This window comes from Electrona antarctica (genome assembly GCF_951216825.1).
Source record: "Electrona antarctica genome assembly, chromosome: 23".
NCBI classification, from domain to species: Eukaryota; Metazoa; Chordata; class Actinopteri; order Myctophiformes; family Myctophidae; genus Electrona; species Electrona antarctica.
In genome coordinates this window covers 13159415-13221920 of record NC_136804.1, presented here as the reverse complement: position 1 = coordinate 13221920, position 62506 = coordinate 13159415, and the positions used below count along the sequence as shown (strand labels likewise).

The 62506-nt window shown below is 43.0% G+C and overlaps 6 protein-coding genes across 9 annotated transcripts in view; 4 read left to right on the top strand and 2 right to left on the bottom strand.

The window, feature by feature from the left end:
- Positions 1–2115: 2115 nt before the first annotated feature.
- On the top strand, positions 2116–21778 carry tspan33a (tetraspanin 33a). Its single transcript, XM_079493904.1, has 8 exons — positions 2116–2346; positions 8381–8438; positions 9608–9735; positions 10750–10824; positions 18053–18148; positions 18325–18453; positions 19380–19541; positions 19962–21778. Exons 1-8 carry the CDS (start codon positions 2245–2247, stop codon positions 20061–20063), a joined length of 852 nt encoding a protein of 283 aa, XP_079350030.1. The 5' UTR covers positions 2116–2244; the 3' UTR covers positions 20064–21778.
- Positions 13535–16718, bottom strand: LOC306916145 (uncharacterized protein). The gene is made up of 2 exons (XM_079493903.1): positions 16456–16718; positions 13535–14511 (listed from the first exon to the last, which is right to left on the bottom strand). The coding sequence occupies exons 1-2, from the start codon at positions 16701–16703 to the stop codon at positions 13641–13643; spliced, it is 1119 nt and encodes a 372-aa protein (XP_079350029.1). The 5' UTR covers positions 16704–16718; the 3' UTR covers positions 13535–13640.
- Positions 21779–22874: 1096 nt separating the features above from the next.
- Positions 22875–29517, bottom strand: LOC306916815 (ras-related protein Rab-19). Its single transcript, XM_079494853.1, has 4 exons — positions 29196–29517; positions 23995–24178; positions 23483–23586; positions 22875–23082 (listed from the first exon to the last, which is right to left on the bottom strand). The coding sequence occupies exons 1-4, from the start codon at positions 29388–29390 to the stop codon at positions 22900–22902; spliced, it is 666 nt and encodes a 221-aa protein (XP_079350979.1). The 5' UTR covers positions 29391–29517; the 3' UTR covers positions 22875–22899.
- Positions 29518–34015: 4498 nt separating this feature from the next.
- On the top strand, positions 34016–34585 carry LOC306916382 (small COPII coat GTPase SAR1B-like; the record flags this gene model as incomplete). Its single annotated transcript, XM_079494215.1, has 1 exon — positions 34016–34585. The coding sequence occupies one exon, from the start codon at positions 34016–34018 to the stop codon at positions 34583–34585; it is 570 nt and encodes a 189-aa protein (XP_079350341.1).
- Positions 34586–43611: 9026 nt separating this feature from the next.
- LOC306916381 (gamma-glutamyl hydrolase-like) lies at positions 43612–50693 on the top strand (the record flags this gene model as incomplete). The annotated part of the gene is made up of 9 exons (XM_079494214.1): positions 43612–43729; positions 44774–44888; positions 45501–45551; positions 46025–46109; positions 46660–46798; positions 47402–47508; positions 48305–48395; positions 48970–49107; positions 50572–50693. The coding sequence occupies 9 exons, from the start codon at positions 43612–43614 to the stop codon at positions 50691–50693; spliced, it is 966 nt and encodes a 321-aa protein (XP_079350340.1).
- Positions 50694–52119: 1426 nt separating this feature from the next.
- usp15 (ubiquitin specific peptidase 15) overlaps positions 52120–62506 on the top strand; it is a 57346-nt gene continuing 46959 nt past the window's right edge. For 3 of the 4 annotated variants that reach the window (XM_079494807.1, XM_079494806.1, XM_079494809.1), the window contains exons 1-3: positions 52120–52220; positions 54245–54372; positions 55608–55738. In XM_079494807.1, the coding sequence (XP_079350933.1) occupies positions 52132–52220; positions 54245–54372; positions 55608–55738 (348 nt within the window). In that variant the 5' untranslated portion in view covers positions 52120–52131. Of the gene's footprint in view, positions 52221–54244; positions 54373–55607; positions 55739–58650; positions 58697–62506 lie in introns of those variants that run through there. The other variant, XM_079494808.1, reaches the window with a different exon arrangement.

The window sequence follows — 62506 nt, the reverse complement described above, 5'->3', positions numbered from 1 at the left end:
TTTATGTGATTGGTTAGCCGATTTGCTCGTCTATGATGTAAATTTTCCTTTCATTGTCAATGGCATTTAATGTTTATGTTGCCACAAATTTTCATCATATTTCAGGCACATATGACGTAAATTCTCCTTTCATTGTTAATAGCAAATGTGAGACATGACGGGACGAAAAGATGTATATAGGAGGGGCTAGCGCCCCTCAAGAATCACACTTGTGTGAAGTGAGGGGCGCTCTTATCATCATCATACATCATCACCTTCCGTGCTCACTGCTCAGCCAATCAAATCACACTCAAATCATCACATTCCGTGGTACACACAGGCACACAAAGCAAAGCTGGGCATAGGAGGGGCTAACACCCCTCAACAAACAGGGTTAAACAACCAGACTATAAATACCCTGCCGACCTTGGCCTTGAACATGCCTCACAGTGATGTCATCAGAAGAGAAATAACAGAAGTCATGATATGGCTCTAAAAGTATACTATTCATTCATTAAACAAACTTCTAAGTCCTATTCATTTCCACTAGATGGCGCCATTGCAGAATGAAACTGCGGTTTGATTGATTGATTGATTGAAGAATTTATTAACAGTTTGGAGAATTACAGTACATTTCAAGCACAACTCAATACAAAGATTGTTAACTGTGGACGACACCATAAAGCATTACACTTGTTTTCAATAGGGTCCACCATGTTCAATTCATCATAACGCTGCTGGGCCTGGGGACAGCTGCAAGGCCCTACTCGCCTACTCATTTTGACCAGGAAGACTTGAATGCTATGGCTGACTGGCTACGTATATATCACAGTCTCTATGGTATCCAGTCTTGCTATTGTTAAAACAAATTAAAGATGTACAGATATATGTGCAACTTGCAAGTGTGCAATCAAAGTTGTAGATTTAAAATACAATTTAGTGGGCGTAGCCTACTATTGACCTGTACAGTCTCCTTGAACTAGGCTACTGTACCCAGGCCATGCAATCTATACAATTTTCAATCAATCAATCAATCAATCAATCAATCACTGGACTATTGGTAGCCTAAATGTATGATGAATATAAGGGGACCCCCAAAATAATCACATTTAAACTGGAGAGCCCCACCCTGACAAGCACACCGTTTCACAGCTAATGGCCTAATTATTTTCACAATTCCTCTTTCTTAGATTATTTGACAATTTGGCCAATGTTTGACCAGTTTTAGTAGCCACCTCAAAAGGCACCGATTTGATAGCAATTCAAAACTGGCCCCCGTAAAATCTGAATCCCCCACCCACCCCTTTTACCCCTCACTGTATATGTTTTCTTCCCCTTTTTACCTCCTCTATGATGATTTCCTGTTTTTGGCTATATAGAAGTGTATATTTGTACATCTCTGTTATGATGAATTGAACATGGTGGACCCTATTGTAAACAAAGTGTAATGCTGGTGTCCACAGTTAACAGTTTTGTATTGAGCTGTGCTTGAAATGTAGGCCTAGGCCTACTGTAATTGTAATTGTAAACTGTAACTGTAATTTTTGATGAATTGAACATGGTGGACCCTATTGGAAACAAGTGTAATGCTTAATTGAGTCGTCCACTCACAGTTAACAGCCTTTGTATTGAGTTTGTGCTTGAAATGTACTGTTATTCTGCAAACTGTTAATAAATATTTCAATCAATCAATCAATCAAAAATTCTTCAATCTGTTAAATACATCAATCAATCAATCAATCAATCAATCAAAAAGCCTAGTAGTCAGTTTGTTGATTAGCCCACTTTTGCTGTAATAGTCTTTTTTCCATTACATTTATTTAATTGTATTATTTCCCCCCCGAGTAATAAAAGTCCTTAAATTGTCACTTATATCATCTCCCCCTCCAAATAAAATAAATAACGTGGGGACCGTCCCCGACCCACAGGTTGTGATTGAAGCACTTTAGCACTTCACTTCTTGACAACAAAAACAAAGCGTATTCTTCGTCGTACGACGGGGTCGCGCCCGAAAATAAGCGACGGGTTGTGGGCTTGTAGATCGGACTTATTTTTCGTCGAGCGACACCGTCGTACGAGGAAGTAGTGAATGGGGCGTTTTTAGCAGGAAATACGTGTGGGCAGGCAGTGGCTCGACTCCACTTTCTTTTTTCAAACAGACACGCACTTTAGGCACGTAAACCTACTACTATATGGTCCTCATCACAATGCTTTGAAACGAGCTTTATTAATAATTTATTGGCACATAATAAATCTGACGCCGCCATGGGCAGGAGGAGAGGCGCACCTGGTGGGTATGACGAGGACTTCACGTTTGTCAGTCCGGTTGTCAAGTACCTGCTGTTTGTTTTCAACCTGATCTTCTGGGTGAGTGTTTGAGCGAATGTATTTATCATCATCATCATCATCATCAGCGTAACCTTTATTTTATTTTGGATTCAGTTTTTACAGTTGAGAGGGGCAGCCCGTTCATTTTCAATGTAGTCGGGTAAACAACAAGGGAAGAATCCAAATAACAATACAGAACGCAATACTTTCATATAGGAAATTAAGCACATGTCATGAATCAAGAGACAGCTAAATATAATAGGCCTACTAGAAAAAAAATAAGCTGAATCAGATAAACTCAAAAAGTTTAATAAAGAGTTACAAATCTTACAATAATAAACGGAGGTTGTCTCTAGAGTTCTGGGTCCGTCTCCCTTCAACACAACGCAGAGAGAGACAGACTACACCGGTTACACTTTACGAGTGTTGGATTGGAAACCAACCATTGCCCTGAATTGACCCAAAGAAGCAAGTGTTGCACTGATTCTGGAGTTCATTACAAGCAGATGGAGCATTAGAGAATATCATGCTCAAAATGTATTTGATATGATGTAAATGTGTGTGAAGCTCTAGCCCTGAAACATGACTGCCATGATAATCGTCATGATGATTATCATGGCAGTCATGTTTCAGGGCTAGTGAAGCTCAAAAGCTGCAGAGAGAGCTGTTACTTGACATTGCTTGTAGCTATACAGGTTAATCATTTATTGGGGGTGGACTATTATAGACTCATTTAACCTAAACCTAAACTTTTCCCCAACCACTGGTACTAGTACCACTACTTGACTGAGCCCCCCTCGAGGTAGGCTACACAGAGGAGTCGCCTAAAAAAGGAGAATAAAGACAAAAGTGGAATGAAATATTAATATCACTACGTAGTAGTAGAACTAAGTAGTTATTCTGACCAAGCAATTGGTTGAAATAGGTTATCCAGCCGTGCTGAAATGAGCATGACAGCATACCTATAGGCTATAGCCTTAATAGAAGATTTGAGAACAATCACATTTGAAATATCAGTTGTGCTGATTAGATAGAGTTTTGTCAGAGCAGCAGCATTATTGGCTTAGGAATGGAACAAAAAGGGCTCCTGTATTTGAATTAATTAACATCAGTTATTATGGTGGTACTTTAATTGGAGAGCCAAATATTTTCTGAAGTGGTACTTCAGTTAAAAGGTTGGGAACCAATGGTTCCCAAAGATTATATATTTTTTGTAATTATTAGTATTACTATTAATTATTACGACTACTACTATACTATAATTTCAAGCTGTTGTTGTTGTTGTTGTTATTACTACTACTACCTATGTATGGTATGCAGCTAGATCTGCTTGACAAAAATAGTCATTACTTATTTGGAGAAAAGAGACACACAATCGCATAAGTGTATGCCTTTGTATTCATAAAATGAGCTACATTTATATCGCTGTTTTTTGTGTATGAGCTTGTAGATCTGCTATTTGTGAAAAATCATGGAATAATAAATAAATCAAATATTTTATTATTTATATTAAATATTAAATCATTGAATATTTAACTAAAATATGTGGTTCTGTGGGCTCCTCCCTGGAACTAAATATTTTGAGATGGGGGGGTCGGTGGCCAAATATAATTTTGTTGGGGGTCCTTGACAACATGGAAAAAGTTTGAGAACCATTGCTGTAGCCTACTTTATAGCAGACCGTTGTAACTGTGAGAAATGACCTCCCATATCTAACGCCACTCCCGGCACCATTCAGCAGGGGGGCATCATTTTTTCTCCAAAGGGGGCACTTTATTTTTCAAACCCCCCCCTATGTATAACAAATACTCGCCTATTAACACAGTGATGCGTTGAAATAAAAAAGGCTACAAGTAGGCTACAATTATGCAGCAGCACCAACAACAAACAAACAAATACAATTATGTTGAGCATTATAATGTCTTCTGCATAATTACCTTGTATTTCTGCCAACTATTCAATTAATTTGAACATTTATATATTTATAATAATCATGAAGAACTTTAACATTTGTAAAACATTAAAATATTGGTAGGGTACCTGCCAATCTGGACTGGAGGGGCAGAAAGTTCAATCGGGGTGGGCATTGCCCCCCAAAGCCCCCCTGTGAACCATATCATGCATTCTTCTTATTCCATTCTTTTAACCTCTCAAATGAACCATAATTTGGAGTGATCATAGGAGAAGATGTGAATTGTTTTCTCTGATGGGGAACATTAATTTTGATGTTAGGATAAGCCTGTAATTATAGGCAATAGTGTTATAATGTTTGAGGGGCTCCTATGCCCAGCTTTCCGGGTTTGTGTTAATACAAACATTGGCTCAGCAAATATGCAAATTGCAAAACAAAGTGTTGAACAGTAACTGCACCATGCACAGCTAAGCGGTAGGATTTCAAACTATGCAAAGGTCACAATAATTGTGTTTTCCTTGTGTCACTCACTCACATGACGGCAGATCCTAACCTCAGGAATTATAAGGAGATTTCCGAGTGTGATTCCAAACATTTTAGAGCAGATCTAAGCTTACTCAGTCTTTTGAGAGACTTTGAGAATTAAGCTGAGAAAAAAAATAGCCAACTGTAGAGAAGTTGATAACCTGTTGTGAATAATATTCACATGTTAATACTTTTTTTAGCTGTGTCTAAAAATGGTGAAACAAACAGGAAGTTAAATATTGCTGATGTTCCTGAAATAATGCCTAACAGACAACACACACTTTAACTCACACACAGCATTATCAGCAAAGTTAACATGCATAACATGTCATGTGAATTTTAACTTATCTTTGACTGTTTACTGTGTACAAATAACTATAGCTACACATTATTTCAAAGGAACATGTGAATGCAACGGTTAAAATGTAATTTATATAGCCTGTTATATATGACTGTTATATATGACAGATGCCAGGTTAATTTGTTGACCTGGCATTACGTTTCAATTAACAATGAACATATATATTTTCTAATATATTGTAATGTTTAGACTGATCTGATTTAAACTGAGTTCTTGGTTTACCTGTGATCCTAGATTACTGTCTCTCTGCATTTGATGTAAATTACAGTATATGTTTACCTTGCTTATTAGGTCTCTCTGGAAGAGTGTCTGCTAAATGCCTAAATTGTAATTGTAATTTATCACAAAACGTATCACTAGCTGGGAGCAACACTAAAACAAGCCTCTTTACTGTTGCGCAGAGTTCATGTACAAACTTGTAGATCTTTTTTCAGCGTGGAATGTGTTTCCTTGAGCTCGAGGCTACACATTCACAAGTCCTTACACAAGAACTGAAACCCCTGTCATTCTTCTCACCTCTCTCTCTCTCTCTCTCTCTCTCTCTCTCTCTCTCTCTCTCTCTCTCTCTCTGTGTGTGTGTGGCCGCCTGTATCATCATAACACACTTAATGGGATATTTCACTTTCAAACTTAATTAAATTGTCTGGTGTCATTTGACTCATTTTAACGCGTGTACTACTACAGGCTTTAGGTGTCATTTTAACGCGTGACAGTTTTTAAGTTGCTTGCTATTCAGTATTTAGATATTAGATTTCCTATATGTTGTACATAATGTCAGACTGTTAACCATGTTGGATTCATTGAACATATTAGACTCATATACATCCATATAACACTGATATTGACCTTCTAATGTGTGAGGGGGCCGTGTTATTTATTTATTTATTTTTTGTAAATGAGGAAAATAAAATACAATTAAAGTAATTGAAAAGACAACAGCCCCCTCACGCATTATAAGGCCAATATGAGTCACCAGAACCAAGGACGGGTGTTTTGGATTTGTATAGGAAGGGGGTGTGTCCGATTCGGATAAAATGAAGATAATCAAGCAACTTAAACTGTCTGGGTTGAAACACAAAAGTTAAATTGACCCCAACATGTTTGAAGCCTACATACTCTCACATCAGACTATTGACTCACTCAGTGGTGACTCATTCTCAGTGACTCAGTCTAAACATTATAAGAATACAAAATAATCTGTACATTGAAACTATACAAACCATAGGATGCCAGATGAACAATGAACCTTTCATCTGTCTACATAATATGCTAAATTACATTTAAACCTTTGCATAAGAGTGCATGGTCGTCAAGGCTGGGGTAAGTGCTACAGGCTTTTACCAAAGTGCTTCATAAGCTCCAAAAATCAAAACCCATTGGAATTGTGTACAAATGATGAAGACACACAGTTTGTACTTGTAGAAAGAAAGAGGTTTTGTTCCATGCTGTCAGTGTGAAAACCAACCCCTTAACACAGGGGACAAAACCAGCCTGGCATATACCTCCCTAAATGGTGCTCTCTGTGTGTTGCGTGTGTGCATGTGTGCGTGCGTGCAGCTGTGTGCGTGCATATTACTATACTTGTGAGGAACGAATGTCCCCACAAGTATAGTAGAATATGAGAAATAGAACGTTGTGAGGGGCAGGGCCAGTTTCCTGGTCACACGGAAAACAAAATCACACTTGTGTGAAGTGAGGGGCGCCTTCAATCTTTTGCTGTCACATGATGTCACTTAAAATAGGCTCAGCTTGTAGATCTGGAATTTTTTCGGCTATTCTGCTATTTTCAATCCATCCTACTCCTAACATTTTGAGGTCCTCACAAGTATAGTAATACACGCAGGTGAGTGCGTGCGCGAGCATGCGTCCGGTAACGTGATCCACCTGCGTTGGGGAGGAGTGCTGTGTATTGCTGCTAAGGTCTTTTATTCTTTGGAGATGAGCTGCTGGGTTTGGTGCTGAGGGGAATGAAAGAGTCTTTTTAGCTGAAAGTACCACATGGTGCATGGTAGAATGATCTCTGGAACATTGGTTCTCAAAGTGGGGCCCCAGGCAGGGGTCCTATGAGAGGTTCCAGGGGGTCCTCAGCAAAATTAGTTGATACAGCATCACAATCATTTTAACCACGTTATCCAGTTGGCTGTTCAAAACTAGCAGATGTACAAGCTCGCAGTGCGTCACTTTGTTCTATTATTTGCTTCTGGGGGTTCCTGGAACTAAATATTTTGAGATGGGGGGTCCGCGGCCTATTACATGTAATTTCGGAGGTCCGTGTCATGACATGAAAAAGTCAGAGCGCCACGGATATAGAAACATAGGTTTTTCAGAAAACATTTTTACAATCGTCCTTAATGTTAATGGGTAAAGAATGTTGTAGTTGGATATGCGTACACTACCCATACCCAGTACACAAACATACATTCTGGCTCTCATTTCTTGTCTTGGCAGTAGCTGTGTACCCTCGATTAATCTGAATCGGACAATGTTCACCTATGACAAGCCTACATGGACTTAAATTCTCAGTCGCCATGACTAATTTCAGTCTTTTGGATTCCTCAGAAGCATGTCTTCTGAAGCATGTTGCGCATGTAGCCGATCTACAAGCTTCTAATAAGCATATAAGCATACTTATTGGACCCGTTTCACATGTCCCCTCTCTCCACCTATTTCTTGTCTCTCTGCAGTAGTATTACTACAGTATCTAATAAACAAAACAATTCTCTAATATTGTGAACAACCTTCCGCCAGATGTGTCATGTTTGACCTCCGTCCCCTGAGAAGTTCTTAAAAGTTTGCTCTAATTTGCTCATCATGAGGCACTATTGCGTGGAACTCGCACACATTGTTCTGCTTTACGTTGAGAAACACGGGAAATGACAAATGATGTCACCCAGGCGTGACAAGTAGGAACACAGTTATTTTAGCACTGCAGTCATAGCATGAAGTGTTACCCAAGACAGAAAAAAAGAGACTGACTAACTGGTCTACAAGCTAAAACGTGTCGCATCGCGTTGTGAGCTTGTAGATCTGTTTAAAAAAAAGTCTATAGGGTTTAATTGCTTTGGGCTTGTTTTCGTAGACCTGGCTGCTTGTTTCTCTCGCAAAACCTGGTAACACTGATGGCTAGTACAAGTCTATGTTTGGGCCACACAAGTCTTGATCAGAACAAAGTTCTTCTGATAACTATTCTATGCTTGGGCCACACAGCTCTTCTCTTCATCAGAACAAAGTTCTGATAACTATTCTAACTGTTCTTCTCCTCCTGTCCTCTCTAGATGATCTCCATGGTGATGCTGGCCATCGGCGTGTATGCTCGCATGATGAAACATGCAGGTAGGCCTTGATAGATCTGATACATATGTATTCCATATCTATCTATTTTTTTTTGTCCCTGGCACTGCACAAAATATATATTTTCAGATGAGTCCACAGCCAACTTCATATAGGCCTACTGTTAACATTTGAGTAGTTAGCATAGCATCTATTACATTTGGGGGTCCTTGACAAGAAAACGTTTGAGAACCACTGTACAATGTGACAGTGCCCTCAGTACTAGTATTAATGAATATATACGGTGTAGCGTCACTATCCATATTTCATACTTTGGCTATTCAAAAACAGCAGATACACAAGATATTTTTAAAGCCAACATTTTTAACTCAAATCGCTTCACTTTAGATTTTAGATTTAAGCGTTAGAGATAATTCTGTCCAGCAGAGCAGTGCCTGGCAGGGCGTTCGGGAGAACTCACTAACGCTCTGGACCAGGACTATATCGGGTGGAAACCGCATACCTGTCTACCTCATACCTCTGTCCAAAACTGTTATTTTTCAGAATTCAAATTCAAAAACGGCAAAAGGAGCAGATCCACAAGCTCAAAACGAAAACGATTCGCAATGCGCTTCAAACGTGTGCACGCTGCTACCTGCTACTTTTGTAGCTTTTGTGTGACGCTGTAGTGTGATCAAGTACGGCGTTAATTTAGGAAAAATGTCTGCCCGACAGCAATATAGCAATTTAGGTTTTTCAGGAAACAGATTTAGAAGAACATTTTGGAATCGATTTAATGTTAATTAATTAATTGTGTGTGTGTGTGTGTGTGTGTGTGTGTGTGTGTGTGTGTGTGTGTGTGTGTGTGTGTGTGTGTGTGTGTGTGTGTGTGTGTGTGTGTGTGTGTGTGTGTGTGTGTGTGTGTGTGTGTGTGTGTGTGTGTGTGTGTGTCTGTGTCTGTGTCTGTCTGTCTGTCTGTCTGTCTGTCTGTCTGTCTGTCTGTCTGTCTGTCTGTCTGTCTGTCTGTCTGTCTGTCTGTCTGTCTGTCTGTCTGTCTGTCTGTCTGTCTGTCTGTGTGTGTGTGTGTGTGTGTGTGTCTCTCTCTCTCTCTCTCTCTCTCTCTCTCTCTCTCTCTCTCTCTCTCTCTCTCTCTCTCTCTCTCTCTCTCTCTCTCTCTCTCTCTCTCTCTCTCTCTCTCTCTCTCTCTCTCTCTCTCTCTCTCTCTCTCTCAGAAGCAGCCATGGCCTGTCTGTCGGTGGACCCTGCCATCATCCTCCTGGTGGTGGGCGTCCTCATGTTCTTCATCACCTTCTGTGGCTGTGTGGGCTCCTTACGAGAGAACATCTGTCTCCTTCAGACGGTAGGTATCTTCTCTGTGTGGGCTCCTCCTCCATGGGCTCTTTTCAGGCTGTTTCACAAATCGCAGACTAGGATTTAGCCTAACAACATTTTTCAGTCATGAATCTTTATTTTGCTTTCATCCATGAGTGACAAAAAAAAGGCTAGGGACTGTCATGTTTGTTTGTGTAGCCGAGGTGCTCTTGTTAAATGAATGACATAAAAAACAAGAAAATGCCATGGGCAATTTACTGAGGTGGTGGTCTTGGCGAGGCAAGGCTACTTACTCTCAGTCAGGGGAGAAAAGAAGGAAAGAAATTACATTATTGTTCTTGTATGTATATTATTTATGCTTTGTTTCCTAGTATAATGTGCTTCACTGTCTGTTTTGATGTTTTGTGTGGGGACTGCGGATATAAACTAGCGTCTTTGCTAAATCTGGTGTATTTATGTTGCATTATATGTAATGTCCATTAATATGGACATTACAGATTAATATATTCTTATCGGAATAAAACAATAAAGTAAAAGAAAATGCTGACGTGTTTCGGCCAAGTGATCTTCGTCAGCGTAGGAGACGAAGGCAGAATAACGAAGGTGTAGTGGAAAAAAGAAAAGAAAAATGCTTTATAATGATGTTATGATAATGCTTAGGGTAAACTGACCTGTGGTTTCCTAAATATGTGATCTAATTTTTTTTACATTCACTTTAACAAGCCCACTTTGCCCTTTTCCATAAGTACAGTGGGCTTATTAGCAAATCTCTTCTAGCAAATACATTACCTCACAATCTCACATTTAGGTAACCACAGGTCGGGTTACCCTAAGCATTTTCATAACATCATTATAAAACAGTTTTTCCCCACGACATTAACCTAAATTGGCTCTTTTTCCCCTTTGCTATAAAGTAAACAATGTCATTCAGGGGTGCCGTGGATGCAAAAAAAAGGTTATTTCCAGGAATGACCTGAGCCCAAATAGTTTTGAGAACAGAATGACCTGACAATGTTTTTCTCTCTTTCTTTCTTCATCTCAGTTCTGTATCTTCCTCACAGTGATCTTCTTGATGCAGCTGACCGCCGGTGTCCTGGGCTTCATCTTCTCTGATAAGGTAGAAGGCATAACCACACCATGCACTAGAGTCACTGATCTAGGATATCAAGCCTATGATCTATGACAGGGGTTCTCAACCCGTGGGTCGCGACCCCTCGGGGGGTCGCCAAATTATTTTAGGGGGTCCTCAAATTATTTTCAAAAAAAAAAAAAAAAAAATGTTTTTTTTAAAAATAGCAGACCTACAAGCTCGTAGCGCGCCACTCGGTGGCGCGCTATGAGCTTGTAGATCTGCTATTTTTAAATAGCTAAATTATAACAATGCTTAAAACACCAAAAGGGGTTCCCGCCCAAAATGGTTTAAGGTTATTGTAGCAGTCAATTTATATTGGGGGTCGGGAGGGGGCGGGGCGGGGGTCCCGAGACGTTGCCAAAGCATTTTCGGGGGTCCCCGGCCAAAAACGTTGAGAACCCCTGCACTAGAGTCACTGATCTATGATATCAAGCCTATGATCTATGATAACGAGCCCCAAAAGCAGGGACGGATTAACCCCCATGAGGGCCCCTGGGCCGGTAATATTTGCAGGGCCCCCATAGTGCGCGTGCGCGCGACTTTTTCGAGTTTTTATCATCTTTTTAACCTAAATTTAACAAAATCAATGGCCAAATGGAGGGCCCCAGGAGCCCTTTTCAAGGCGTCAACCATAGGTTGAACCATAGGCCCCTGGGCCACGGCCCCACTGGCCCAATGGCTAATTTGTCCCTGCCCAAAAGTAGTGACTATAAGGCTACATGAGTGCTTTAAAACTATATGCAATGGTTAATTGTAAATGGCAGATCTACAAGCTCACAAAGTGTTGCATCTGATGCTTTGTGTGAGCTTGTAGATCAGCTATTTTCAACAAAATAAAAAATCTTATTTTGGAATCATTTTAACAGCAACAATCTTGTATTGGGGCTCTCCCTGGCACAAAGTATTTTCAGATGGGGGTCTGCGGACAAATTAATCTGGGGGGGGGGGGGGCGGGGGGGTCCTTGATGTGAACATGTTGGAGAAACACTGGTTTAAACATAGCAGTAGTCGTAAAGTAGTAGTCAACATTACACAGCAAGCCCAAATCTACAGCAACTACACTTTAGGAGTCAAGCCCAACACAACCTGCAACCACCAATATTTACAAGCAACTTTACAGAAAAACAAGCCCAAAGTCACTGATAATTATTAATTATATATTAGCAGACTTGGCAACACTGTCACTGACGCCTTGTTTAGACATACATTTCATACATTTTGAGAAGATCCTTCACATTTTGTACCTAGTAATAGTAATTGAGAGAGGTGAGATACTGACCACAGTAATTATTGAATATAAAAACCTTTGAGATCCAAACGTGCTGTCCTAGTAATGTATGTATGCATGTTATGTTGCATACATATTAGTTATTTTGAATGATCATTGTAATGCAAACGTGAAACTGTTGGAATAATATGACAATTTTGAAATCTAGGAGAATGCCAATAATATACCACATCTACTCGTCATCAACGGATTGGCGGCTGTAATTTAGATGGTATCATTTTAGATTTTAGCTGTATATCACGCCTGTCGGGTGGAAACCTCATACTGTATGTCCAAAACTGTTACTTTTCAGGATTCAAATTCAAAAGTAGCAAAAGTAGAAGATCTACAAGCTCAAACCGCGTTGCTTCGCGACATGTTTTTAGCTTGCATATCTGCTACTTTTGATGCTTGTGTGTGATGCTGTAAATATAAATATGAGTAGGTGTGTTAATTCACAAACAAGCACATAGTTAAACTGGAAAAAGTGCCCTTCTGGGCACAGGTCTCCACCAGGAGGATAGGAGTGTGTGTGATGTTTAGGAGTAATATAAACATGTTTGTTTGTTTTTTGCAACAATTTTCTTCATTGTGTTGAGGAAATGCAGAGTCAGATCACTCATAGCATCTCTGAGGATGGAATTCTGGATGAGCAGGACATGTGCAGCATTTTGTACAAAACGGGCCACTCCTGAAGACTTTGGAAGGCAATCTTAGCCAATCAGTGTAGAATCTGAGAAATCAAACAGACTCGTCTTGATCACATGACTACAGAGATCATGTATACCGATTTGGATGAAATCTGTGCGACTAATATAAACAATGTGTGTTTTAAGTATATAGTGCTAACCATTTCACTAAGTATTGAGGGTCCAAGACAAGTCATACATGGGCAACTGGCGGCCCTCAGGTTAATATCCGAACATTGATATGATGATTTCAGCTAATAGTATTAAAATGTTAGTATTGTTTTTGTTCTATGTATTTACCAGTAGTTCATAAAGTTAACTAACTAAATGCATTTGAAATGAAATATGTCAGGATTCCAATTCAAAAATAGCACATTTTGAGCTTGTAGATCAGCTATTTTTGCTACAACAGTAATCTATAATTTCTTCCCTTACAAGTCTCTAGGTGTAAATAGGATAGGCATAATGCCTATCCTAAATGCAAAGTTATGATGATCAAATGAAATGAATGAAGTCAATGTTCATTCTATGACCAAAATAAACTAAACTGATATGCAGGGAGTGTGGAAATATAGTGGCCCTCTCCATTGTCAAAGTTGCCCACCCCTGGTCTAAGTGGTTAACTGGACGTTTTAAGATGGGATTTACTCAACCTCGAATATTCAAATGCTACAGCTTGAACCCACATTTTAGTAAATTGTCTCACGTTAAACATGGGGAAAGAAGGAGGACACAATGATAAGTTTAAAAACTTTTAATTGCAGTCAATAGACATGATTATTGCTGAACATCGTGATAAAGTGATGAGGAAGTCAGATGTTGGCGGCCGCTCATCATGATTTCATTCACTTCTCAACGTCTTCTGGCGTCTCCTTCTGGGCCTCCTCTGCCTCAAGCCAGGCCTCATGCGAGAGCTCCATCCATAACGCCTTCTCGACCCCATTTGGGGTCTCACTCAACTCCTCCACGACCTCCAGCCAGGCCTCCATCCAGGCCTCTATCCAGGCCTCTTTCCAGGACGCCGAATTCTCAGCCTTCGCCGCCGCCTTCTCGATCTCCTCCACGTCAATATTGAAGTGCGTATTCCAGCCCGCCATCCAGGCCTCCTTCCAGGCCACGTTGGGCCTGGCGTCTTCTGGCGTCTCCTTCTGGGCCTTCTCGGCTTCCTCTGCCTCAATCCAGGCCCCATGCAAGAGCTCCATCGAGAACGCCTTCTCGACCCCATTTGGGGTCTCACTAATGGCCTCCATCCAGGCCTCCATCCAGGCCTCCTTCCAGGCCTCCTTCCAGGCCGCCGAATTCTCAGCCTTCTCCGCCGTCGCCGCCGCCTTCTCGGCCGCATTCACGGTCTCCTCCAAGGCCCTATTCCAGAAGGTATTCCAGACCGCTATCCAGGCCTCCTTCCAGGCCATGTTGGGCCCAGCACTCATGTCATCAACCATGGTCTTGTTGGTCCCAGCACTCATGTCATCAACCATGGTCTTGTTGGTCCCAGCACTCATGTCATCAACCATGGTCTTGTTGGTCCCAGCACTCATGTCATCAACCATGGTCTTGTTGTTGGTCCCAGCACTCATGTCATCAACCATGGTCGTGTTGGTCCCAGCACTCATGTCATCAACCATGGTCGTGTTGGTCCCAGCACTCATGTCATCAACCATGGTCTTGTTGGTCCCAGCACTCATGTCATCAGCCATAGTCTTGTTGAATGGAATCCTGTTGGCACAAGACATGGAGTTAATACAGCTAAAGTAATGACTTTTTTTTATAAACAGGGGAATAGACAAATTAAGTTAGAGCCATCCAATATTTGCCCCCTTCGAGGGCACCGGTCCAGGAGATAATTTCCCATTCATTTTTCCGTAGACATTTCAAAAATTTAAAAACCTTTAAGCCCCAGACACAACAACTAAGCTGGTTTATCTTGACAAACAAAGGGCAGGGTACAACACTGGTTTGTTTTAATTTCCAATTACTTATTCGACAAGCTTTTCCAAAACCCAACACTTAGAAAAAGAATCACCTGCACATAATTTCTTGACAGAAAGAAGCTGATAACATGTCTACGGTGGATTTGCAGTTTGGAACATTCAAGCTTTGCCTACAGCTGCAATGTTGGTGAGGTTAACGTTGTTTAACACAAGCAGATGGGAAATGCAATTTGGATCAATGGGATGTCAATGGAGGGTATTGAAACTCTAGATTCATCCCATTATTTAAACAAAAAAAACGAAGTGTTTCAATGCGGCTACTGCACAAGCAACAGGGTTCAAATCTGGGGTACAAGAGGAAAGTGCATAGCGTAGCAGCTTTAAGGCTCTGTTAATTTAGTGTGTAGCACAGAGGTGCAAAAACTACCAAGGACCCCAAAATGTACAAATAGACCAATAAACCGAAATGAACAAATGGGTCCATTTGGAACCCCCTCAAAGAACCATCAGGGTACCTGGAGTGAGAAAACGTGCACCATATCAGCACCCTGAGGCCTCAGTCACACATATCAAATACCGATCAAACGTTTGGTCTGGTTTTTTTAGGCCACCACAATGCGTTTCCAATGGGAGTCCCATGTTTTGACCAGCATTGAGGTGGCCTAAAAAAGAAAGAAAAAATGTGTGAATGAGGCCTGACTGACCAGAATGGAACAGAGACTCTATAATTGGCAACTTTGGCCAGACATGTGAAGGAAGAGAAGCAATTTAATTATGGCTGCTTTGCCCATTCTTAGAATTAAAGCTTAGGACAACTTTAGTTTTTTCAACCAAGGTTCTTATTTTAGGTTGTTAGTAGCCGCAATTTGCAACTCTAGATTTCTTTATAATGGGATGAATCTAGAGTTGCAATACCCTCCATTGACTCCCCACTCATCCAATTTGGTTTGCGATCTGCTTGTCCAAGCTTGAATTATCCTCTTTCAATCTGCCGAGCTTGTTTTTCATAGAAATCCACCGTAGACATGTTATGAGCTACTTTGTCAAGAAATTCTGTGCAGGTGATTATTTTTCTAAGTGCTGGAGTTTGGAAGCACAGTCAGTCACTGAACAGCCCTGCGGTCGAATTTGAACATAATGCAGGAGGCAGCAGCACGGCCCGTTAACAAAAACGAGTGCTTCCAAACTGCAACACCTGCAGAGGATGTCTTGACAGAAAGTAGCTCATAACATCTCTACGGTGGATTTTTATGAAAAACAAGCTCGGCAGATTGAAAAAGGATAATTCAAGCTTGGACTACAGCTGCAATGTTGGTGAGGTTAACGTTGTTTAACACAAGCAGATCACAAACCAAATTGGATGAGTGGGGAGTCAATGGAGGGTATTGCAACTCTAGATTCATCCAATCCAATATTTACTATAGTCCTACTAGACCCCAGAAAATTACACCTGGCCACAAAAGATCACATGATCTATTGAATGTCACATTTAGTAGATCCCATGATCTTATGTGGCCAGATATAATTTCCTGGGGTCTAGTAGGACTATAGTAAATAATACTGAAATCGCTGTAAAACTTTGTAAAAATAAACATGTATTTAGCCCCATGTTTGAATGCCTCCACCACAAAAATAGCTAAAATTTCTAAAATGAAATGAAAATTTTACTTTCTAAAACAATTTAGTATTAAAATGCACATTGGAAACAAACCAATTTAAAGCTCTTTACCTGGGGCAAGAAGACCAGCAAGAACAAAAGTGCCGAACATGGCTGCCACTGAGGAAGAAGTGAGTGTCTGACTGGCCCTCAGCAGAGGTTCTGAGGAAGAAGTGAGTGTCTGACTGGCCCTCAGCAGAGGTTCTGAGGAAGAAGTGAGTGTCTGACTGGCCCTCAGCAGAGGTTTTGAAGAAGTGAGTGTCTGACTGGCCGTCAGCAGAGGTTTTGAGGCTTGCTGCTGGTCCCACACAGCTGTTCATGATCAGCACTAATGAGTGGAAGAGTTGCTCACCTCACATGACTGTCTGTCATTGGATGGGAAAGTTTGGACACCCTGTGTCAGACTTCTGATTGGTCCCTGACTGACTAACCAGCAGGCTCTTTCTGACTTATCCCGCCCTGGTTCCGCCTATATGAGTACTTTTACTTTTAGTACTTTAAGTACATTTTGATACCGATACTTTTGTACTTTTACTCAAGTACATTTTAAATTCCGTACTTTTACTTGTAACGGAGTAGTTCTATTTTTAGTAGTTTACTAGTTCTAATTTGTCCAGATTTTCATGTGTATGAGGTGACAGTACTTCATTAGACACCCTGGAGTCGTTTTTATGTGCAACTAGAAAAAGTGCCCTTCTGGGCACAGGTCTCCACCAGGAGGATAGGACTGTGTGAGATGTTTGGCAAAATGTTTAGGAGTAATATAAACATGTTTGCCTTTGATGGCAATTGGATGATTTGAGGCATTTTGTTCCAAAATTGTGTTTTGCAAAAATCAACCTGTTGGTGGCGCTATAACAGGCCAATGTGAAAAGGGTGGGATATATTCCTCAGCCTAGTAAGAAAATGTGTGAAAGATGCGTAAATTGCATGCTGTGTTCATGATTTGAGGCTTTTGTTCAAAACGGGGCAATCTTGCAAACTGTGAAAGCCAATTATAGCCAATTAGGATGGAATATGAAATATGGGACAGATCCGACTTGAGCACATGACCATAGAGATACTGTGTAACGATTTGTGAGATTTTTGGACAGAATCTGGAGGAGTAATATCAAAAAATGTGTTTTACAAAAGTCGGCCTCCTGGTGGCGCTATAAAAGGCAGATGCGGAAAATGCAGGTCAAAGGTTTGTCCTTGGCCTCTAGGGAGTGTGCATGCAACGTTTCACGCAGATCGGTGCAGTTTTAGGTAAAAAATGTGAAAAGCTGCCTCATAGTGGCGCTATAATAGGCCGTTCTGGAAAATGCGGGACAGAGGTTCATCGTTGGCATCCAGGGAGTGTGTGTGCAAAGTTTGGCATCGACCGGGTTAACGGTGCCGGAGATTAGCTGGTAACAGACGGACGGAAGGACACACACACGGACGGACACACACACACACACACACACACACAAGGACGGAGTGCAAAACATATTCTCTCCCCATGCCTTCGGCCTGGTGGAGACAAATATGGACATACCGGTTTCTGCCTCACAACAGCGATTTATACAACGATTTCTAGTTTGATGTGACCTAGACATGACCAGCATTATAACTACAGTAGCATACATACAGTTACTAGTGTATACTGTATAATGGTGTTTAGTTTATTCTCGTATTGTGCACACAGGCACGGAACAGAGTGACGGAGCTCATCAACGATTCCATCATCCATTACAGGGACGACATTGATCTGCAAAACCTCATCGATTACGGACAGAAAGAGGTGACTCTCCTCCCAAAATGTCAAGCAATTCCTTTTTTAATTGATGTCATGATGATTCATTTGGAATTTCACCTGGTACTGAATGCATAATTCATAATCTTGCCTTAACCGATCAGTTTATTGATCTATTTTCAAACAGTCTCTATCTAACACTTGAATGTCTTTGTGTGTGGCAGTTTGGTTGCTGTGGTGGGGTGGCCTACACTGACTGGTCCCAGAATATCTACTTCAACTGCACCCCCGAAAACCCTAGTAGAGAACGCTGCTCTGTTCCTTTCTCCTGTTGTCACATCTCCTCAGAAAGGGTGAGCCTGTAGATCTGCTACTTTTGCTATTTAAAAAAAGATTTGCATCCTGAAAAGTAACAGTTTTGGACATATGAGGTTTCCAACCTGATTTAGCTACTTCTGAAGTCCAGTGCACACCAAAGGATTTGTGACACAACTCGTTGCGACTTGCAGTCAGTTTAATGGTAAATGGTGCATTTGCATAGCGCTTTTATCCAAAGCTCTTTACATAGATTGTGCATTACATTCACCCCTTCTCACACACATTCATACACCGATGGCAGAGGAAACCATGCAAGGCACCGACCTGCAGTATCGGGAGAAGTTAGGGGTTCAGATTCTTCTTCTTCTTCTTCTTCAGAAATACCACACTGTCGTGTCAGTCAAAGGTCTCAAGCATTGAACGTCACTGTACCAAAGCCCGCCCATATTGCATACCGTGTCCCGATTGGCCACACCAGTTCTCTGGTGTAGGAAATGGGCGTACAATTGAGCCTCTCCAGACCGTAATCCGCCGGCAGGCAATTTTTTTTTTGCCAACGGCTGATTCGGTCTGGCTTATTAGCCAGGCTACCCCTGAGCCACTGCCGCCCCTAGTTTACATGCAGCGGTCTGAACCAACTGACCCGTTGGCAGCTCAGTGCCGTTTGGGGGATTCTGTCACAAAGTTGATCACGCCTTTGCGAGCATTTCCGCCATAACTGTGTCCTCTGTGACATCTTCAAAACACTGTTAAAGACTCACCAAACGAGCTTCCACATACTTCCTTTTTGGTTACAGCTCTGTGTGCTGAGACATCTCCCTTATTCTCAGTCAGTTTGTTTTCTTCGACTCTAGTTTTATTCTGTACATGTAGTTAGATGACTGTTTTGTTTATTTTCTCATCTACATTGTGTGTGTGTGTGTGTGTGTGTGTGCGCTTGTGCGTGTGTGTACGCGTGCAGGAGGTCATCAACACCATGTGCGGTCATGACACGCAGGACATGGAATACATGGAGGCTGGAAACCACATCCACACCAACGGCTGCATAGACAAGCTGGTCAACTGGATCCACAGCAACCTGTTCCTGCTGGGAGGCGTGGCTCTGGGACTGGCCATACCACAGGTATGTACTATGTTCCGTCAAATAATACTGTCCTTAATACCTTCCCCCACGTCAGCTCAGTGGCTTCGTGGTTGGAGTGTCCGTCCTGAGACTGGGAGGTCGGGGGTTCAAGCCCCGGTCTAGTCATACCCAAGGCCAAAATGGCAAGACATACTATCAACTTCCCGTATCTGGGACCCAATGCCCGCTTGTTACTCAGCATCAAGGGTTTGATTGGGGGTTCCTGTGACATACTAGAGTCATGTCCCGGGGGTGTACTTGTACATCAAGCTGCCTCAGGCTACAGAAACAGGAGATAGGCTCCTCACATGGACCACATTGGGAACTACATGCCCAAGACAATAGACAAGACAATAATAACCATAAAAATCACAATATTCATAAAACTCACAATCTAAAAATGTGTTCTTCTCTCTTCAGCTGGTGGGGATTCTCCTGTCTCAGATGCTGATCAATCAGATCAAAGACCAAATCGAGCTCCAGAACTACAACGTCAAACATCGCTCTGATCCGTTGAGCTGACCAGACTCTGCATGGTATCAATACCTTCTGCAGAGTGTGGAGACGACGGGCATCAAGACCAATTCTCAAAAAAGTACAAGTCCAACTCCAAAGATGTGCCTTGCAACTCTACTTCCAACATTTACTTTCTACACTAACACAGTCAAGTCCAACGCATTCTCACTCACAAGACGGCAAACAGGTGACTGGAAGGCGGTGCTGAAACGGCACGTGTTGACTATAGGGGGCACATGAGTTATGATTCTGTCTATTATCGGGACATTAACTTGAATGGGGCTGAGTCAAATGAAGCAGACTTCGCAGCGCCTGTCACGACGACTCGCTCGGCAGTGCCTCTCGTAGCTCAAGTCCGCTTTAGATGGCACGTCTCTGTCGTTTTAACAGTTTTTTAGCTGACCCTTTACATCTTGGGTTTGAGAACAGCACTTCTGCATTCCTGCAGTGTGCTAGTGCCCGGGACGGCACCAGATGACTGGAAGGGAACCTCCTTCCACGTTCGGTCACATTTGTCCCAAGAAGTCACTATAGGCCGTTTGGGGAGTGAGAGTGTGTCGTAAAATCCACTGTTCATTTAAGGTTGTATAAAGGGATATTTTCTGGTCAAGCAAAATGTTTAATCTCTATATTGTGATAATAATTATTGCCACTGAGTGTTTGTTCAGTGTAACAAGGGTCTCCCTGTCTCTTCTATAGTAAACAGAAAACACCTTTTCAGGAAGAGAGAACCCCAGAACATGTTTATTCCATTGTACAGTGTTCCAGTTTCAATTTTGTCTGCTAATGTTTTTTGTTTCACTTCTTTATCTTGTATCCTGTACGAGTTCTCTCTCAATTGGTATCTTGACATGAACATTTATTTTCAGTTTATTAAATAGCTGTAAAGATGGGGAGACCCCTGTTACTGAACAAACACTACTACAGCAATGATTACTATCAGAATATAGAGTTATTTGCCTATACATTGTTATACCTTTTTCGGTTTCAATCCGGGAGACACCCCTCTTGTGTCTCATTAGTTGTTGCTATTTCAGAAAACTTAGGATAGGTTTTAGAAGGAGTTCTTACACATGTTCCACAGGTCTAAATGGTTCAACACTGTTACTGAACAAACACACTATAGCAACGTTTACTATCAGAATACGGAGCTATTGAATATTCATTTTAACAAAGAAAATATATATTTGTTATACTGTATAACAGTACTTGAACACAATCAATACATATGTCATCAATGAATGACCAAGTGTATGCCATAGTCTGGCCAAATGCAAGCCATGCCATCTTGTTATTTTAGAGTCTACAACTTGTAAGGGTCATAGGAGCTACACTATGGATTATACTGTGTACATTGACTTCTAGCACCATCTGCTGGACACAGACTTGTTCCGAAGAGGCAGTTTTCATCCTGAACCGTTTCTGCCAGGTTTTATTGTGCACGCAACCAGGATAAAGTAAACCCAAATATCTTTTTTTATTACGTTTTATACTTTTTGAAATATTTAACTTTTTATACTGGAAGTCAATGGAGAGGCAAATAACTCCATTGGAAGTCGATATGTCACAATCAATACCATGTCAGAGACGCACCTGGAAGAACCTTTCTTTTCTTTTTGCCTTCATCGAACACAATGTCAGTCAGAAATACTGATGCTGTAAATCGTAGCTTCATCTCTGTCAGATTTTGTGTAAATGCTTTTAAGTTTAATATATATATATAAAAGTATACTGTTTGTTTTTGTGTGTTCAATGTTTATACTTCACAATGTTCACATTTCTCACTTTGTACCAGTGATGGAAGACATACTCACAGGTGTTACTTAAGTAAAAGTATCTATTTCTTATTGTAGCAAAAGTCTGGTATTCAGGTCAGACCCAGTGGTCCTAAAGTTCAATGCTGGAATACTTTGGCCTTTTTTGAAGGCAAAATTCCAAGACACCTGCTGAGGGCCCAAAGGTGCCTTGGTGCAATGATATGGTCACACCCCTGGTGCACCCCGGTCAACAAAGTATAGGGTTCATGTGGTTAATGGACACTTTGTTTTCTCTTCTGCCACATTTAAGGTTCTGGTACCGGATGCATGATCCATTGACTCTTTTTGTTTTTCTTTTTTCGACAATGACACCACAAAACCAACTTCACAGCTTGTACATTGTTCCCGTTGTAATACACTATACAGTTCCATTTCAGCCTCAGGTTAAGGTTCTCAGAACCTTGTTTGGGTCCGGTTCAGGAGAGGTAGTACTAGCCCTGAGTTTTGAGAACCCAGAAGTCAGAACTTACACTCAATCTTTATAAAATAGTAAAAATGTCCCATCGCTTCCATATGTTACAGCAATTTCAACATGTGACCCCTCGGGTTTGCATCGTGGCTCAGGTCCGCTTTAGACAGCGTGCCTCAGTCGTTTTAACTGGGTTTTTTTTAGCCGAGCCGTCACCCTTTTACTTCTAGGGTTTGAGAACAGCACCTCCGCAGTCCTGGAGTGCCGAAAGTGCCCGTCTCTGTGTATCTCTCTGTCTCTCCTCTCTCTCGCTTTGTCTCTCTCTCTTCTCTCTGTCTGTCTCCTCTCTCATCCTGTCAGCAGCAGGTCTTCTATGTCTCTCTCCTCTCTCATCCTGTCAGCAGCAGGTCTTCTCTGTCTCTCTCTCTTCTCTCTGTCTGTCTCCTCTCTCATCCTGTCAGCAGCAGGTCTTCTATGTCTCTCTCCTCTCATCCTGTCAGCAGAAGGTCTTCTCTGTCTCTCTCTCTTCTCTCTGTCTTTCTCCTCTCTCATCCTGTCAGCAGCAGGTCTTCTCTGTCTCTCTCTCTTCTCTCTGTCTGTCTCCTCTCTCATCCTGTCAGCAGCAGGTCTTATCTGCGGGGGTGTAGGCGGCGGCTCCGTTGACGGGTCTGGAGTCGGCTCCGAGGAGGACGTGCGGCGAGTCGCTGCTCCCTGGGGCCTCCTGCTGGACGCTGAGGCCGTTGCGGGACATCAGCTCCCTGGCCATGAGCAGGAAGGCGTCCTCCACGTTCTGGCTCTCCTGGAGGGAGAGAGACGACACACCGGAAGGTATTGAAATACAGCTGCCATGTGGCAGGACAGGGGTAAGAGATCATCACAAACGAAACCTTGTGTCTCTGTCGCCTTTTGTGGATCACGGGCACATTTGAATGGGCTGCATAAATATCCCTTTAACAATTTTCATTATTTCACAAGATTGATTAAATAAATAAATCTTAGATTTTTCTTAAGCCGCATATTGCTACAGAGTAGTACAGTAGACGACAGATACTTCGAGAGAGGTGGAGTGAAGAGAGAGGGATGAAGGGCGTGCGAGAGATGCAGTCCCGAGAGATTTACAAAGACAGGAAGCCAGCAGGGTGAGAGAGAAACGAAGGGAGAGGTGGAGTGATGATGTGAGGACGGGTGTTTTCCTGCACCTTGGCAGAGGTCTCCAGTGCAGCCAGTACTCCTCTCTCCTTGGCCAGACAGCAGGCCTCCTGAAAACGAACCTGACGGTCCGACTCCAAATCACTTTTATTACCTACATGGTGGCAGAAAGACTTGAGTCAGGTCGGGTCTTGAAGCCAAATCTCACAGTAGAGGAGTTTTCAAAATAGTAAAAGGGAAAAGGGGTGGTGCTAGCTATAGCCCTATGGGCTCTATTTTCGTCCATGATAAACCCCCTTATACCTAAACTTTTTAAACTGTTTTGAAAAACATTTTTGAATAGTTAAAATAGCCAATAGACAAGCTCACAACGTGCCGATGTAGATCGGCTATAGTTGGAACTACCGGTATTCAAATGTCTTTTTTTAAATAGTACAAAAAGGTAAAGTAGTTTAGGGCTAAGGGGTTTAGCCTGGACGAATATACAGCCCTAAATTGCTCCAGCTCAGAGATTGATTTGTTACACACACACACACACACACACACACACACACACACTCACCTATGAGCACCAGCACTAAATTAGCAGCACCGTAGTGCTCCACCTCGTGGATCCAGTGGTTGACGGACTCAAAGGTGGAGCGCCGTGTGATGTCATAAGCGATCAGCGCGCCGTGAGCGCTGCGGTAGTAGCTCTGGGTGATGGTCCGAAACCTCTCCTGACCTGCCGTGTCCCACACCTGGATCTGTCACACACACACACACACACAAACACACACTGTCACAGTTGGCCTACATACTGTAGTGGAATCGTTTTCAGGCCATGACCCCCAAAATAATCATATTCGAACTGGGGACCCCCCCACCCTGACAAGCACTTGGAATGTAGGAGTTGGTAAATATTGTGAAAATAGCCGATCTGACGAAATGATTACGATGCTACGTTAACTACTTTTGCTGGGGACCCCTTGGAACCCCCCTCAAGGACCCCTGGGGGTCCATGCACCCCACTTTGAGAACCATTGGTGTACATTAAATTGCATAGATTTCACCAGCATTGTAGCCCATTTAAAAGACATGAACTCTTGTGATGGTCATGCTCACAAGAGTTGTGATGGCCGTGTTATAAGGCGTTGTGCTTGAGATCTCTGTGCAGTTCGCAACGATGTACTGCATATTGTCTGTCGGGTAGAAACCTCATAATGTCCAAAACTGTTACTTGACTCAAATGCAAAAGTAGCAGATCCACAAGCTCAAAACGCATCGATTCCCACCGCGTTTCGAGCCTGCAGATCAACTACTTTTGATGCTTTTGTGTAATGCTGTAGTTGTGATCATAGGGCGTTAATTTACAGAAAAGCACAAAAGGAATATGTAGATAAGAGGTTTCTGCCCGACAACAGCGATATGTTTACACAGCCGTCATCAATGTCACTGTTATAAACAGAACCACTCATGCTTGGATGTATTAAGACATGTTGTCAATTGACCTATAGCTAAGCCCCTCCCTAAACTGCTATGGTCCAATCACAGCTAAGCATAACTAGGTTTAGACCAGAGTGTAGAGTAGGAGAGTAGCGACACGCTTTGATCTCGCCGCAAAGCGGGTGCCTGTGGGCTATAGTTCCAAACATTGTTCCTATGACTGGAACTATCCCATTGAGATAGAATGAGCACTTCCGCATTCCATTGTTACAATAGGAGTCAACGCTAGTGTCGCCACTCTCTTACTATATTACTCTGGTTTAGACAAACCTCTAGTCTCCACCAATAGTTTTCCTATATGATAAAACATTGTTTTAAAAAAGAAATGTCACACACGTATTTTTCCAGTGCATATGGCAGGCCTTGTTGACGGATTTGGAGGAGATTTTAAAGGTCTGGTTCCAAACATTAACCAGTATTTAATGTGTAAAATCCATGATATTTACATTGGAATGAATGAGCCTGGCTGGAAAGTGTCCAAGTGGGAGTGGGCGGGGCTTTGCTAAAGGTGAATTCTGGACTTTGGACTGAGGAAAAGTAGTCTGATAATGCTAGAAGCTTACTGTATGTGGTGATGGCTGTGCACACTCACACAGACACATGACATGTAAATGAGGTTCTTACTGTATGTGGTGATGGCTGTGTCCACTCACAGACACATGACATGTAAATGAGGTTCTTACTGTATGTGGTGATGGCTGTGTCCACTCACAGACACATGACATGTAAATGAGGTTCTTACTGTATGTGGTGATGGCTGTGTCCACTCACAGACACATGGCATGTAAATGAGGTTCTTAGCTAAGTCTCCCTATGGATACTGCTGCCCAAGAAGCTGAGCTAGTTAGCGTATAGTAACAGTTGTCATGGCAACCACTATCGTACACAGCTGTTAGTTACTGCACTCATCATTAACTCGCCTATAGTGCCAAGACACTGTCAATGACATGGAGAGAATGACTTGTACAATACATATCGTTTCTATCGGCCAGAAACCTCTTATCTCCATACTTGTTGTGTTTTGTGTGTGTTTTTTGTGTACTTGATCATACTACAGCGTCACCAAAAAGTAGCCGATCCACAACCGCGAGCTTGTAGTAGATCTGCTACTTTTGATGCTTTAGAATTTGAATCCTGAACAGTAGCAGATTTCGACATACTGTATGAGGTTTCCACCCGACAATGACGATAATGTAGAACGTGTGTTTTGAAAGGATTAAGTGAAATAGACTTATCATCGATACATCAACTATGTTATCACAGTGTGCTCTGCCGTCAAAGCTCTGTTGCTGACGTACGTTGTTGTCTACAAGCTGATCTACAACAATACAAAGACAGGCGTGTGCGTGTGCGCGTGTGTGCGTGTGTGTGTGTGTGTGTGTGTGTGTGTGTGTGCGTGGGCGTGTGTGTGCGTGGGCGTGGGCGTGTGTGTGTGTGTGTGCTACACAATGTGCATTAACAGTTAGGGAGATTCCACCATTCCTGAGGCTATGGCCAACGTACTAGTAAGTAGTAACTCTACACCAGGGGTCAGGGGACTGCTGAACCTATAATGCCTACATGTATAATCACAGCAAAATCAAGATTTCCATTTTCATGCCAGTTTGGTATGCATGAAAAGGATATGTCACTTTCAAACATGTTTGGGGTCATTTTAATCTACTCAGGCTTTTGTGTTTATTCATTTTAACAGACACGCCCCCCTTTATTTTAAAACCCATTGGAACTTCAAACTACATTTTAACCACGTTAGATGAATTGAAAACACCCGTTCTTGGTTCTGGTGACTCATATTAGCCATCAAATCTTTGGGGGAAAATGAAAAAATGAAATAATAATGAAAGAAATATATTTAAAAAAGTAACAGAAAAAAGGACAATATCAGATCTCAAATAGGCATATCTTTAAAAAAGTGGCCAAACAACGTGGTTCCAAGATTGAAAGTGTGTGTGTGTGTGCGTGTGTGCTTGCATGTGTGCGTGCGTGCGTGCATGTGCATGCGCGTGCTCCACATTTATCACAAGGTTACAGTAGGCCACGGGGCCTGGGAACCCGAATGACTGGTTGCTCATGTGAGCCACTGACTGGCAGGACTGGTTCTGTTGAGAGTCTGTGACGACACAACTAACATCCTTACAGATAGTCGTAAGGATCATGTTTATAGGAAGTCGTTCTGACTGGATGGCCCCTCCCCCTCTCCAAAGACAGAGTTTGGAGTGAAATGTAAATTAAGAATCATAGAACGCATGACATGCGGCCCCGCACCTCTGTGTGTGTGTGTGTGCGTGTGTGTGTGTGTGCGCACGCACGCGTGCTATGTTATGCAGCCTACAAAGTCAAACTTTTATACATAGTTAGTATTATAAATAACCATCCATGTTGTTTCCTTTGGACTACAGTAGCACCAGGCATCCTACTGTAGTACAGTAGGATGCCTGGTGCCACTGTACACTTAGGCCTGTACGGTACTGTACCTCTCAGTGAATTCAAAAGACACCTCAGCACCACTGATACGATCAGAGAAGGTGCATTCATTCATTCTTCAGACTATGGCAAGGAGGAGGAGGAGGAGGGGTTGGTTCCAAAGAAGGTGGAAATCAACACCATCTGTGTCCCAGGAAAAGTCTGAAGCCGATTTAGCCTGATGTTTCTGCTAGCTATACTTTGTCGAGTGATCACCCGGTGTGTATGAGTTAGATTCATCCCCTATAAATGTGAGGTTGTTTTCCCGGCTGTGCCATTCCCTGCAGAAGACCTTACAGGTCGAAACGTTGGCTTCTATTTTCAGCATCGTGGCCTTTTTCCTCTTTTTCTAGATTCGGTACCCTGGCCTGCTGTTGGCATTTGCTTGTTTTGCGTTTGAGGTTCAGAATCTTATAGATAGATAGATAGATAGATAGATAGATAGATAGATAGATAGATAGATAGATAGCTTTATTGTCATTCAGCAGATACATAAAATGCATAAGAGAACGAAATGTCGTTTCACTGGCTTTTAGTATGCTAGTTAAAAGAAAGCTAAAATACTATTAAAATCTAAAATCCACTTTAAAACACCAATAAATTAAAAAGCACCATTAGTTCATTGAGAGACAGATATTGCACAACAGGAGTCCTTATAGCAGCATATAGGGGGAAAAGGTTAGGGGATATTGCACTTGTTCAAAAGTCTAATGGCTTGGGGGAAAAAGCTCTTGGAAAATCTTGCTGTTTTACTTCCAATGCTTCGATACCTTCTGCCAGAAGGCAACAGAGTGAACAGTCCCTGGTGTGGGTGGGTGGGGTCATTCTTGATGTTGTTGGCCCTAGACAGACAGCGGTTGTGCGCAGTGTCCTTGATTCTAATGGCTTGAGTTTTTGAATGTATTTAAGCACATAGTCACACACCACATGACAAGGTGCATGCAGATATAGTTTGTGTTATCCAAGGTCTGGAAAACACATCCTTTAAAACCAGTGCTTCTCAAACAGTTTTCATGTCAAGAAATGTCCCAAATTGTCAATTGCTGTATTTGGCACAGCCTGGATCTCCAACTGAAAACTATTTAGTACATGCCAAGGACCCCCATACAAAATATTTGTGTGGTAAAAAGGTTTAAAAAAAGCTATTCTCACATTTCAACAATAATTGTCAAGATAAAAAAGCAGATCACAGTGCATCGCATCGCAGCGTGGTGTGAGCTTGTAGATCGGCTATTTTCAATTACCTAATGTATAGGCTATATATGATTAAAGTGGTTAAACTGTTTTCTATGTCATTTTGTCCGGGGACCCTCTGGAACCTTCTCAAGGGCTCCTGGGGGTCCCTGGACCCCACTTTGAGAACCACTGCATTAAACACACATACACATGCTGCTTTTACAGCATTGCCTCTCAAAGTGGGGTGTGGGGACCCCACTTTGGGGGGTGGTGGTTTCAGGGGGTCCCTCCATCAGTTAACATCGGGTCACAATGACTTTAACCACTATCTATTCATACATTGACATTGATACATATTGTAGGCCTAATTTTACACTACTATGATTATTTGAAAACTTTACTTAGTTACTTTGTAGATTTGGATTATTATTAGAAAACATAGGCTACATTAACCACTTCATGCCTATATTGATTGGCTATTTGAAAATGGCAGATCTACATAAAGCTTGTAGATCTGCTATTTTCAAAAGATTTTTAGGGCATACATCTTGAATACGTGAATACTTTAATTACATTTTGATGTCAATGATGATACTTTTACAAGTACTTCTTCGTCCACCACTGTTTTACAGTACTAACCTTCACTTTCTTGCCCTCGACGTCCACGGTACGCACGGTGAAGTCGACTCCGATGGTGTTCTGCTGTTTCTCCGAGTAGACCCCCGACTTGAAGCTCTGCACCACGCAGGTCTTCCCCACATTGGAGTCGCCTATCAGGATGATCTTGAACAGATAGTCGAAGGTATCGTCCTGCTCTGGGCCTGGGGTCTGCATGGTGGAGGCTGGGGTGGTAGTGGTGGTGGTAGTGGGATGGCGTATACAGCCTGTGTCCTTCCCAAACCCGTGACCTTCCCGTCGAAAGGATATGACCTCAACAAGGGGTGGCGCTAACTTTAGGGATGTGTACACCTGTTTTTAAAATGTTGCACATGCAAAAGAAAATGGGGGGGGGGACGAGAGTCAGTCTCTCTACTGGCTTGTTGAAAAGTCTGTTTCCTTGGCTGCTTTCGAAGTGGGGTTGCCCAGTTGTCCTTTGCAAAAATGTCAAGATGTTTGGTTTCCCACAACAACAGGGGTCTTCACAGTCTACTTTCCAACTGGTCTGAATGAAACAAATGCTCCTTAAGCAGCAGAGGTGGGCATTATTTTCTTCTGGGATAACCGGTACGTTTGGTCTCCCAAAGTCTTTTTTTTAAGAGTCAGAAAAGAGGTGTTGTAACTTGTATATCAAGAAGAGATTGACTATGTTAAAGTTACTAGTCATTTATTGGTATATAATATGTTCTCTGATTATTATGCTATGTGTGTGCTCAAACAAGCAGTCCCTTGCAACAAACAGACACAGTACTTGAACACTGACAAACTCTAGGCTACAACAATGTTAGTACATATTGTAGACTGTCAAACATATAACAAAGACCCTACAGTAGGCTATGATAGTAATAATAATAAAAGACAATGCGCTTCAAAGCTAAACAAAACAAGTACAGTTTCATCTACCAGTTTCCAGAGGTCTCTCTCTCTCTCTCTCTCTCTCCCCCCACAGAAGAACAGAACAGTCTCAGTTCTCTTTCAGCTCCTCTCAGCTCAGTCTCAGGTGTTGATCTGACCTGATCCTTTTCAGCGCCAGCAGCTACAGAAAGCTTTGCATTAACATCCAAGAAAATAAGTCCTCTTCTTAAATTAAATAGAAAACACAAGTGGTTGTGTTTTCTTCCCCTTGTGATCCAAAGATCCTGAATGGTTGAATTTCTGTTTGGTCCCTTTTCCCCTTCCTGTAGTCTGACATCCACCTGCCACTTGCTGTTACAACTCTAGTCACTTTATGTTTGTTATGCTTCCTGACTGTCACCTTACTGCTATGGTCTAATTACCACTCTCTCTCTCTCTCTCTCTCTCTCTCTCTCTCTCTCCAACCTGTGAAACCCGTTCCACAACACTTGTGGAAACAATAGCACCCCCCCCAACACACACACACACACACACACACACACACACACACACACACACACACACACACACACACACACACACACACACACACACACTCACATGCTCTGGGGAAGCTCAGGTGGCCCCTCCCCCCCCACATGAAATTCTAACATACGGACGGTAGCACCCGTTCTTTTGTTTTTCTTTTCTTTTTTTTGTCTGTCTGTCCGTGTCCCTTTTGGGTCCCATATGTCTGTGGAGAATGTCTGAAGAGTGACTGTAGAATAGTGGACTTGGACTGACTATAATCAAATGGCAGGTGTGGGGGTTGCCATGGCAATCAATTGGCTCAGGCAGAGGCTGGAAATTGCACATGTGTGGTAGCCTCACGTACAGGGCCAGCCTTCATCTGCCTTTGCAATGCATTGCATATTGTCCCAGCCAGATCAATTGTGGGAGGACTTCATGAGCTAACAAGATTCTTCTGGAACCAGGCTATAACCAACCAGGGCCCAGGATGCAAATATTAAGAAATGGTAAATGGTGCATTTATATAGCGCCTTTATCCAAGGCGCTTTACATAGATTGTGCATTACATTCACCCATTCACACACACATTCATACACCGATTGCAGCGGAAGCCATGCAAGGTACCAACCAGCACATCGGGAGCAATTTGGGGTTCAGTGTCTTGCCCAAGGACACTTCGACATAAGAGATGTGTTCCTTTTTCACAACAAAGATGGATGCCGCCATAGCAGCAATAAATGGGACATTTGTGCTCGTATACTGGCTAAAAGTGTTTATTGTTTTTAGGGTAACTGTTGCGTTGTAGCCGAGGGGAGACTAATATTGTGTCCGTAGGAGATGATCGAAAAAATGAGAGGGACGAGACCAGGGGTGAGCTGACGTTAGGGCTGTCCGGCCGGGGTGCTGCCCTGGTAGTTTGAAGATGCACGCAAGTCCTCTAACAAAGCCTGCTGATTGAGGCTGAGTGTCACAGGTGGCTCACAGCTTGAAATAATAGTGAGCCACAGTGACGCGTTAGGTAGAATTTGGGAAATTTGGCCGCCATCTTCCGCCAACAGGTATAGGCTAGTAACTATACCTGTTAACTGGCAGCCAAGTAGCCTATAGCATCCTACTAGCCGCTAGTGGGATGCTATAGGCTACTTGGCTGCCAGTCTGTAGTTCATAATTTTTCATGTCAGTGACGCTGGTGTGTACACTGTCACTGCACTACACCATCTTCCAGTGTTGTTAGCCACCTAGCCGAGCTAGACTGTCGGTCGGAAATATTACATCATTAAATAAAGGCCTTCAACAACATTCCCAAACACATACTGTAGGCTCTTCTCTGTGCTCAAAGGAGTATGACATGACGTCGTGGTGGTCCTGTTTATGGTCAACTGTGCTTGTCAGACTCGATCTGACCATTATTACTTTGACTGCAGCTGCTTAAATCAAAACAAGGCTGTTAGGGTGAAATTGGATTATGTGACTGACACTTATCTTAGTGTGGACGTGAAGTGAAATTGAATGTTGTTGAAGGTTATGTTATTTTGTCATCTGACACCCAAACCATACAGTGTTTATGTAAGTATTTTATATCTGTAGTAGTAGTGCTTCCTTATTTATTTAGCCACAGTGAGAGCCTACTAGCCTACCGATAAGCAACCAGAAAAACTCGTTCTGAGCGAGACTCCTCCCTGTGACCCCCCGTTATAGGAATGACCGACCTTGGATGCATATCAATGGTGACGGTCCATCCATTGTGTCAACCTACTAAGTAGCCTACTGTAGGTGTTCTGTCTGAAGTTTCCCCGTTATGCAATAAATATAAAGCATTTTTAACCACATTCAAGAGGTTATTTAAATCGGTGATCGCTCGCGAGCGTATGTGCACGTGTGCGCGACATAATCCCACTAGTTAAAAATCAAACCTGTGTGAAGTGAGTGGTGCAACTGTACCGTGTGTGGGTACAACACATTCAGACCCCCAGGAACGTGCCTAGGGGGCGGCCCGGTTTCCGGCGAGCCGCCCCGTGTCTGAAAGGGTCGAGAAATTACAGAGTTACCATGTGGGCGTCCCCGGGGGGTCCTCGCAACATCCAGACCCCCAGGGACGCGTCCAGGGGGTCGGCCCGGTTCCGGCGAGCTTTCCCACGGCTGAAATCGTTGACAAGTGACAGAGTTACCGTGTTGCAGCTTTCCGTGCTCAGACAGACAGACGGAAATCGGGAATGTATTCCCCACCCTAGTATACGATACCTGTTATATCCGTTGTCATAACACCCGTTTTAAACGTGTCTGTCCTTGTATCTTTATGCCCATATATGGAGATCTCGTGTCGTGTCGCGGGTTTGGGTCCCAGTCCAGGCGACATTTGCTGCGTAATCATCCCTTCACTCTCTTCTTGTTTCCTGTACTATGTCTGGGTTAGGTGGAGGCAGAAAAAAGATCTTATAAAAAAAAGACGATCACACCTGTGTGAAGTGAGGGGCGCTCTTATCATCGGAAACTATAGTAAAATACGCACATCACTTCATGGAGGTGCTGGGTTCAAAAAGTAACATAGGAAAAGAGAGGAAGCCGCACACTCATATGCTCCGAAGGATAAGTTTATTGACGACGTTTCGAGCCAAGGCTCTTCATCTGGTCTTATCATCGTACATCATCATACATCATCTCATTCCGGCCAATTACAAGTTGCGTCCTCACTTTTGTCTTCAATGTTTGTGTTACGCAATGTTTGTGTTTACACAAACACTCAAAATTGTCCATTCATTGTCAATGGCATTTAATGTTTGTGTAGGACAAAGTTTGTGTTTGCACACACACACACCACAAGCTGGACATAGGAGGGGATATCGCCCCTAAAAAAAAGAAAAAAAGAAATGACTATTTGCACTATGCATTTATGATTTATTGTAAGATGACACACAAGCTGCCAAATCTCATTCAACCAGCGCGAAAAACATGGAAAGGAGGGGACACCCATGACAGACACTCTTTGCCTCTGGATATGCCCATACATGGAGATCTCTGATGTCATCTGTATATGCTCATATATGGGCATGCGCCCTTTTGTGCTTATAATGGAGCTGACTGTTTTCTGATGCCATGACGACACATTGAGGTTAGACAACACACTCCATATTTGGACGTATCTGCATTTGGAACTCCTTATATGGTTATGGTAATTGACTGAGAGCTCCATATATGGGGCTAGCGGCTGATTAATTTGAGTCTGAACTCTGACATCATGCTGACACAGTTAGCTTAGACGACACACCATATTTGGGTGTAGCTGGAGTGGGAACTCCATATATGGTTATGGCTGAGTCTGTGTGACATCATGCTGGATGACATCCCACGGCATAAAAGGACAAGCTTCAGTCACTTCTTATGATATTTAAAACGCTGATACTGACAACGCAACGCTCAGACAGTTCTAATACTGAAACATGTATGACATGTATGCAACGATCCGTTGGGTCTACAGGACTGTCCTGCAGAAATTAGGCTGGTACAACTACAAGCTGGTGTTCCTCGGACTCGACAATGCCGGGAAAACAACACTACTGCAAATGCTCAAAGAGGACAACCTCGGACAACACGAGCCCACGGGCCAGCCCACATCCGAGGAGCTGACCGTCGCTGGAATCGATTTCCAAACGTTTGATCTCGGCGGTCACGTACAAGCGCGGAGGATCTGGAGAGACTACCTCCTGGCCATCAACGCTATCGTCTACCTGGTAGACTGTTCTGACCACAAACGGCTTGCGGAGTCGAAAACCGAGCTCGATGGCCTGCTAACGATAGAAACCAACGTGCCAATCCTCATTCTGGGCAATAAGATCGACCATCCGGAGGCTATCAATGAGCATAGTCTCAGAGAGTTGCTCGGCTTCTACTCCAACACAGCTAGAAAAGCCGATCTGAGGCCCGTGGGGGTATTTATGTGTAGCGTGAAGAAGAGACAAGGCTACGGAGATGGCTTCCGCTGGCTCATCGAAAATATCGATGATGAATAGGATATTGCGGTAAAACCTGAGGCCGATTCTACAAAAGTTTTCTGAAAAATGTATGTTGCTCGTTGCTGTTGGGCAGAAACCTCTTAAAGACCTACTGAAATGAAAAATAAGTTTTTCACACTTTTAGACCATATCCGTGGTCATCGAACCTAACAATGGATGCAAAAAAGGGAAACATTTTGTGTATTTTTATATTAAAAGTCAATACGAATTATAATGACGTTCTGCGTGATGACGTGTCGAGGCTCACATGCATATTTATGAATCTTGATTAAATTCACCATGTTTTATTCCCATTACTGCGTCGTCCTCCAAACACAGGTGGTTATGATGCATAACAGAAATACTCATTCAAATCTCATTCAAGATCACATCCAGACAGTATATTACTCGTTTTAATGTGCGTGCACGCATCGCGCATGTAGCACAGCAACCAACGTCCCATAGCCTGGAGGGATGCGACGTTCTGATTGCTTCAAAAATGCACATCTTTCCATTTGAGAGTGAAATACAAAATAAAATGCTCCAAATAGCCATTTCACCCCGTCTTTAACTCCATTTTGTAACTTTTTGTGTTTTTGCGTAGATGTCTGAACATCCTTCTTGATCGTACCAGTGTCACAAAAGCAACAAAAGTAGCGACCTAGCGATCCAGGCGCATGCCTATAGGCTTTGGCCTGACAGAGCGTTACGTGTTCGAGTCACGTTCATGACGACCTCTCCCCTTCTCTCTCTCCCACTTTCCTGTCAATCTTCACTTGATACTATAATAAAGGCAGAAAAGCCAAAAACAAATCTTTAGAGAAAAGTCCTATCTGATTGCATTAAATGACGTTAAACGACATTAAACTCCCTTTGCCACTCGGTTTGCCACTCACTTTATGCAGCAACATAAATATATATATTTTTTAAGTTTTTCAGAAGACTAAGGTAGGAGCGTTTTCGAATCGGCCTCAGTTCTTATAAATGGTTTAGCTATTGATGATGTAATTCTTGCCCAAATATTATAGCAGGATGGTCCTGTTATAATATTTGGGCAAGAATTTTTTTCCACGTTCCTGCCAGGACTGTGGATGCCATTTCGATCTGAGAGAAATTCATAAAATGTGAAAGATATTCACGAACTATCCATAAAACCGGCTCGATGGACCTCTGACATCACGCTCAATGTCAACATGTCGTCACCATGACTCAGCCATAACCATATAAGGAGTTCCCAATGCAGCTACGGCCAAATATGGAGTGTGTTGTCTAACCTCAATATGTCGTAAACAAATCAGTCAGAACAAACAAAACAAAACAAATCAGGCACAAAAGGGAGAATGCCCATATATGAGCAAAACTGCCTTATCAGACGACGTCACACACAGTTTGCTCAATTACTATTTTTGATTTTGATTATGATTATTAATATTGTGCATTATTTTGTGTTTTATTTAGTTTTTGTAATATTTGAAAAACGGTAAATCATTAATTCATTTCCATATATTAGCAGGCCCATATATGAGCATACCTGATCCCTGATGAAATATATTTATGCCCATATGGAATATAGGCATAAAAGAGACAAGGACTGACAGATCCATATATGGGCATATAAATCATGTGGGCATGTGGTGTAGATGTGAAGACTGCATATATAGCGGTCCCGAACTTCTAGTAGGTGTCAATCTTTTGTACAATCATTTGCATGTTTGATGTTTCAAGGAACTTAGGTACAATAATAGTCAGATAGCAGACCCTCTCATAGATGGCTATAGCCTTTCGTAGCCAAGCCTTTAAAAATGAGATTTGCGCCATAATTTCATATTTGCATGCGGTTTACTCTGTGCAACACAGTGAATGGCAACCAAATTCAAGGGAGATTTTAATGAATAACATACATGTACACAGAGTAGTGTGAGGAGGAACTTGCACTTGCACATAATGTGCAGAAGATGGGGCTAAAACTCAGACAAATATGGATAATGTCCTGCAGTTGTACAAGGTTCAATCATTCACTTTTATTTGTCTCCCATACAGTCAATAACTATATGCAATTGCCATGGCAAAGTGAGTGGCCATGTGAGTTTAACGTTGTTTAATGCAATCAGATAGGACTTTTCTGTTGGGATATATGGGCTGTCAAGGCCAGAAAGGAGTCTTTTGCCATACTCAGTAGGCGTTCCACTTCCTGCATAACTTCCGGGTATGGTGATGCATGATGATGATGTCACGCGCATTCATCACAGTCATCTCCTCTATACAGGTATGCCTCTCAGTCCATAAACATTGTGCACCAATGCAATACAAATATATCTGAATATAACTATGAGAGAGAGACTTGTTTCCTTTCCATCCAAAGATTTTAAAGACGCGCCGTGTGACGCCATCACATATTGTATCGTTTATAAGGAAGTGACTCACTTAGTTGAGACACTAGACGGCACTCTAGTTTGAACACTAAACGGCATAACTAAAAGTGTTGTGTACCGCTTCATTGTGTCTTCCTTATGAAGAGGATCTTTACTGCGGATCCTCTCCTCACCCGGGAGGCAGGAGGTCAAGACAGTGCAGAAGAAGAGGAGACTCTCCAGACAGTCTTTAAGCGGTTGAGGGTCAACGCTGAGAGCTTTTCCGCTGCTGTGGATGTATCCCACCCAGTGGGTGTACCACCACCACGGGCCTGCCCTGTGGATGTATCCCACCCAGTGGGTGTACCACCACCACGGGCCTGCCCTGTGGATGTATCCCACCCAGTGGGTGTACCACCACCACGGGCCTGCCCTGTGGATGTATCCCACCCAGTGGGTGTACCACCACCACGGGCCTGCCCTCGTGCTGACGGAGCAGTGCCCAAAACGAGGTACCCAAAGGGCTGTACCAGAAAGAAATCAGCTTCCGGAGCAGACTCTAGTAGGCGCCAGATGCGCCACGGGTACTACTACTACTGTGGTGGTGGTGGTACTGCGGCCCCCTCACTGTCGCCCCCTAGTGGCCGCCTGAAACTCCAGCACCCGACTGTGCCCGGGTTCACAGAGCTTGATCCCTTGGCCGGCACTGCCCACAAAGAGCTTCAAGCATGTATTGTTGTCTCTTCTACCGTCACAGCCACGTCCAAGCAGGACAGTGGAAGCACCGGGATGGCGGGCCGGTCTCCGGAGGAGGTCTGTGGCCCGGAACAGGGTGCGTGTGATGACGAGTCCAGGGCGGTAGCATTGACTCATCAGAGACACGTAGCCTCAGAGCCCCGTGACTTCCGGGCCTTGTCCAAGCTACACAGCAGCAGCAGTGTGTCTGTAGGTCCTTCCCGCCTCCCTCCTCCTTGTTGCTCCTGCAGCCAACGGGAGAACCTGGATGCCCAGCGGAGCTGGGGAGGTGTGGAAAACGGAGCGTTGTGCCTGTGCCGGTCCAGACTCCTCCGTACCCCGGTCTGCTGGCAGCGTGTTGACCTATACCCCTTCTCAGGGCTTTGCGACATTGTTTCAGGCCGCGAGAGGAGCCTGTCCGCCCCTGTGGACCCCGAGCAAGTGGGCCTCTGTTCCCCCCAGCGCCAGCACCACCGCCCCAGAACAGACCCCAGAACTCTGACCGCCAACAGCAACGCTGCCACCACAGCTACGCCGTCGCCTTCTTCGCCAGGCTCACCCCGCTCTTGCTCAGAGAAGGCGCAGGCCCACGTGGATGACATGACTATAGAGAACCTCTCATGCTACATGAAGCACTACCTCTACTTCCCCAAGACATCGGACACAGAGATCCTGTCTATGTATTGTTAAAAACAATCACACTCGTGTGAAGTGAGGGGCGCTCTTATTATCATCATACATCAGCACATTCTGTGCTCAGCCAATCAAATCATCACATACCGTGGTAAAACACACGGACACACAAAGGTGGGCATATAGGCCCATCAAAAAAAAGAGAAAAAATAAATCACACTCGTGTGAAGTGAGCGGTGCCTTTGATGAGTTGATCTGTCACATGCACCTACCTATCATTATCAAGTAAATTATGTCACATGGGGGGGGGGGGGGGGGTAGACATGTATACACACAAAGCCACACGTTGGAGCGGTTAGCACCGCTCAAAAACATAGGAAACACACGTGTCATCTATGACGTAGGTCATGCATGACGACATCAATTACCTATACGACTCCACTTTTGTTGTTGTTTTAATGCAACAACAAACAGCCTGAAGACTTCCCTTCTATAAGTAGCATACAACCGTTTGTGAGATTAACTCCAGACAGATCCTGTCGTAAATGGCTATAGCTCTGCAGGCCCATGCTGTAACAAACGATAATCATCTAATAACAAATATATAACATCAATATACAGTATAAAGATATACAGATAAATATATGGTAAAAATACAAATTAACCACATTAATTTCCACATTCACCAGGGTCGGTGGTAAGTGTTACTTTAGTGCTTTTATATACTAAAACCATTATTGTCTTTAATTCTTTTTTTTTTCTTCCCCTAATATTTTGTTAATGGCCTCATTGCAGTAAATAAATGTATAATTTTCCCGTGAGGATATTGCCAGTGGGCCCTCACCTAATTGACAAAACATTACGATTTTAATGATAATATAACGTAATATTATAAATAAACACTACACATAACGATGAATTGGGACATTTGTAGATCTGCTATTTTCAAAACATTTAGTAAAATTTCAGCATATTTCTACATTGTAGTGTGCAACATTTGGTAAGAAGGAGTACTGGCCTACGCTGAGCGAGGCAAGACAGACGTCTATACTAATGTCTCTGAGTCAAAGTGTTTGACTGTAGGTCCACCAAGGAAGTGGCTATACCTCCATGTTTTTTTTTGTTTTCAAACATTTTATTATATGTTTTTGTCTGTGTGTTTGTGCCCCACGCATCTCGAGAAGCCCCTCTGACCAATCTACTTCAAACATGCCGACTTGAGGGACTGATGTGCCCGGTGGGAAGTCGGCCATGGTGGAAAGTAAGAGTATCAATACTGCAATGTATAAATGGTAAATGGTAAATGGTGCATTTATATAGTGCCTTTATCCAACGTGCTTTACATAGATTGTGCATTACATTCACCCATTCACACACACATTCATACACCGATTGCAGCGGAAGCCATGCAATGTACCAACCAGCACATCGGGAGCAATTTGAGGTTCAGTGTCTTGCCCAAGGACACTTCGACATGTAGACAGGAGGAGCCGGGATTCGAACCGCCGACCCATGGATCATTGGACGACCTGCTCTACCTCTTGAGCCACAGTCGCCCAATGTATAGAATTGTCTGTTACAAGTAAAAGTCAAAATGTACTTAAGTGAAAGTACAAAAGTATTGGCATCACAATATACAAAAAGTAAAAGTACTAATTATGCAGAATGTCCCATTTGAAGTTTTCAAATATATAAACATGTTTTGAAAATAGCAGATCTACAAGCTCACAATGCGTTGCATCGCGACGCAATGTAGATCGGCTATTTTCAAAGGACCAAAATGTAGGCTATGGGCTGAAGTGGTTAATGCATGTTTTCTAATAACAATCAAAATCTACAAAGTAACTAGTAACTAAAGTTTTCATATTTGTAGTGGAGTAAAAGTACAATATTTGCCTCCGAGATGTATTGGAGTAGAAGTAAAAGTACTGGAAATTGGAAATACTCAAGTAAAGTACAAATACCTAAATATTGTACTTAAGTACAGTACTTAAGTAAATGTACTTAGTTACTTTCCACCACTGGAAGTCGGACTGCGTGTGTCTCTATGTGGCCCCAAGTAGGCCTCTATACAGTAATACAGTATACATGGAATGACTTGCAATGTTCCAGACATGCATAAGCCCCATAGGGTTGTATCATTCTTTTCTTTCTTTTTCCTTTATGTATTCAGGGAAGCACATTGAGAGCCCATTGACGCACAATGGGGGGAGGAGGGTTCTTTCTTGGGAGGTGGACGCTTTTCAGACAGGGCATTAGTCGGACTAGCGTCTGCACCCTTCTTTCTTTATACATGAGTTGGGCGTCGTGTTCTAAAACAGGGGTTCTCAACGTTTTTGGCCGGGGACCCCCGGAAATGCTTTGGCAATGTCTCGGGACCCCCGCCCCGCCCCCTCCCGACCCCCAATATAAATTGACTGCTACAATAACCTTAAACCATTTTGGGCGGGAACCCCTTTTGGTGTTTTAAGCATTGTTATAATTTAGCTATTGAAAAATAGCAGATCTACAAGCTCATAGCGCGCCACCGAGTGGCGCGCTACGAGCTTGTAGGTCTGCTATTTTTGAAAAATCGTGAAAATAAAATTTAAAAAAATAAATAATTGAAAAATAATTTGGGGACCCCCTAAAATAATTTGGCGACCCCCCGAGGGGTCGCGACCCACGGGTTGAGAACCCCTGTTCTAAAACAGCCTGAAAACCCATGTCAGCCAGCTCGGTAGCATGCCTAAATTGTTAGTCATTAGATTAGACTCTCAATCCACACCACCTGGATTGGAATCCTGCATGCTTCCACCAATAGTTTTATGCCAACCGCAAACAAGTTTTTTTTTTTTGCAGATAAAGTCAAGTTTTAGACTGCGACAGAGTCCGACATACGTGGGCGGTTAAGACTCACCTGTGGCTTCCCTGTGAGGGTTAGGTGTATAAGTGATGTCTGACATACATCACTATTTATCACACCGTATTTCTATTGGAAATGCATTAATCCAGTTAATTCTGTCAGAAGGGCAGTTACCAGACTGGTAATTCTGTCAGAAAGACACCTGTGGCTTCCGTGTGCGGTGCCACTCAAAGTGGCTACTGGTTTGGGCTGCTGGATGCAAGGGGTTGGGCTGTTATGTCTGGCAGATATATTGCTGACGGGTGATTTCACCCATATGCTACTGGGGAGCAAACCGTTCTTACCAGCCAGGAAAAACAATTGAAAATATCCTAGGCTATTTTCACAATATTTATCTGTGGAACCGAGTCAAACAAAATGAATGCCTCAACTTAACTCCTAACTTCAAGTTCTTGTCAGGGTGGGTCCCCAGGTCATGGCCTGAAAGGGTTGAGAAGCACTGTATTGGAGCAGCCCATTTATACATAAAACAGCTATAGAGCGTCGCAGTCCCGCCTCCTACCATGGACCAGGAAATGAAACCCAATGCATTTTCCTCATAGACATTTCTTAAAGTATTTATTTAAAGACGGTTACGCCGCGGACAAAGCCAACTCGAGTCGTGACAACTCATGACAACACAAACAATATTTTGGACCAAACAAATAATTAGGAAGAAGAAAAAAACGGCAGGTTACAACACTTTTTTTGTTGTTTTTCTTCTTTGTAATTATTTGTTTGGTCCAAAATGTGTGTTGTCATGAGTTGTCACGACTCGAGTTGGCTTTGTCCGCGGCGTAACCGTCTTTAAATAAATACTTTAAGAAATGTCTATGGGAAAAATGCATTGGGTTTCATTTCCTGGTCCAGTGTAGGAGGGGAGCGGGACTGCGACGCTCTTATGTCTGACCTATGGATAACAGACCTGTGGATCAATATTGGAAAGTAAACAAATGCATTTACTATTTTGATACTTGACTTGAGTATATTCAATTTAATTATTCTGTGCAATAATAATGCAGTAATACAACAACAACAGTAATAAGTAATAAGTGGCCAAAAAAGGCAGAAAAGTGTATCGAGCAAATCACAACAATTTACTCATCAGGTCAAAGGTCTTTTGACGAATGAGTGTTCCTGAGGGATCCTCACGGCACTCTTTTGAATTTCGTGACGAACGAAAACAGAAGGGGTCTACGCCCTTTGGGCTTGACCCCTAGTACGATAAGGAGAGCCACATGGGGCCAGAGAGGGGGCTAGACAACTGACATGAAATGTAATAATAATCTGTTTTTACTATATATATATATATATATATTATATATATATATCAAAAAGGGAAAAACCTTCCAAGGAAGGGACTGCACACTCCAGGGAACAAAGACGGACAACTTACTGCATCAACTTATTTATTAGCACATACATACATACATATATATATATAGTAAAAAGTATATATAATTACGGGAACAAATCAAAAAGTTTAGTGATAAAGGAATCTCACTTATTACACTTAATGGAGAATATCAAATTTGTATTTATTATTAGGCTATTATTATTAATCGGTTCGCATTTGAGTGTGATGAGGCTGGAATGAGCATCTCCTAATGTGAGGCCATGGTTCAGGAAACGGGTGGATTGTTTACTTCAAGTAGGGAATGCGGTCTTGCTTGCACCAAAGGATTTCAAGTATCCGGGCTCTTACTCATGAGCAGTGTACATTTTGATTTAGTTTAGTCATATAGTCTTTTAATTTCATTTATTTTAGTCATGATATCAAGTCGACTAAAACTAGACTCAAACTAAACCTTTTCAGCTAAGATTTCAGTCGACTAAATCTATATGGTTATAGATATATATATTTTGTCGACTAAAATGCATTTTGGCAGGCCTTGATGACATCATAATGGCTGATTTTACACTTGGTTGCATGCTGAAGATAGCCGATCTACAAGCTCACAACCCGTTGCGGTGATGGCAATCACCGCGATAAATAGATTAATTAATCCTGGCGGTCATTGTGTGTGTGTCCCCGAAACAAGATTTGTGTTGTAATATTCAAAACATATTTTTCCAATGTATTTTTGAAGATAGCAGATCTACAAGTTCACAGCGTGTTGAGATGTGTAGATCTGCTCTTTTCAAATAAGCAAACCTGTGTCCTCAGGAATTCCATGAATCCCATAACCTGTCCTGAACTGCATATTTATGTTAACAGCCTTGAATGCAATGCAGAATAGACAGGTTTTGAGAAGAGTCACAGACCAGGTCACAGACCTGGCCGCTTATTTCTCTTGCAAAATCTGGCAACAACTGAGCTGTACTGCACCTATAAAAGTAGCTTAGGCAGTGCAGTAGCATGCAGACATGACAAGACTGCAGTACTGTTCCGCTGTGAACGTGCTCATTTAGTTTTGTTGGTTTTCATACCTGTGGCAGTTATGTTGGCATCTCTGGCCTCCTTGGATCCTCCTGGCCTACTAACGGAGGGGCTGAGCCCCCAGCAGCCCCCAAGGCCTACTACAGGAGGCGCTAGAGGACACTGCCGGCCCATCATCGGTACGTTTCCCACCTGATATTGTTATGTTCTTCGTTGTCGTTGTTATATTTGATGTATTACCTTGTGATGTTCTTGCTTACTGTAAATCACTCTGGATTAAGAACGACTGCTAAATGCCTAAATTGTAAATTGCTGTCTGTCTGTCTGTCCGTCCGTCCGTCCGTCCGTCCTTCAGTGGCTGAAAGGCAACAAGACGAACAAGAAAGACTGTGTGTTTTACATTAATCACAGTATATCATGTATTGTGACAGTCAAGACTCTCTCTGTAGGTCATCCTCAGACGTGGCACCAGGGCACCGGGTTCTCCAGCGATGACATCTAACAAGCTTAGCTTTCTCTCTTTGTTTAAGCAGAATCAACCGTACAGAAGAAGAGTATGCAAAGTTATTTCATTCCATAAATGGGTGAGATCAAGTTTAATTTATTATGCTAAACGGTAAAGTAAACACTGTGAGCTGATCAAATAGAATACATTGTCGGTTACGGCATCATCTTTTTCTCACTTTAAATGATTTCAAAAACATTCTTGAGAGCAACGTTTAGTTGTAAATGACATTGTGTTTGTTTACATGGCTGTCATGTTGGATAAAGAATAAAGTGAAGGAGTGCAGCAGGTGCTCTGAGGCTTTGATTAGACAGAGGTCTGTTATAGAGTGGTCATTATACAGAAATGACGCACCACTGAATTCAGCGATTGACCAATCAGAATCACGCATTCAACCAAGCTTTGTAATCAAGCAATATAGCACACTGTCTGTTATGAGTCTTTGTTCTTAATACACAAATCATTTAGGACACTGCCGGCCCATCATCGGTACGTTTCCCACCTGATATTGTTATGTTCTTCGTTGTCGTTGTTATATTTGATGTATTACCTTGTGATGTTCTTGCTTACTGTAAATCACTCTGGATTAAGAACGACTGCTAAATGCCTAAATTGTAAATTGCTGTCTGTCTGTCTGTCCGTCCGTCCGTCCGTCCGTCCGTCCGTCCGTCCGTCCGTGGCTCTAATCCCTCCTCTCCTCTGTGTGTTCTTTACCTAGGTATTCTGGCTCAGGAGAACAACTCGATTGACCCTTTCGCCCGGGGTTCATGCTGGATCGCTGGTTCCTCCGTCAAGTACCTGGAGTCTGCTGGTGCCAGAGTGGTGCCCGTCAGGTACACGCACGCACACATGCACGCACATTTGAAAGTAAAAGGATGCCTTTTACAAAGGACAAAGACTGCCAGTGCAGTCAGACAATAGGAGAACAGCCAGCTACAAATGCATAGAGGGCAGAACATTGTTACCTACAGTATAGTTGACATACTTAAATACATCATGGATAAAGGAAACAATGCCTCCTACTCCATGGCTGATACTGAGCAGTACCTTGCTAACTGACTCCTTTTGGAGAGGCCGGCCATTTGTAAGCCCCTCACAACCAACTTCTGCACAACTGCACATGCCCTATATATGTAAACTTTATCTTCGGCAGCCTATATGGCCTATAGGCTGCCGAAGATAAAGTTTACATAGCTATAGCTGTGAGATGGTCTGCTCTAGCTACAATACATGCCCGCGAGAATACTGCCTTCAGTTACTTCAGTGGCTGAAAGGCAACAAGACGAACAAGAAAGACTGTGTGTTTTACATTAATCACAGTATATCATGTATTGTGACAGTCAAGACTCTCTCTGTAGGTCGTCCTCAGACGTGCAGGCACCAGGGCACCGGGTTCTCCAGCGATGACATCTAACAAGCTTAGCTTTCTCTCTTTGTTTAAGCAGAATCAACCGTACAGAAGAAGAGTATGCAAAGTTATTTCATTCCATAAATGGGTGAGCTCAAGTTTAATTTATTATGCTTAAAGCACAATTCACTTTAGCACGCTTTTCCAAAGAGTTACAGCGTGCTTAAGTTTATAATACAATGTAAAAGAAAAGAGCAGCAACATAACATGAAAATGTCAAACGGTAAAGTAAACACTGTGAGCTTCGGTGTTGATCAATTAGATCACTTTAAATCATTTAAAAAACAGAGACATTGTGTTTGTTTACATGGCTGTCATGTTGGATAAAGAATAAAGATAAGGAGTGCAGCAGGTGCTCTGAGGCTTTGATTAGACAGAGGTCTGTTATAGAGTGGTCATTATACAGAAATTACGCACCACTGAATTCAGCGATTGACCAATCAGAATCACGCATTCAACCAAGCTTTGTAATCAAGCAATATAGCACACTGTCTGTTATGAGTCTTTGTTCTTAATACACAAATCATTTAGTGTGATTTCACCTCCTTTCTTCTTCATCAGTTTGCTGCTGCCGGGAGGATGTGTTGACCTTCAGACGTCAGAGTACGCCCGAACAGCAAAGATCTTCTATGAGCTGGCTCTGAAGGTAATGATGGTTCCATGCTGTTGCTGTACATGTGTAAATCTACCTGAATACAAGGCTTCAGGGTGTGTGTAACTGATGAACTATGTTGTTCCTGTTTTCCCTCATTGCTGCTGTGAACAAGCATTTGTTGTTCTTGGGTGAATGGTTGGGTCTCAAAGTATGGTCTCCACCCGCTCTACATGTAAAGTGTCATGTAGTGTGAAAAGAGTCGTATTATCTTGCACCACACCTTACCCCTCATCCCTAAACTTGTTTGCCATTTTTTACTATTTTGAAAAACCTTTTAAAATAGTTCAAATAGCAAGCTCACAACGTGTCGATGGAGATTGGCTAGTTGAACTATTTAAAAATGTTTTTCAAAATAGTAAAAAATGGCAAATAACTTTAGGGATAAGGGCTAAGCCAGGGTTGGCGCAAGATATGGCCCTGAATAAAATTCACTTTACTTGATGCTTTTTACTTGTATTACCAGGTGCAGCTAGTAATATTATTAAGAAGTATCTGGTCAAGAATGAAGCCATAACGTTGATGTCCTCTATGTGGTCCTCAGGCCAACGATGCAGGGGATTACTTCCCCATCTGGGGGGCCTGTCTGGGTCACCAGGTGCTCATAGTCCTCGTAAACGACCAGAACGCCAGCGTCCAGACAGATACCATGGCTGTTGCTCTGCCTCTCACATTCACAGAAGGTTATACATAATCATCAAACAATGAGCCAGCGTAAAGGCCCACACATACTGTTATACCAGTTTTAGGTGATATAAAGCAACTCACCTTTTCGGTAGTTAGTAAAAACAGAGAGATATGTTGGGGTGAGCGGTGAGTCACTTATCACCGCGCCGTGACGTCCTGATGTCCACGTTTTCGGTGGTCACCTTATCACCTAAAACTGGTGTATAGTATGGGACGTGGGCCTCCCTCAACACATCCATTATTAATTGGATTAGCTGCAGTCGTGTTCCTTACGGCAACTTTGACGATGGAGAGGGCCACTGTATTTCCACACTCACTCCAGAATGCCACATTGCATATTTCTGTCGTAGCAAAAATAGCCTATCTACAAGCTCAAAACGCGTCGCAGTGCAACACGTTTTGAGCTTGTAGATCAGCTATTTTTTCTATATTTGAATTGAAATCCTGAATACATGTTTTGCCATTTTTGAATTGGAATCCTGAATGCATTTAGTTATAGTTGTTTAACTTTATGAACTAAATACAAATACGTTGGACATAAAACATTTGATACTAGTCATACAGCTAGACTAAAGTAATTAAAGCGTCCATCCATCCAGAGGCCAAGTCCAGCCGTTTGTTCAGAGGGTTTCCCAGACACCTGATGCAGTCTCTGGCTGAGGACAACATCACCTCCAACTTCCACAAATTGAGTTTCTCAATGCAGGTACTTGATTGATTGATTGATTGAGTGATTGATTGATTGATTGATTGATTGATTGATAACCCAGAAAAGACCAAGGCTTATGTCCAATGAGGTCCTGTGCATTCAAGTCAATCAGGACATTTAAATCTGCCTTCCCCTGGCCAGCCAGGCACCTGATGGAGGGGAAAGGAACTGGTTGGAATAACGTGTTCCTTCCACGCGCTACGTCCAACCGGAGAATCTCCCTCCTGTCAGGAGAAAAGACTCCTCATGCATTGAAGGAAGCATGACGATCTAATCTAATTATATTAGATAATTGACACTGGGTGAACAATTTAAATATTTAGTTACTTTTTAGGTTTTGATATTTAGCACAAAACATACATTAACACCTTGGATCAACGAGCATGTGCGTTCACTTAAGAAAGAATGTCGCAGAACAGAACGGGTTTGTAGAAAAATAAAACCTCATTATTCACCTATAGATTCTTAAGAAGTCAACAGCTGCCTATAACACTTGGTAAGACAGGCAGATCCCCCCCCCCCCACCATTATATATAGCCATTTGAAAATAGCTGATCTACAAGAAAAATATTTCTTAATACATTTTGAATTTGTGAATTCACAATGTGCACTTTGGTACTTAAAAGTATATATTGATACTGATACTTTTGTACTTTTACTACTTTTAAAGTACATTTTGAATACGGGACTTCTACTTGTAATGGAGTATATATATTGCATTATTATTGCATTACTTATACTTGAGTAACTATTTCTATCACTGATAAACATAGAAATGACTGTGATCCAACAGGAATACAACAATAACGTTCAGCTCAAGACGTTCTATAAGGTTTTGTCCACCAACAGTGACGGCAACATAGAATTCATCTCTACCATGGAAGGTATGTAGCAGAGTGGCACCACCTCAGCCTTTGATGTAGTGCCCGATGGGGGAGGTCAAAAGAGGGGTGAGTGTAGCAGATCGAGTGGCTCACAACTGGCAATTGCCTAAACTGTAATCCTAGAATAGAATAGAATTCTAGGACTTTATTTTGCCATTTGCAAAGGAAATCGTGCATAGGAAATCTTGGAGCGCAGCTCCCAGGGTCAGCATTAAAAAAGGGACAGGTAATAAAAAACATACAACATACAATCCTAGAATAAATAAGTGCTTCACAATCTACAGTGCATAATTCAGTTCATCTATCATGATTCAGTTCATCTATCATATTGACTACCGTCCCTAATGTCCTCGGCTACTAGTCGCACAGTAGCAGGGAAAAATAACTGTTAGAGAAGCGTGTTGTGTGGGTGGAGATGCTCTCTGGCCGGTGGTGTCTTAGGTTGGGCGCTACTCTCCCTCTGCCAACCCGGGGAGAGCCATAGTTTATTATTAAAGTTATTATTATTAGGTATAGGTATCTTGTGTCCCAGCCTACTGTTACTTCTATGATAATTATGTATTTTGTCTTTCAGCCTACAGGTATCCATTCTATGGAGTGCAGTGGCATCCAGAGAAAGCACCCTTTGAGTGGATTGACAAGCCTGGCATGGTTCACTCTGTCACCGCCATGACTATCTCCTTCTACACTGCCAGCTTCTTTGTGTCAGAAGGTGAGACAGGCATATGTGTGTGTGTGTGTGTGTGTGTGTGTGTGTGTGTGTGTGTGTGTGTGTGTGTGTGTGTGTGTGTGTGTGTGTGTGTGTGTGTGTGTGTGTGTGTGTGTGTGTGTGTGTGTGTGTGTGTCCTACTTAAAGGACAACTTCATCACTTTTCAACCTATCTTCGTAGAATTGGTCCTCGCTAATGCTCATTATATAATGATATGGGTGCCATTTCTTTACTACCATCAATGGGGAATCCAAGATAATAGAAATCGCAGGCTTTCTATTCCAGGAAAGTTAGCATGCAGTAATGGAGATCGGTGAACCAATATAAGGATCCACTGCCTGTTTTCGACCGGCACCCGCCCCTCTAGACCAGAAATAACACTGGCTGGGCCATGCAGGCTATGGCCAAGCCAGTGTTACTAAGTAAAGGAAAATGGTACAATATTATCATGAGCGTTAGTGAAGTAGTCTGGGTTCCAGCCTGAATTGCTGCGTTCCGTGGATTTGTATTGTCACGTTGTAGCTGATACATCATCAGCCAGCGCCACTCTATCCATGCTTCTCAATGGTGAAAAAAAGCGCCAGTTCGAAACTCAACTTGAGAGTAAAACCTACAGTAAAAAGTAAACATTAATTTGATTCAGTAGTCCACTGTCAGATTCAGTAGTACAAAAAATAAAAATGATGTGGGGTGGGGTGAGCTTAGTGAATGATAAGGGGACATTGTAGGGCAACTCCAGTAGCTGTGCGGTGCGCATTGATACGTCAAACTGGTGTTTTTTCCCAACCCACACCACAGACCACCAACATAAACAGTGGAAATGTCAACATAAACAATGGAACAAAACCAAAATACAGACAGGGGGATGTGTCTTCCTGCAAGGAAACACACCAGCACAATATAGAGGCTGACAGAGGGAAACGGGGGCTATAAATATTTATATACGTATATATTTAAAAAAGAAATAGGCTAAATGCCCTTTAAAATTGAACTTACGTGTGAGGATGTTTTCCCTGTGCATACACCCAGGAGCACATATCTGTCATCTGATCTGTAATAAAATGTGACATTTTAATCAAATTATCTTTATTACAAACCAGATGACAGATGGCTGCAGGATGTATGCACAGGCAAACATCCTCACCTTAAAGCTCAGCATGTGCTCAGAATTTAGAGCTTAACTGCACACCACTCTACACTGCCCACTTGTGGTCAATGTAAAAAAAAAAGCAAGTTTTCAGAAACTTCAAGTAGCCTAAAATAATGATGCCATGAGAAACATAACGTAAGCCATTTCTTGCGGAAACCTAGCCTCGAGTCGGAAACCCAGACATTTTTATTTCCAGTGACCGAGAGATTTAGGAGATTCAGAAGATTTATGTAAAAGAAAAACCCTTCTTGCCTCCTCTCTCTCCCATTTCTGCTAACTTCTACCAACCGCCATCTCTCTCTCTCTCTCTCTCCAGCCATGAAAAGTGATCACCAGTTCTCCAGTCCTTTGGAGGAAGACGAGGCTCTCATCTATAACTTCTCTCCTGTCTTCAGAGGACAAGGAAACATCTTCATGCAGAAATACTACTTTTACTAAACTCACAGCGAGATTTGTTTAATTTTGAGAAATGTAATTTTATTAAATGTACATGTTCCATATGGTTATTCCATAACTGCAAGCACGGGAGAAGCGCATGCTGTTCAAACGCATGTCCGACCGTTGTTTCCGCATGTCGGTCCATGAGTTATGTTATACCTGTTCAAAGTTTTCATTTTCAAACGATTGCTATAGCATGCCCCCCTTTGGCCAATTGGAGTATGATCGGTTACAAATACAGCGCTATTTGGCATGACCCATTTTCGATGCTTGTATTGTATTGCTTGTCTTGTTGAGTTAAATTGTACAGCATTTGTATCTGCCTTATACCCTGTTTTGTTTGTTTGTTTTGCTTTTTCACTTTATGTAAAGCACTTTGAGAGCTCTCTGTGAAGGGTGCTATATTATAATATAAATAAAACGTACTTACTCAAACTTACTTACCCTCTAACATACTGTAAAGTTTCATAAACATGTGACTGCATTTATATGTTGGGGGCAAAGGCCAAAAGAATATAAATTTTCATAAAACTGCAATATTTATTGGCTCATAAAAGCTTCATTTTTAAACTTTAAAAAATCACACCCGTGAGTGGTGCAACTCAGTGTGGGGGTCCCCGGAACATCCAGACCCCCAGGAACCCAGGGGGCCGGCCCTGTTCCGGCGAGCCGCCCGCGTCCCAAATGGTTGAGAAATGACAGAGTTAGTGTGGACGTCCCCAGTGGGTCCCTCTACTGTACTGTCACTGTACTGTACTGTCACACCCCAAATCATCATATATACAGTTTGTGTGTGTGTGTGTGTGTGTTAGGCTGCGCAACAGTGACACTTGGTTGTGAAAACCAACCAAAAGCTATTTTCATGCTCGAACAGACCCAGCCAGCAAGCCAGGGACAGACCCAGGGACACACATCGGTGGCCGAACGGTTTGCAGAGCGGTCTTGATACCGGAAGGTCGCCAGTTCGAATCCCCGGACCGGCACGTTAAAATTACCACCGCTGAAGTGCCCTTGAGCAAGGCATTGAACCCCTACCATGAAATGTTCTATGAGCAGGGTGTGGCTGTAAACAAGCATCTCAAGCTTAGTCCACTTCCCTGGGTGAACAAAGAACTTTGCTTTACACATAGCTGCAGTCTGGACGGATGAAGTCTGGCTGCGCCAGGCTACGTTAAGCCAGAACTGCAACATACAATACAAATATTAATAATGCAAATACAATTGTGCTGCTGGCCCTAGTATGTCTGTGATCTTACAAAAAAAACACTGTTTTGTTTTATTTCTGTTCCTAACTTCCGCGCGTGCCTCCCCGTCACGTGATGTGCCTCCCCAACCCAATGACGTAACGTCCCGCCCCGTCGGGTCCGGCCCCGCCCCCCCAAGCCCCTCTCTCCCTTCCCAGCATGCAACGGGAGGCGGCGATGTCCGAGGAGCAAAGATGGCGGAAGGAGGAGCGGCTGATCTGGACACCCAGAGAGGAGAGGTGGCGGCGCTGCTGAAGACACAGCTCCGGAAGGGAGACACCTGGTGAGGGGAGCAGGGGCTGGGGACCCGGTGGTCACCGGGGGGGCCGAGCTCCGGACGGCCGCAGGCCGCCGGAGCTCGGACTGTCAGGGCACCCCGGGGAAAGGTGTCAGGAGAGGCGGGTAGATACACAGCAGTGACGGGGCCGTCCCACGGTTATGTTGACAGTTTATGCTAGCAAGCTTTAGCCTAGCTGCCTGTCATCTTTTTCGTGTGTTTGTGTCTGTGTGTGTGTGTGTGTGTGTGTGTAACTGTGTATGTGTGTGTGAGTGACTGTGCGTGTGTGAGTGACTGTGTGCGTGTGTGAGTGACTGTGTGTGTGTTGTTAGCCTAGCGGCTAACGATGGCTACCGTGGGAAAGCCAGTGTGACAGCAAGTTCTCTTATATGGGGGTATTATGTACGTTGTAGTACCGCTCTGTGTGTGTGTGTGTTCAGACTTCAGCCCTGCATGACAATCCGTGGCTGAGCTGAGCTCATCCCGTCGGGCTCTGAAGGCAGGGCGGCGTCGCACCTGTCAGAAAGAACCCACCCAGAGTAGAGCAAGAGCCAGCTGGCTGGGCTGTGGACAGGCAGGCAGCAACCTGAACTAACACAGGCAGAAAAAAAAACATCAGCGTCAGTCTGTCAGCCCTCACTATGTGCTGTCTGTCTGTGCTCTGTCTGTCACTCTGTATGTCTGTCTGTCTCTCTCTCTGTCTGTGCTGTCTGTCAGCCATCAGTCTGTCTGTGCTGTCTGTCTTTGCAGTCTGTGTTGTTGATTGATTGATTGGACATTGTATTAGCAGTTTGTAGAATAAGCACAGTTCAAGGAAAGCACAGTTCAATACAAGTGAGAGAAAAGCACTAAAGACTTGTTTACATTGGGGTCCCCCACTTTCAATTCATCAGAACATTTAATGACATACAAATATACAGTACTATGCAAAAAAAGAAAAACTGTTTAGAAGTCAAAAGAAAATAGTTATGTACAGTAGGGGGAGGGACGACTGGGGACAATTTACTTTTTTTGTGTCAGTCAGTCTGTGCTGTATGTGCGGGTCTTTCAGCCAACAGTCTGCCAGTGTGCCAGTCTGTCATCCATCAGTCTGTACGGTGTCACTGTCACCCTACAATAACCAGCTCCACAGGTTCTGAGCATTCCCGCTTTCTTCCTGAAGCACAACACTCACAACCTGATGGAGAATAATGACTACTGTCTTAATTCCATGGTAGCCGGAAGCTTAGGTCTAGGCATAGTTTTACTGAGGTTAAAGGAGAATTCCATGCTAGAAGGCTTTCTTACCTTTATTTGTAGTTGTTACATCCCCACCAAAGAGGTCCAGGTGTTATTTTGTGCAAAAGTGCATTATTGGCTATTTCCCCTAATATAAGCCCTCAATGGGGGTTAGGTTTTTGTGCTAATTCGCTTATTTCTATCGAAATAAGTAGTAAAGTGTGCCGCTTGGGATACTATTTACATTATGAAGAGAGGATATATACAATTGTTTTTAATGCGATGGAAATAAGCGAATTAGCACAATGCCCAATTCAATGCAATGCAATGCAATTCAATTCATGGTAGCCGGAAGCTTAGGTTTAGGCATAGTTTTACTGAGGTTAAAGGAGAATTCCATGCTAGAAGGCTTTCTTACCTTTATTTGTAGTTGTTACCCCACCAAAGAGGTCCAGGTGTTAAAAATAACACCTGGACCTCTTTGGTGGGGACGTAGTCACGTAACAACCACAAATAAAGGTAAGAAAGCCTTCTAGCATGGAATTCTCCTAGGTTAGGATGGAATAAGGTTAGATTCAGGCATAGTTTTACTGAGGTTATGTTTAGGTATAAGGTTAGGTTTTGACATAGTTTTAATGAGGTTAAGGTTAGGAATAAGGTTAGATTTAGGTATATTTTTTAGCTGAGGTTATGTTAAGGATTATGTTTAGGTTCAGGAATAGTTTTACTGAGGTTACGTTTAGGAATAAGGTTCTTATATTCCCTGAATGTAGCCTGTCACTAAAGTCCCTTCTCCTCTCCTCTCTCCACAGGTACCTGGTGGACAGTCACTGGTTCAAACAGTGGAAGAAATATGTGGGATTTGACAGCTGGGACAAATACCAGATGGGAGACCAGAATGTCTACCCAGGACCTGTGGACAACTCGGGTCTTCTCAGAGGTAAGACAGACAGAAGCCTGTCTGACTGTGGTGTATTTGAGTGGTTCTCAAAAGTTTTTAATTTCAAGGACCATTTTGTCCCAGAGTTGTTCCGATACCAATACTAGTATCGTTCTAAATGTGTACAAATACGGGTCCATTTGGTTCCAACTGTTCCATTTGTAGTTTTTGTACACTCTGTGTTACAGACCTGTAAGGGTCTTTTTGGAACCCCCCCCAAGTAACCCAGATAGTCCCTGCACCCCAATTTGAGAACCACTGGTGTATATTTGACATAATGTTGTACCGGTGCATGGTAAATCTGTGGTACTGCATAGCTACAGTAATTAGGTAGGGTTTTATTGCCTAAAATAAAACATATAATGTTTCCTGGTATTTTCCTGTTTACACGATAATTCTCTGCCAAATTATCCCGGTTTTCACTACAGTCAAAATTACACTTGTTTTGAGTGCCAATCTACATCGACATGTTGTGACCATGTACATAGATCAGCTACTTGAACTATTCTAAAATGTTTTAAAATAGTAAAAAATGGCAAACAAGTTTATGGATAAGGGGTAAGGGATGGCGCAAGATATAGCTGTAAGTCTAAAACATTGTCAAAAGTAGCATAAATGGCTGGTCTGCAAGCTCACAATCTTGAGCTGGTAGAAAAATCTGATTTAAGTCACAAGTGATGAAGTGATGATCAAGCGTTGTAGGGTAGACGGTTTTTTTTTTTTTTTTTAAATATTGTCACCTCGCGAAAACTGCCAAGTTCAGTCAGTAATAATAGTTGTTGAAGTCATTGATGGAGAGGAGAGAATTCAGAGGGAAGGAGGGAACAAAGGCACATTGTTGACGTCGTCGTGTGGAAAGTTCTCCCACAAAACAATACTTTTTCCCCCCTTTTTGTGCCTTTTGTGTGAAAGATGGCCATTAAGGGCAGACTGGAAATGGCCTGTTTTTCATGATTCTCTTGCTTTGAGCTTACAGTATATATTGTCGGGTGGAAACCTCTTATGTCAAAACTGTTACTTTTCAGGATTCAAAATTAACAAATTGCAAAAGTAGCAGATCACTTTGTACCACGTGTCTTTGCTTTTGTGATGACACTAGTTAAAATATTGAGATAAGAGCTTTCTGCCCCGACGGCAACGTTATACTGATATTAAGAATTCCTACGGTGTCCTCTGAATCTGCTGAATCCACTTGTTTTTCCCCCTTTCTCTCTGGTTGCTCTCTCTCTGTCTAGACGGTGATGTGCTGGCCATCAAAGAGCACCTCATCGACGAGCTGGACTACATTCTGGTCCCGACGGAGGGCTGGAATAAGTTGCTCAGTTGGTACGGACTGATGGATTCCCAGGAGCCCATCTCACGCAAGGTGAGGCTCTTCTTGTCGTCATTAGAGCCCTGCCGAGATATCAGCTTGACCGTGATGTATAATTGACATCTGTATCTGCGATTATGCAGCCGATGCTGTGTGCCGATTTGAAACCACTTTCAACCCGTCATTATATGGGGACAATTTTGAAAGTTTTCACATACAATCTGTGTTATTTCATTACGAAATATCAGTCTACACATCTGTAATAAGTGGTCTACCGAACCTCTGAAATTGGGATCAGCATCACAAAAACCTGACATGGGTCAGGGCTCTAGCCATCAGCATACATAGGACCATACCTGGGTTTGACTGACAGACAAGTGTAGTTGCGAGGTTTCATGAATTCATTAGCTTTATTTCAAATTCTCGGAGAGATCATTGAGGGAGACCCTCATTTACAATGATGCCGAGATTGCACACACACACACACACACACACACACACACACACACACACACATAACATAAGAGCAACAAAGTAAATCAATGTTGACGACAATAAGTTAAAACAGTTGCATGTTGAGTGTTGACAGCAATCAGTTAAAACAGTTGCATATAGGTAATGCACAGTTATTACATTAAGTAAGTTCCTAAAATGGCCAATAGATGCTAAGGTAGTTTAAGATCTTGTTGCAAGAGGTTCCAAGAACCAGGTGCACCAATGCTAGGCCATGTGAGGTTTGTTTATTACGAGAGCAGCACATTTATAAACCATGTGACCCGTGGATCAATATTGATGAGCACACTGATAGAAGCAGAGGACACTGGAGGACTTCTTAATCTCAGTATATTGTCGCTGTCAGAGAGAAATCTCCATAATTTATAAATTTCTGTATTTTTTCCCCCCGTAAATGCACCCTACTTGATCATACAAAAGTTGGAAATCTGGGGCACGGTGGCACAGTTGGTAGTGCTGTCGCCTCACAGCTAGAAGGTCCTGGGTTTGATTCCCGCTCGGGGCGCTGGCGGCGTGTTTCCTCCTCCACGTCATCAGTGCCCATACCCGAGGCGGGGTTGGCGAAAGGGCCTTTCTGTGTGGAGTTTGCATGTTCTCCCCGTGTCCCTTAGCGTAGGTACCCTCACAAAAAACATGCCTCCCCCTGGCCAGCCCGGGCACCTGATGGCCAGGTCCAACCAGGGAAACTCCCCCCTGTCAGGTGTAAAGGAGCAACTTGGACACTCGGGCATGAAGGAAGCATGAGTTCAAGTCTGTTGCTCTCCCCATGTCCCCAATATATGGGGAGTAGGTTGGCGAAGGGTGTGTAGAGCCCAGGATCACATTAGATAATTGACACAGGGGTGAAAAATGGGTTACAAAATCGTGGGATAAAAAATATTAAAAAAAGAAAAAGCTGGAAATCCGCAAGCTTGAAATGCAGCGCGATTCGGTGTGTTTTGAGTTGTAGATCTGCTACTTTTGATTTATTTTTGGACATGAGGTTTACAAACCGACAGATGATATAAGCTGGAACCCTCCTCCAGATGATTCTCAAGTAAGCCTGATCCAATCTCAGGCGTGTGGGCCAGCCTTTCCCCTCTCTGCACACAGCTCAGCATTATCTCTCATTTCAACACTGATGATAGCATATTAGCAAACCCTCTAGGGCATCGGGAAAGCAAAATGTCTACATCTGGGCTGGGTACTGTACTGCAAAGGGAGGCTGGAGCCTTGAATCAATTTGATGGCTACCAAAGCTATATTGCGTAAAGCAAGTGGTTCTAAAACCTTTTTATTTTTTTAATTTCAAGGAAACCCCAATAACTCGGATAACTCAGAGTCTATAAACAACAGTAAGGCTTGCACACTGAAAGATTAAAAAAAAAAAAATGTAAGCGAGTTTAATTAATTTAGTTCCCTCTTTAATTCATTCATGTTTATGAGCTATGTTGTATTCCTCTGGGGAAGTGGTTCTCAGAGTGGGGTCCGGAGACCCCCAGCCCCAGGGGTCCTGTTGGGGATGTTCCAGGGGGGTCCCCAGAAAAAGTAGTTAACATAATACCATCACAATCATTTCAACCACTGGCCATGGCCGGGTCGGGGGACACAGGGGCGAAATGCCTCATCAGGGGCTGGGGTGGCGATTGCTGGCCATCGGTTGGTCCCAGTTGGCCCGTCGGCCTCCCCTTCGCTTTTTTTTCTCCAACTGGGGCAACCCCAACCTCGTCCCTTCCCATTTGACACGCCGACCCTGTATATCTGCTATTCTTTTAAAGATGTTTTGGGAAAGTATCGAAAGTGTTTGGCTGATTTTGAATGATTCTTCTCTTCTGGGGGTCCTAGGAAATCAGGAATCAACGTTTCGACCCCTCCGGGTCTTCATCAGGATGAAGACCCGGAGGGGAATAATAATTAGACACGCACATCCTGCCATTATATATACCTCCCAACAACAACTAGCTTCAGTTCACCCATGGCTATTTCTAAACGGCAACAGGTTGTGCTGTTACACTTACTTCCGCTGAAGCCAGCCAACTTTTCAAAATCTGACCAGTCATCATGGCCGCTCCGCTCTGTTGCGTTGTTCTTAAAGCCAACGTTATGCTTTGTGGCGTGCCCACTGTCCGGTGTCACGCATCACCCAAAGTAAGCAGCCTGATCTACAAGCTTACAGTGAACCGAGAACGTGACGCCTTGTGAGCTTGTAGATCGGCTATATTCAGTCGAGTGTGCGACACCCGGCCACGCAACTGAGTATAAATCACCCTCTCTCTCTCTCCCACTGAATGACACACACACACACACACACACACACACACACACACACACACACACACGCTCTCTTGCTTGCTCGACCCCTGTCCATGGGACCCTCCCATCTTTGCCATGTATGTCGTGGGGGGGTGGTGTGGTGTTGGGGAGTATCATGTGGCTGGTGGAGGTTCTATTTTCAGCCAGGGGTTTCTGGATGACAGAACAGCTTCCATGGAGCGATCTACGAGACACAACATGCAGGAGGTTCATTATTATTTTTTTCTTCTTTCTTTCTCCCCCTCCCTCTCCCCCCCAACCCCCCTACTTTTGCTTTCTCAAAATTTGTTGGAGTTTCTTTTTGGAGCTACAGACCGCGGCTGGCTGGCTGGCTGGCCGGGGTTTGGTGGGGTTAGGAGGGGCGGCGGAGCGTTTTCAAGGGATTCTAAAGGAGGACCGTACGGCCGCTGGGGTCGGACACCATGGGGTCTTCGCTCAGCATGCCCGCAGCATGCCCGAGAAGGAGCCCGAGAAGGAGCGCTAAAGCATTTTAAGTGGAGAGAGAGAGAGAATGGGGAGAGGAGATAAGCGAGTGGGAGCCTGGGAGGAGGGGTTTGGCATTGATGCTCCTTTCTGTTCCGAGGTGTTTCTGTTACACGTTTCGGGTGAGAAGAAGTTTGTCTTTTCTACCCCCCCCCCCCCCCCCCAAGAAACACATGGGTGTTTTGCAAGGTGCAAGGGGTGGGGGCAAGTTGTAGGAGTGCAGGAGGGGGGGTGGGGGTGGGGGTGGGGGGGTGTTGAATATGAGCTGTGTGTGTTCTTTGACTCAACCGGGACAGTGGTAACTTGGTGAGAAGTGTTGCCATGCCCGCTTATTATAAGCGGCTTTGAGTTTGTTTTTCTGTGAAGTTGCTTGTAAATATTGGTTGTTGCGGGTTGCATTTTTTGGGGGGCTTGTTTCTAGTGTAAGTGTAGTTGCTTATTTGGGCTTGTTTCCTAATGTTTATACCAGTTCTAAAATTGTTTAAAATATTTTCCCAAATTTATATGGAATTATCCAATCTGAAAATATTTTGTGCCAGGGACAGATTTCTCTGAAAATAGCTGATCTGCAAGCTTGTAGTCGATGTGTATAGGGTTAAAGTGCTCATGTGGCCTATCCCTATAATACTGTAGTCACTTTTTTGGGCTTGTTTTCATAGACCTGGTTGCCTATTTCTCTCACACAATCTGGCAACACTGGTGGTGAGCTCAGGCAGAGTCTGTGTGTGTGTGTGTGTGTGTGTGTGTATGTGTAGGTGTGGGGCCGGTAGCGGAGGGGGGTCTCTGAAATAAATAGGCTGGGACCCCTCAGCTGTTTCCACGCGTCACACTGCTAAATTAGGCACCCCTCACCCTGGCCCTGACGGTGACGTGCTTTGTCCTATGATGATGAGGAGGGGGTCTGGGCTGCGGGCACGCAGGACAGGAAGCTAATTTGTCCGCCGGACACAGCAGCTGGCCTGGGCATGTCGCAGACGTCGCCACCGTGACCGGGCAGAAGCTTTGGGTTGTTTGCACCCGGCAGATAGATGCCTTTTGATTAACGTTGTTCCCATACCAATACCAGTATTGGGAAAAGCTGCAAATATACTGCCTAAAATGCTCGGAACAGTATCGTCGAGTATTTCTGTCTATGCCATTACGATACCATGTAATTTATCACATTACAGTCAGGCAATTATTTTGTATTTTGAATGCTTCAGTTGATGTTGCACTACCTGTTTTATACTCTTACTGCACTATTTACATTATGATTTTACTAACTTGTAGCTGGACAATTTATTAATTTAATTTGTATTATGTACAGTTCTCAAACCTTTTTAATTTCAAGGACCCCTTGAGTTACAGATCTGTATGGGTCCATTGGGTGTTCTAGAGAGTCCCTAGAACACCACTTTGAGAACCACTGTCCTAGATTGTTTTTAAATTACACACTGGTGTCGGATCGGTACTCGGTATCAATCGATATGCAAGTAATGGGTATCTAAATTGGAAAAAATGGTACATCTCTAGTTTTGGATGTTTTACCAGTTGTGATTTGTACTAGTAAAGAATTGGATGTCCAAAGTGGCTTGCCCGTCCATGGAACTTTGAAAAAGTAGTTTCGCAATGTTATTACGAAACATTGCGTGTATCATGTTGATTTCTTACGCCTGCATAACAGTGTCAGACTTGTACCAAAAATAGCAGATTTATAGGCTCACAATGTGTCAGACAGCACAGCAGGTTGTGAGATTGTAGATGTGCTACTTTCAGTGCAGGACACACAGCACGCAAACATGTACAAATCAGTCATCACTCCTAGTGTGGTAAACAGTGCTTCAGATTGCAGAGAAAGTGATGGCACTATAGGTAACCGGTATTTCAACACCAACAACAAGCATTTCAGTTTCGACCTGGAAAGCCTATATGTTGTTTTTAAGGTTATGTTACCTTTTAAGCAACTATACCTTTTTAACACCTCTGTTTAGTTGTTGCTTGCTATATAGTCGTTGTCGGGCACAATGAGCGAGCGCGCGCACACACACACACACACACACACACACACACACACACACACACACACACACACACACACACACACACACACACACACACACACACACATAATTATTATTAATATTTGTAAATTAACACCATTTGCAGGATTTAGAAGGCATTTTAGACTGTCTAAATAAATGAACCACTTAAACCCTATATTAGATTATGAACCGATATGGTTGACCGAAGTCCCTCAGGCCTCGCCGCTCTATACTAGTGTCTTTTTCGTTATTTTGCGGAAAGCTTTCGTTTGCAACGCTGGGGTTTAAGTGGTGAAGGTCGCTCCATGGGCCACAGACAGACATGGGGTAAAGTAAGAAGCAAATCAAGCACAACTACTTCAGTCCTTTTTAAAACAACACTTTTCCCGGGCGGGTGCACGACTCAACAACACTTAAACAATGTATTAGACAAAATAATTGCCAGCAGTCCAAAGTGCTTCGGGTACTTTTTCATTCATGAGAAGTCTCGGGCAAACAAACACACACGTAAAAACATGTTTGTTTGCCAGAGCTTTTAATCATGAATTTAAAAGAACCTGACAGATGTCGGAGTGCTGGCAATTCTTTACCTTTTATAGGCTACATACAGTTTGGTTCTCATCATGTGGAGACTTTAGAGTTATATCTTCCAGTGATCCTGGGACCTATCAGCCATGGCATCTGTCACTCTGCTCCTGGACAGTGTTGTTGTCCCACCAGGCCACCACAGTTGCTTCTGTCTTTGATTCTGACTGATCTCCTCGGTGCAATGTCCACCTGTCTTCGTTTTCTGAGAGAACAAATGGCTTCTCTCTCTCCTAACTTTAGGTGTCTGCTGCTCATGCACACTAGACACTTTGTGCAGCCTGGCTCTGAGTGCGAGAGCGGTGTTTTACTAACTAGATTACACCGAAAAGTAGTCGTATGTATATCAGCGTGACTCTCACCAGCGGCTAGGCTGTATCATTAATTCACCTGCTGAAGATGCTTGTAGTTAATCACCCTAAAGGTGGATTAGGTCCCGACAATGACCAACTAGGCAGACATTTTCACATTATTATTACATGGCTACTTAATACATAAATTGATACATTGACCCAAAACACAACAAAACGAGATATTTCCTTGCTTGCGGTAATTTAAGTATTCCATATAAGTGTCGCGCTGGCCGGCGTCTGCCCAGCTGCAGCACTGTCTGGAAAACAAGTAAGTGAGTTGATCAAATAGAATCCATTTTCGGGTACTGCTTCGTCTATTTCTCAAATGTTTTCAAATACATTTTTGATAGCAATGTTTGGCTGTAAATGACTGTTGGAAACAGAGGTAAATGCGCAGGGCGCAGCAGGTGCTCCGAGGGTTTGATTAGGGATCGGTCTGTTATAGAGCGGACTCAGCGGAGTGGTCATTATCCAGAAATAACAGACCACTGAATTCAGCGATTGACCAATCAGAATCAAGCATTCAACCAAGCCATGCAATAAGCAATGTTAATGTACACATTTTCCTTCATTCA

Bases quoted from the DNA above. Each gene is read 5' to 3' on its own strand.
- LOC306916145 (XM_079493903.1), bottom strand. From the start codon at position 16,703: ATGAACAGCTGTGTGGGACCAGCAGCAAGCCTCAAAACCTCTGCTGAC. The intron at 14,512-16,455 runs GTAAAGAGCTTT...TTGTGCCAACAG, and splicing joins TGCTGGTCTTCTTGCCCCAG to GATTCCATTCAACAAGACTA.
- LOC306916815 (XM_079494853.1), bottom strand. From the start codon at position 29,390: ATGCAGACCCCAGGCCCAGAGCAGGACGATACCTTCGACTATCTGTTC. The intron at 24,179-29,195 runs GTTAGTACTGTA...TGTGTGTGACAG, and splicing joins TCGAGGGCAAGAAAGTGAAG to ATCCAGGTGTGGGACACGGC. The intron at 23,083-23,482 runs GTGCAGGAAAAC...CTCTCCCTCCAG, and splicing joins CACTGGAGACCTCTGCCAAG to GAGAGCCAGAACGTGGAGGA.
- tspan33a (XM_079493904.1), top strand. From the start codon at position 2,245: ATGGGCAGGAGGAGAGGCGCACCTGGTGGGTATGACGAGGACTTCACG. The intron at 8,439-9,607 runs GTAGGCCTTGAT...TCTCTCTCTCAG, and splicing joins TCGCATGATGAAACATGCAG to AAGCAGCCATGGCCTGTCTG. The intron at 10,825-18,052 runs GTAGAAGGCATA...TTGTGCACACAG, and splicing joins GCTTCATCTTCTCTGATAAG to GCACGGAACAGAGTGACGGA.